Genomic DNA, 66,086 nt, shown 5'->3' on the forward strand with positions numbered 1-66,086 from the left:
GTAGTGGGAGAGCCGTGTGCATGGCAGGGCCAAAAAGGTGGGCGCCCGCCTTGCAGCTCTTTGTGGGGACCTGTGCATGTTAGTCAGGTGTGGGAGGAGGGTGGGTGCTCTGGTGGGAAGGTGTGAGGAGGGGAGGAAAGCGAGCTAGGCCCTTGTTGTGAGTGTGGCCGAAGCATGTGAAGGTGGAATGGGATGAGGCATTGCGCCGCCTGGTGGCCGTGTGGAGTGGTTAGGAAGGGGTTGGAGGAGGGTGGCCAGGCAGGTGGTCAAGTGTGAGGAGGTCAGTGGTGATTTGGAGGAGGTGAGGGAAAGGAGGCTGGGAGTGGTTGTGGGAGAGGTGTATGGATGGTAGGGCGAAAAGAGTGGGGGCCTTGTTGATGTTTGCGGGGGTCTATGCATGTTAGTCAGGTGTGGGAGGAGGGTGGGTGCTCTGGTGGGAAGGTGTGAGGAGGGGAGGAAAGCGAGCTAGGCCCTTGTTGTGAGTGTGGCTGAAGCATGTGAAGGTGGAATGGGATGAGGCATTGCGCCGCGTGGTGGCCGTGTGGAGTGGTTAGGAAGGGGTTGGAGGAGGGTGGCCAGGCAGGTGGTCAAGTGTGAGGAGGTCATTGGTGATTTGGAGGAGGTGAGGGAAAGGAGGACGGGAGTGGTAGTGGGAGAGCCGTGTGTATGGCAGGGCCAAAAAGGTGGGCGCCTTGCAGCTCTTTGTTGGGACCTGTGCATGTTAGTCAGGTGTGGGAGGAGGGTGGGTGCTCTGGTGGGAAGGTGTGAGGAGGGGAGGAAAGCGAGCTAGGCCCTTGTTGTGAGTGTGGCCGAAGCATGTGAAGGTGGAATGGGATGAGGCATTGCGCCGCGTGGTGGCCGTGTGGAGTGGTTAGGAAGGGGTTGGAGGAGGGTGGCCAGGCAGGTGGTCAAGTGTGAGGAGGTCAGTGGTGATTTGGAGGAGGTGAGGGAAAGGAGGCCGGGAGTGGTAGTGGGAGAGCCGTGTGCATGGCAGGGCCAAAAAGGTGGGCGCCCGCCTTGCAGCTCTTTGTGGGGACCTGTGCATGTTAGTCAGGTGTGGGAGGAGGGTGGGTGCTCTGGTGGGAAGGTGTGAGGAGGGGAGGAAAGCGAGCTAGGCCCTTGTTGTGAGTGTGCCGAAGCATGTGAAGGTGGAATGGGATGAGGCATTGCGCCGCCTGGTGGCCGTGTGGAGTGGTTAGGAAGGGGTTGGAGGAGGGTGGCCAGGCAGGTGGGCAAGTGTGAGGAGGTCAGTGGTGATTTGGAGGAGGTGAGGGAAAGGAGGCTGGGAGTGGTTGTGGGAGAGGTGTATGGATGGTAGGGCGAAAAGAGTGGGGGCCTTGTTGATGTTTGCGGGGGTCTATGCATGTTAGTCAGGTGTGGGAGGAGGGTGGGTGCTCTGGTGGGAAGGTGTGAGGAGGGGAGGAAAGCGAGCTAGGCCCTTGTTGTGAGTGTGGCTGAAGCATGTGAAGGTGGAATGGGATGAGGCATTGCGCCGCGTGGTGGCCGTGTGGAGTGGTTAGGAAGGGGTTGGAGGAGGGTGGCCAGGCAGGTGGTCAAGTGTGAGGAGGTCATTGGTGATTTGGAGGAGGTGAGGGAAAGGAGGACGGGAGTGGTAGTGGGAGAGCCGTGTGTATGGCAGGGCCAAAAAGGTGGGCGCCTTGCAGCTCTTTGTGGGGACCTGTGCATGTTAGTCAGGTGTGGGAGGAGGGTGGGTGCTCTGGTGGGAAGGTGTGAGGAGGGGAGGAAAGCGAGCTAGGCCCTTGTGAGTGTGGCCGAAGCATGTGAAGGTGGAATGGGATGAGGCATTGCGCCGCGTGGTGGCCGTGTGGAGTGGTTAGGAAGGGGTTGGAGGAGGGTGGCCAGGCAGGTGGTCAAGTGTGAGGAGGTCAGTGGTGATTTGGAGGAGGTGAGGGAAAGGAGGACGGGAGTGGTAGTGGGAGAGCCGTGTGCATGGCAGGGCCAAAAAGGTGGGCGCCTTGCAGCTCTTTGTGGGGACCTGTGCATGTTAGTCAGGTGTGGGAGGAGGGTGGGTGCTCTGGTGGGAAGGTGTGAGGAGGGGAGGAAAGCGAGCTAGGCCCTTGTTGTGAGTGTGGCCGAAGCATGTGAAGGTGGAATGGGATGAGGCATTGCGCCGCGTGGTGGCCGTGTGGAGTGGTTAGGAAGGGGTTGGAGGAGGGTGGCCAGGCAGGTGGGCAAGTGTGAGGAGGTCAGTGGTGATTTGGAGGAGGTGAGGGAAAGGAGGCCGGGAGTGGTAGTGGGAGAGCCGTGTGCATGGCAGGGCCAAAAAGGTGGGCGCCTTGTTGCTGTTTGTGGGGACCTGTGCATGTTAGTCAGGTGTGGGAGGAGGGTGGGTGCTCTGGTGGGAAGGTGTGAGGAGGGGAGGAAAGCGAGCTAGGCCTTTGCTGTGAGTGTGGCCGAAGCATGTGAAGGTGGAATGGGATGAGGCATTGCACCGCCTGGTGGCCGTGTGGAGTGGTTAGGAAGGGGTTGGAGGAGGGTGGCCAGGCAGGTGGTCAAGTGTGAGGAGGTCATTGGTGATTTGGAGGAGGTGAGGGAAAGGAGGCCGGGAGTGGTAGTGGGAGAGCCGTGTGCATGGCAGGGCCAAAAAGGTGGGCGCCCGCCTTGCAGCTCTTTGTGGGGACCTGTGCATGTTAGTCAGGTGTGGGAGGAGGGTGGGTGCTCTGGTGGGAAGGTGTGAGGAGGGGAGGAAAGCGAGCTAGGCCCTTGTTGTGAGTGTGGCCGAAGCATGTGAAGGTGGAATGGGATGAGGCATTGCGCCGCGTGGTGGCCGTGTGGAGTGGTTAGGAAGGGGTTGGAGGAGGGTGGCCAGGCAGGTGGTCAAGTGTGAGGAGGTCATTGGTGATTTGGAGGAGGTGAGGGAAAGGAGGCCGGGAGTGGTAGTGGGAGAGCCGTGTGCATGGCAGGGCCAAAAAGGTGGGCGCCTTGTTGCTGTTTGCGGGGACCTGTGCATGTTAGTCAGGTGTGGGAGGAGGGTGGGTGCTCTGGTGGGAAGGTGTGAGGAGGGGAGGAAAGCGAGCTAGGCCCTTGTTGTGAGTGTGGCCGAAGCATGTGAAGGTGGAATGGGATGAGGCATTGCGCCGCGTGGTGGCCGTGTGGAGTGGTTAGGAAGGGGTTGGAGGAGGGTGGCCAGGCAGGTGGTCAAGTGTGAGGAGGTCATTGGTGATTTGGAGGAGGTGAGGGAAAGGAGGACGGGAGTGGTAGTGGGAGAGCCGTGTGCATGGCAGGGCCAAAAAGGTGGGCGCCTTGTTGCTGTTTGCGGGGGTCTATGCATGTTAGTCAGGTGTGGGAGGAGGGTGGGTGCTCTGGTGGGAAGGTGTGAGGAGGGGAGGAAAGCGAGCTAGGCCCTTGTTGTGAGTGTGGCCAAAGCATGTGAAGGTGGAATGGGATGAGGCATTGCGCCGCGTGGTGGCCGTGTGGAGTGGTTAGGAAGGGGTTGGAGGAGGGTGGCCAGGCAGGTGGTCAAGTGTGAGGAGGTCAGTGGTGATTTGGAGGAGGTGAGGGAAAGGAGGCCGGGAGTGGTTGTGGGAGAGGTGTATGGATGGTAGGGCGAAAAGAGTGGGGGCCTTGTTGATGTTTGCGGGGACCTGTGCATGTTAGTCAGGTGTGGGAGGAGGGTGGGTGCTCTGGTGGGAAGGTGTGAGGAGGGGAGGAAAGCGAGCTAGGCCCTTGTTGTGAGTGTGGCTGAAGCATGTGAAGGTGGAATGGGATGAGGCATTGCACCGCGTGGTGGCCGTGTGGAGTGGTTAGGAAGGGGTTGGAGGAGGGTGGCCAGGCAGGTGGTCAAGTGTGAGGAGGTCATTGGTGATTTGGAGGAGGTGAGGGAAAGGAGGCCGGGAGTGGTAGTGGGAGAGCCGTGTGTATGGCAGGGCCAAAAAGGTGGGCGCCTTGCAGCTCTTTGTGGGGACCTGTGCATGTTAGTCAGGTGTGGGAGGAGGGTGGGTGCTCTGGTGGGAAGGTGTGAGGAGGGGAGGAAAGCGAGCTAGGCCCTTGTTGTGAGTGTGGCCGAAGCATGTGAAGGTGGAATGGGATGAGGCATTGCGCCGCGTGGTGGCCGTGTGGAGTGGTTAGGAAGGGGTTGGAGGAGGGTGGCCAGGCAGGTGTTCAAGTGTGAGGAGGTCATTGGTGATTTGGAGGAGGTGAGGGAAAGGAGGCCGGGAGTGGTAGTGGGAGAGCCGTGTGCATGGCAGGGCCAAAAAGGTGGGCGCCTTGCAGCTCTTTGTGGGGACCTGTGCATGTTAGTCAGGTGTGGGAGGAGGGTGGGTGCTCTGGTGGGAAGGTGTGAGGAGGGGAGGAAAGCGAGCTTGGCCCTTGTTGTGAGTGTGGCCGAAGCATGTGAAGGTGGAATGGGATGAGGCATTGCGCCGCCTGGTGGCCGTGTGGAGTGGTTAGGAAGGGGTTGGAGGAGGGTGGCCAGGCAGGTGGTCAAGTGTGAGGAGGTCATTGGTGATTTGGAGGAGGTGAGGGAAAGGAGGCCGGGAGTGGTAGTGGGAGAGCCGTGTGCATGGCAGGGCCAAAAAGGTAGGCGCCTTGTTGCTGTTTGCGGGGGTCTATGCATGTTAGTCAGGTGTGGGAGGAGGGTGGGTGCTCTGGTGGGAAGGTGTGAGGAGGGGAGGAAAGCGAGCTAGGCCCTTGTTGTGAGTGTGGCTGAAGCATGTGAAGGTGGAATGGGATGAGGCATTGCGCCGCGTGGTGGCCGTGTGGAGTGGTTAGGAAGGGGTTGGAGGAGGGTGGCCAGGCAGGTGGTCAAGTGTGAGGAGGTCATTGGTGATTTGGAGGAGGTGAGGGAAAGGAGGCCGGGAGTGGTAGTGGGAGAGCCGTGTGCATGGCAGGGCCAAAAAGGTGGGCGCCCGCCTTGCAGCTCTTTGTGGGGACCTGTGCATGTTAGTCAGGTGTGGGAGGAGGGTGGTTGCTCTGGTGGGAAGGTGTGAGGAAGGGAGGAAAGCGAGCTAGGCCCTTGTTGTGAGTGTGGCCGAAGCATGTGAAGGTGGAATGGGATGAGGCATTGCGCCGCGTGGTGGCCGTGTGGAGTGGTTAGGAAGGGGTTGGAGGAGGGTGGCCAGGCAGGTGGGCAAGTGTGAGGAGGTCATTGGTGATTTGGAGGAGGTGAGGGAAAGGAGGCCGGGAGTGGTAGTGGGAGAGCCGTGTGCATGGCAGGGCCAAAAAGGTGGGCGCCCGCCTTGCAGCTCTTTGTGGGGACCTGTGCATGTTAGTCAGGTGTGGGAGGAGGGTGGGTGCTCTGGTGGGAAGGTGTGAGGAGGGGAGGAAAGCGAGCTAGGCCCTTGTTGTGAGTGTGGCCGAAGCATGTGAAGGTGGAATGGGATGAGGCATTGCGCCGCGTGGTGGCCGTGTGGAGTGGTTAGGAAGGGGTTGGAGGAGGGTGGCCAGGCAGGTGGTCAAGTGTGAGGAGGTCATTGGTGATTTGGAGGAGGTGAGGGAAAGGAGGCCGGGAGTGGTAGTGGGAGAGCCGTGTGCATGGCAGGGCCAAAAAGGTGGGCGCCCGCTTTGCAGCTCTTTGTGGGGACCTGTGCATGTTAGTCAGGTGTGGGAGGAGGGTGGGTGCTCTGGTGGGAAGGTGTGAGGAGGGGAGGAAAGCGAGCTAGGCCCTTGTTGTGAGTGTGGCCGAAGCATGTGAAGGTGGAATGGGATGAGGCATTGCGCCGCATGGTGGCCGTGTGGAGTGGTTAGGAAGGGGTTGGAGGAGGGTGGCCAGGCAGGTGGGCAAGTGTGAGGAGGTCAGTGGTGATTTGGAGGAGGTGAGGGAAAGGAGGCTGGGAGTGGTTGTGGGAGAGGTGTATGGATGGTAGGGCGAAAAGAGTGGGGGCCTTGTTGATGTTTGCGGGGGTCTATGCATGTTAGTCAGGTGTGGGAGGAGGGTGGGTGCTCTGGTGGGAAGGTGTGAGGAGGGGAGGAAAGCGAGCTAGGCCCTTGTTGTGAGTGTGGCCGAAGCATGTGAAGGTGGAATGGGATGAGGCATTGCGCCGCGTGGTGGCCGTGTGGAGTGGTTAGGAAGGGGTTGGAGGAGGGTGGCCAGGCAGGTGGTCAAGTGTGAGGAGGTCAGTGGTGATTTGGAGGAGGTGAGGGAAAGGAGGCTGGGAGTGGTTGTTGGAGAGGTGTATGGATGGTAGGGCGAAAAGAGTGGGGGCCTTGTTGATGTTTGCGGGGGTCTATGCATGTTAGTCAGGTGTGGGAGGAGGGTGGGTGCTCTGGTGGGAAGGTGTGAGGAGGGGAGGAAAGCGAGCTAGGCCCTTGTTGTGAGTGTGGCTGAAGCATGTGAAGGTGGAATGGGATGAGGCATTGCGCCGCGTGGTGGCCGTGTGGAGTGGTTAGGAAGGGGTTGGAGGAGGGTGGCCAGGCAGGTGGTCAAGTGTGAGGAGGTCAGTGGTGATTTGGAGGAGGTGAGGGAAAGGAGGCCGGGAGTGGTAGTGGGAGAGCCGTGTGCATGGCAGGGCCAAAAAGGTGGGCGCCCGCCTTGCAGCTCTTTGTGGGGACCTGTGCATGTTAGTCAGGTGTGGGAGGAGGGTGGGTGCTCTGGTGGGAAGGTGTGAGGAGGGGAGGAAAGCGAGCTAGGCCCTTGTTGTGAGTGTGGCCGAAGCATGTGAAGGTGGAATGGGATGAGGCATTGCACCGCCTGGTGGCCGTGTGGAGTGGTTAGGAAGGGGTTGGAGGAGGGTGGCCAGGCAGGTGGTCAAGTGTGAGGAGGTCAGTGGTGATTTGGAGGAGGTGAGGGAAAGGAGGCCGGGAGTGGTAGTGGGAGAGCCGTGTGCATGGCAGGGCCAAAAAGGTGGGCGCCCGCCTTGCAGCTCTTTGTGGGGACCTGTGCATGTTAGTCAGGTGTGGGAGGAGGGTGGGTGCTCTGGTGGGAAGGTGTGAGGAGGGGAGGAAAGCGAGCTAGGCCCTTGTTGTGAGTGTGGCCGAAGCATGTGAAGGTGGAATGGGATGAGGCATTGCGCCGCCTGGTGGCCGTGTGGAGTGGTTAGGAAGGGGTTGGAGGAGGGTGGCCAGGCAGGTGGTCAAGTGTGAGGAGGTCAGTGGTGATTTGGAGGAGGTGAGGGAAAGGAGGCTGGGAGTGGTTGTGGGAGAGGTGTATGGATGGTAGGGCGAAAAGAGTGGTGGCCTTGTTGATGTTTGCGGGGGTCTATGCATGTTAGTCAGGTGTGGGAGGAGGGTGGGTGCTCTGGTGGGAAGGTGTGAGGAGGGGAGGAAAGCGAGCTAGGCCCTTGTTGTGAGTGTGGCCGAAGCATGTGAAGGTGGAATGGGATGAGGCATTGCGCCGCGTGGTGGCCGTGTGGAGTGGTTAGGAAGGGGTTGGAGGAGGGTGGCCAGGCAGGTGGTCAAGTGTGAGGAGGTCAGTGGTGATTTGGAGGAGGTGAGGGAAAGGAGGACGGGAGTGGTAGTGGGAGAGCCGTGTGTATGGCAGGGCCAAAAAGGTGGGCGCCTTGCAGCTCTTTGTGGGGACCTGTGCATGTTAGTCAGGTGTGGGAGGAGGGTGGGTGCTCTGGTGGGAAGGTGTGAGGAGGGGAGGAAAGCGAGCTAGGCCCTTGTTGTGAGTGTGGCCGAAGCATGTGAAGGTGGAATGGGATGAGGCATTGCGCCGCGTGGTGGCCGTGTGGAGTGGTTAGGAAGGGGTTGGAGGAGGGTGGCCAGGCAGGTGGTCAAGTGTGAGGAGGTCATTGGTGATTTGGAGGAGGTGAGGGAAAGGAGGCCGGGAGTGGTAGTGGGAGAGCCGTGTGCATGGCAGGGCCAAAAAGGTAGGCGCCTTGTTGCTGTTTGTGGGGACCTGTGCATGTTAGTCAGGTGTGGGAGGAGGGTGGTTGCTCTGGTGGGAAGGTGTGAGGAGGGGAGGAAAGCGAGCTAGGCCCTTGTTGTGAGTGTGGCCGAAGCATGTGAAGGTGGAATGGGATGAGGCATTGCGCCGCATGGTGGCCGTGTGGAGTGGTTAGGAAGGGGTTGGAGGAGGGTGGCCAGGCAGGTGGTCAAGTGTGAGGAGGTCAGTGGTGATTTGGAGGAGGTGAGGGAAAGGAGGCCGGGAGTGGTAGTGGGAGAGCCGTGTGCATGGCAGGGCCAAAAAGGTGGGCGCCTTGTTGCTGTTTGCGGGGACCTGTGCATGTTAGTCAGGTGTGGGAGGAGGGTGGGTGCTCTGGTGGGAAGGTGTGAGGAGGGGAGGAAAGCGAGCTAGGCCCTTGTTGTGAGTGTGGCCGAAGCATGTGAAGGTGGAATGGGATGAGGCATTGCGCCGCGTGGTGGCCGTGTGGAGTGGTTAGGAAGGGGTTGGAGGAGGGTGGCCAGGCAGGTGGTCAAGTGTGAGGAGGTCATTGGTGATTTGGAGGAGGTGAGGGAAAGGAGGACGGGAGTGGTAGTGGGAGAGCCGTGTGCATGGCAGGGCCAAAAAGGTGGGCGCCTTGTTGCTGTTTGCGGGGGTCTATGCATGTTAGTCAGGTGTGGAAGGAGGGTGGGTGCTCTGGTGGGAAGGTGTGAGGAGGGGAGGAAAGCGAGCTAGGCCCTTGTTGTGAGTGTGGCCGAAGCATGTGAAGGTGGAATGGGATGAGGCATTGCCCCGCCTGGTGGCCGTGTGGAGTGGTTAGGAAGGGGTTGGAGGAGGGTGGCCAGGCAGGTGGTCAAGTGTGAGGAGGTCAGTGGTGATTTGGAGGAGGTGAGGGAAAGGAGGCCGGGAGTGGTTGTGGGAGAGGTGTATGGATGGTAGGGCGAAAAGAGTGGGGGCCTTGTTGCTGTTTGCGGGGGTCTATGCATGTTAGTCAGGTGTGGGAGGAGGGTGGGTGCTCTGGTGGGAAGGTGTGAGGAGGGGAGGAAAGCGAGCTAGGCCCTTGTTGTGAGTGTGGCTGAAGCATGTGAAGGTGGAATGGGATGAGGCATTGCGCCGCGTGGTGGCCGTGTGGAGTGGTTAGGAAGGGGTTGGAGGAGGGTGGCCAGGCAGGTGGTCAAGTGTGAGGAGGTCATTGGTGATTTGGAGGAGGTGAGGGAAAGGAGGACGGGAGTGGTAGTGGGAGAGCCGTGTGCATGGCAGGGCCAAAAAGGTGGGCGCCTTGCAGCTCTTTGTGGGGACCTGTGCATGTTAGTCAGGTGTGGGAGGAGGGTGGGTGCTCTGGTGGGAAGGTGTGAGGAGGGGAGGAAAGCGAGCTAGGCCCTTGTTGTGAGTGTGGCCGAAGCATGTGAAGGTGGAATGGGATGAGGCATTGCGCCGCGTGGTGGCCGTGTGGAGTGGTTAGGAAGGGGTTGGAGGAGGGTGGCCAGGCAGGTGTTCAAGTGTGAGGAGGTCATTGGTGATTTGGAGGAGGTGAGGGAAAGGAGGCCGGGAGTGGTAGTGGGAGAGCCGTGTGCATGGCAGGGCCAAAAAGGTGGGCGCCTTGCAGCTCTTTGTGGGGACCTGTGCATGTTAGTCAGGTGTGGGAGGAGGGTGGGTGCTCTGGTGGGAAGGTGTGAGGAGGGGAGGAAAGCGAGCTAGGCCCTTGTTGTGAGTGTGGCCTAGACCATGTGAAGGTGGAATGGGATGAGGCATTGCACCGCCTGGTGGCCGTGTGGAGTGGTTAGGAAGGGGTTGGAGGAGGGTGGCCAGGCAGGTGGTCAAGTGTGAGGAGGTCATTGGTGATTTGGAGGAGGTGAGGGAAAGGAGGACGGGAGTGGTAGTGGGAGAGCCGTGTGCATGGCAGGGCCAAAAAGGTGGGCGCCTTGTTGCTGTTTGCGGGGGTCTATGCATGTTAGTCAGGTGTGGGAGGAGGGTGGGTGCTCTGGTGGGAAGGTGTGAGGAGGGGAGGAAAGCGAGCTAGGCCCTTGTTGTGAGTGTGGCCGAAGCATGTGAAGGTGGAATGGGATGAGGCATTGCGCCGCCTGGTGGCCGTGTGGAGTGGTTAGGAAGTGGTTGGAGGAGGGTGGCCAGGCAGGTGGGCAAGTGTGAGGAGGTCAGTGGTGATTTGGAGGAGGTGAGGGAAAGGAGGACGGGAGTGGTAGTGGGAGAGCCGTGTGCATGGCAGGGCCAAAAAGGTAGGCGCCTTGTTGCTGTTTGCGGGGGTCTATGCATGTTAGTCAGGTGTGGAAGGAGGGTGGGTGCTCTGGTGGGAAGGTGTGAGGAGGGGAGGAAAGCGAGCTAGGCCCTTGTTGTGAGTGTGGCTGAAGCATGTGAAGGTGGAATGGGATGAGGCATTGCGCCGCGTGGTGGCCGTGTGGAGTGGTTAGGAAGGGGTTGGAGGAGGGTGGCCAGGCAGGTGGTCAAGTGTGAGGAGGTCATTGGTGATTTGGAGGAGGTGAGGGAAAGGAGGCCGGGAGTGGTAGTGGGAGAGCCGTGTGCATGGCAGGGCCAAAAAGGTGGGCGCCCGCCTTGCAGCTCTTTGTGGGGACCTGTGCATGTTAGTCAGGTGTGGGAGGAGGGTGGGTGGTCTGGTGGGAAGGTGTGAGGAGGGGAGGAAAGCGAGCTAGGCCCTTGTTGTGAGTGTGGCCGAAGCATGTGAAGGTGGAATGGGATGAGGCATTGCGCCGCGTGGTGGCCGTGTGGAGTGGTTAGGAAGGGGTTGGAGGAGGGTGGCCAGGCAGGTGGTCAAGTGTGAGGAGGTCATTGGTGATTTGGAGGAGGTGAGGGAAAGGAGGCCGGGAGTGGTAGTGGGAGAGCCGTGTGCATGGCAGGGCCAAAAAGGTGGGCGCCCGCCTTGCAGCTCTTTGTGGGGACCTGTGCATGTTAGTCAGGTGTGGGAGGAGGGTGGGTGCTCTGGTGGGAAGGTGTGAGGAGGGGAGGAAAGCGAGCTAGGCCCTTGTTGTGAGTGTGGCCGAAGCATGTGAAGGTGGAATGGGATGAGGCATTGCGCCGCGTGGTGGCCGTGTGGAGTGGTTAGGAAGGGGTTGGAGGAGGGTGGCCAGGCAGGTGGTCAAGTGTGAGGAGGTCATTGGTGATTTGGAGGAGGTGAGGGAAAGGAGGACGGGAGTGGTAGTGGGAGAGCCGTGTGCATGGCAGGGCCAAAAAGGTGGGCGCCTTGTTGCTGTTTGCGGGGGTCTATGCATGTTAGTCAGGTGTGGAAGGAGGGTGGGTGCTCTGGTGGGAAGGTGTGAGGAGGGGAGGAAAGCGAGCTAGGCCCTTGTTGTGAGTGTGGCCGAAGCATGTGAAGGTGGAATGGGATGAGGCATTGCCCCGCCTGGTGGCCGTGTGGAGTGGTTAGGAAGGGGTTGGAGGAGGGTGGCCAGGCAGGTGGTCAAGTGTGAGGAGGTCAGTGGTGATTTGGAGGAGGTGAGGGAAAGGAGGCCGGGAGTGGTTGTGGGAGAGGTGTATGGATGGTAGGGCGAAAAGAGTGGGGGCCTTGTTGCTGTTTGCGGGGGTCTATGCATGTTAGTCAGGTGTGGGAGGAGGGTGGGTGCTCTGGTGGGAAGGTGTGAGGAGGGGAGGAAAGCGAGCTAGGCCCTTGTTGTGAGTGTGGCTGAAGCATGTGAAGGTGGAATGGGATGAGGCATTGCGCCGCGTGGTGGCCGTGTGGAGTGGTTAGGAAGGGGTTGGAGGAGGGTGGCCAGGCAGGTGGTCAAGTGTGAGGAGGTCATTGGTGATTTGGAGGAGGTGAGGGAAAGGAGGCCGGGAGTGGTAGTGGGAGAGCCGTGTGCATGGCAGGGCCAAAAAGGTGGGCGCCTTGCAGCTCTTTGTGGGGACCTGTGCATGTTAGTCAGGTGTGGGAGGAGGGTGGGTGCTCTGGTGGGAAGGTGTGAGGAGGGGAGGAAAGCGAGCTAGGCCCTTGTTGTGAGTGTGGCCGAAGCATGTGAAGGTGGAATGGGATGAGGCATTGCGCCGCGTGGTGGCCGTGTGGAGTGGTTAGGAAGGGGTTGGAGGAGGGTGGCCAGGCAGGTGTTCAAGTGTGAGGAGGTCATTGGTGATTTGGAGGAGGTGAGGGAAAGGAGGCCGGGAGTGGTAGTGGGAGAGCCGTGTGCATGGCAGGGCCAAAAAGGTGGGCGCCTTGCAGCTCTTTGTGGGGACCTGTGCATGTTAGTCAGGTGTGGGAGGAGGGTGGGTGCTCTGGTGGGAAGGTGTGAGGAGGGGAGGAAAGCGAGCTAGGCCCTTGTTGTGAGTGTGGCCAAGACCATGTGAAGGTGGAATGGGATGAGGCATTGCACCGCCTGGTGGCCGTGTGGAGTGGTTAGGAAGGGGTTGGAGGAGGGTGGCCAGGCAGGTGGTCAAGTGTGAGGAGGTCATTGGTGATTTGGAGGAGGTGAGGGAAAGGAGGACGGGAGTGGTAGTGGGAGAGCCGTGTGCATGGCAGGGCCAAAAAGGTGGGCGCCCGCCTTGCAGCTCTTTGTGGGGACCTGTGCATGTTAGTCAGGTGTGGGAGGAGGGTGGGTGCTCTGGTGGGAAGGTGTGAGGAGGGGAGGAAAGCGAGCTAGGCCCTTGTTGTGAGTGTGGCCGAAGCATGTGAAGGTGGAATGGGATGAGGCATTGCGCCGCCTGGTGGCCGTGTGGAGTGGTTAGGAAGTGGTTGGAGGAGGGTGGCCAGGCAGGTGGGCAAGTGTGAGGAGGTCAGTGGTGATTTGGAGGAGGTGAGGGAAAGGAGGACGGGAGTGGTAGTGGGAGAGCCGTGTGCATGGCAGGGCCAAAAAGGTAGGCGCCTTGTTGCTGTTTGCGGGGGTCTATGCATGTTAGTCAGGTGTGGAAGGAGGGTGGGTGCTCTGGTGGGAAGGTGTGAGGAGGGGAGGAAAGCGAGCTAGGCCCTTGTTGTGAGTGTGGCTGAAGCATGTGAAGGTGGAATGGGATGAGGCATTGCGCCGCGTGGTGGCCGTGTGGAGTGGTTAGGAAGGGGTTGGAGGAGGGTGGCCAGGCAGGTGGTCAAGTGTGAGGAGGTCATTGGTGATTTGGAGGAGGTGAGGGAAAGGAGGCCGGGAGTGGTAGTGGGAGAGCCGTGTGCATGGCAGGGCCAAAAAGGTGGGCGCCCGCCTTGCAGCTCTTTGTGGGGACCTGTGCATGTTAGTCAGGTGTGGGAGGAGGGTGGGTGGTCTGGTGGGAAGGTGTGAGGAGGGGAGGAAAGCGAGCTAGGCCCTTGTTGTGAGTGTGGCCGAAGCATGTGAAGGTGGAATGGGATGAGGCATTGCGCCGCCTGGTGGCCGTGTGGAGTGGTTAGGAAGGGGTTGGAGGAGGGTGGCCAGGCAGGTGGTCAAGTGTGAGGAGGTCATTGGTGATTTGGAGGAGGTGAGGGAAAGGAGGCCGGGAGTGGTAGTGGGAGAGCCGTGTGCATGGCAGGGCCAAAAAGGTGGGCGCCCGCCTTGCAGCTCTTTGTGGGGACCTGTGCATGTTAGTCAGGTGTGGGAGGAGGGTGGGTGCTCTGGTGGGAAGGTGTGAGGAGGGGAGGAAAGCGAGCTAGGCCCTTGTTGTGAGTGTGGCCGAAGCATGTGAAGGTGGAATGGGATGAGGCATTGCGCCGCCTGGTGGCCGTGTGGAGTGGTTAGGAAGGGGTTGGAGGAGGGTGGCCAGGCAGGTGTTCAAGTGTGAGGAGGTCATTGGTGATTTGGAGGAGGTGAGGGAAAGGAGGCCGGGAGTGGTAGTGGGAGAGCCGTGTGCATGGCAGGGCCAAAAAGGTAGGCGCCTTGTTGCTGTTTGCGGGGGTCTATGCATGTTAGTCAGGTGTGGGAGGAGGGTGGGTGCTCTGGTGGGAAGGTGTGAGGAGGGGAGGAAAGCGAGCTAGGCCCTTGTTGTGAGTGTGGCCTAGACCATGTGAAGGTGGAATGGGATGAGGCATTGCACCGCCTGGTGGCCGTGTGGAGTGGTTAGGAAGGGGTTGGAGGAGGGTGGCCAGGCAGGTGGTCAAGTGTGAGGAGGTCATTGGTGATTTGGAGGAGGTGAGGGAAAGGAGGCCGGGAGTGGTTGTGGGAGAGCCGTGTGCATGGCAGGGCCAAAAAGGTGGGCGCCCGCCTTGCAGCTCTTTGTGGGGACCTGTGCATGTTAGTCAGGTGTGGGAGGAGGGTGGGTGCTCTGGTGGGAAGGTGTGAGGAGGGGAGGAAAGCGAGCTAGGCCCTTGTTGTGAGTGTGGCCGAAGCATGTGAAGGTGGAATGGGATGAGGCATTGCGCCGCGTGGTGGCCGTGTGGAGTGGTTAGGAAGGGGTTGGAGGAGGGTGGCCAGGCAGGTGGGCAAGTGTGAGGAGGTCATTGGTGATTTGGAGGAGGTGAGGGAAAGGAGGCCGGGAGTGGTAGTGGGAGAGCCGTGTGCATGGCAGGGCCAAAAAGGTGGGCGCCCGCCTTGCAGCTCTTTGTGGGGACCTGTGCATGTTAGTCAGGTGTGGGAGGAGGGTGGGTGGTCTGGTGGGAAGGTGTGAGGAGGGGAGGAAAGCGAGCTAGGCCCTTGTTGTGAGTGTGGCCGAAGCATGTGAAGGTGGAATGGGATGAGGCATTGCGCCGCCTGGTGGCCGTGTGGAGTGGTTAGGAAGGGGTTGGAGGAGGGTGGCCAGGCAGGTGGTCAAGTGTGAGGAGGTCATTGGTGATTTGGAGGAGGTGAGGGAAAGGAGGCCGGGAGTGGTAGTGGGAGAGCCGTGTGCATGGCAGGGCCAAAAAGGTGGGCGCCCGCCTTGCAGCTCTTTGTGGGGACCTGTGCATGTTAGTCAGGTGTGGGAGGAGGGTGGGTGCTCTGGTGGGAAGGTGTGAGGAGGGGAGGAAAGCGAGCTAGGCCCTTGTTGTGAGTGTGGCCGAAGCATGTGAAGGTGGAATGGGATGAGGCATTGCGCCGCGTGGTGGCCGTGTGGAGTGGTTAGGAAGGGGTTGGAGGAGGGTGGCCAGGCAGGTGGGCAAGTGTGAGGAGGTCATTGGTGATTTGGAGGAGGTGAGGGAAAGGAGGCCGGGAGTGGTAGTGGGAGAGCCGTGTGCATGGCAGGGCCAAAAAGGTGGGCGCCTTGTTGCTCTTTGTGGGGACCTGTGCATGTTAGTCAGGTGTGGGAGGAGGGTGGGTGCTCTGGTGGGAAGGTGTGAGGAGGGGAGGAAAGCGAGCTAGGCCCTTGTTGTGAGTGTGGCCGAAGCATGTGAAGGTGGAATGGGATGAGGCATTGCGCCGCCTGGTGGCCGTGTGGAGTGGTTAGGAAGGGGTTGGAGGAGGGTGGCCAGGCAGGTGGTCAAGTGTGAGGAGGTCATTGGTGATTTGGAGGAGGTGAGGGAAAGGAGGACGGGAGTGGTAGTGGGAGAGCCGTGTGCATGGCAGGGCCAAAAAGGTGGGCCCCTTGTTGCTGTTTGCGGGGGTCTATGCATGTTAGTCAGGTGTGGAAGGAGGGTGGGTGCTCTGGTGGGAAGGTGTGAGGAGGGGAGGAAAGCGAGCTAGGCCCTTGTTGTGAGTGTGGCCAAAGCATGTGAAGGTGGAATGGGATGAGGCATTGCGCCGCGTGGTGGCCGTGTGGAGTGGTTAGGAAGGGGTTGGAGGAGGGTGGCCAGGCAGGTGGGCAAGTGTGAGGAGGTCAGTGGTGATTTGGAGGAGGTGAGGGAAAGGAGGCCGGGAGTGGTTGTGGGAGAGCCGTGTGTATGGCAGGGCCAAAAAGGTGGGCGCCTTGCAGCTCTTTGTGGGGACCTGTGCATGTTAGTCAGGTGTGGGAGGAGGGTGGGTGCTCTGGTGGGAAGGTGTGAGGAGGGGAGGAAAGCGAGCTAGGCCCTTGTTGTGAGTGTGGCCTAGACCATGGGAAGGTGGAATGGGATGAGGCATTGCACCGCCTGGTGGCCGTGTGGAGTGGTTAGGAAGGGGTTGGAGGAGGGTGGCCAGGCAGGTGGGCAAGTGTGAGGAGGTCATTGGTGATTTGGAGGAGGTGAGGGAAAGGAGGCCGGGAGTGGTAGTGGGAGAGCCGTGTGCATGGCAGGGCCAAAAAGGTGGGCGCCCGCCTTGCAGCTCTTTGTGGGGACCTGTGCATGTTAGTCAGGTGTGGGAGGAGGGTGGGTGCTCTGGTGGGAAGGTGTGAGGAGGGGAGGAAAGCGAGCTAGGCCCTTGTTGTGAGTGTGGCCGAAGCATGTGAAGGTGGAATGGGATGAGGCATTGCGCCGCGTGGTGGCCGTGTGGAGTGGTTAGGAAGGGGTTGGAGGAGGGTGGCCAGGCAGGTGGTCAAGTGTGAGGAGGTCAGTGGTGATTTGGAGGAGGTGAGGGAAAGGAGGCCGGGAGTGGTAGTGGGAGAGCCGTGTGCATGGCAGGGCCAAAAAGGTGGGCGCCCGCCTTGCAGCTCTTTGTGGGGACCTGTGCATGTTAGTCAGGTGTGGGAGGAGGGTGGGTGCTCTGGTGGGAAGGTGTGAGGAGGGGAGGAAAGCGAGCTAGGCCCTTGTTGTGAGTGTGGCCGAAGCATGTGAAGGTGGAATGGGATGAGGCATTGCGCCGCCTGGTGGCCGTGTGGAGTGGTTAGGAAGTGGTTGGAGGAGGGTGGCCAGGCAGGTGGGCAAGTGTGAGGAGGTCAGTGGTGATTTGGAGGAGGTGAGGGAAAGGAGGACGGGAGTGGTAGTGGGAGAGCCGTGTGCATGGCAGGGCCAAAAAGGTAGGCGCCTTGTTGCTGTTTGCGGGGGTCTATGCATGTTAGTCAGGTGTGGGAGGAGGGTGGGTGCTCTGGTGGGAAGGTGTGAGGAGGGGAGCAAAGCGAGCTAGGCCCTTGTTGTGAGTGTGGCTGAAGCATGTGAAGGTGGAATGGGATGAGGCATTGCGCCGCGTGGTGGCCGTGTGGAGTGGTTAGGAAGGGGTTGGAGGAGGGTGGCCAGGCAGGTGGTCAAGTGTGAGGAGGTCATTGGTGATTTGGAGGAGGTGAGGGAAAGGAGGCCGGGAGTGGTAGTGGGAGAGCCGTGTGCATGGCAGGGCCAAAAAGGTGGGCGCCCGCCTTGCAGCTCTTTGTGGGGACCTGTGCATGTTAGTCAGGTGTGGGAGGAGGGTGGGTGCTCTGGTGGGAAGGTGTGAGGAGGGGAGGAAAGCGAGCTAGGCCCTTGTTGTGAGTGTGGCCGAAGCATGTGAAGGTGGAATGGGATGAGGCATTGCGCCGCCTGGTGGCCGTGTGGAGTGGTTAGGAAGGGGTTGGAGGAGGGTGGCCAGGCAGGTGGTCAAGTGTGAGGAGGTCAGTGGTGATTTGGAGGAGGTGAGGGAAAGGAGGCCGGGAGTGGTAGTGGGAGAGCCGTGTGCATGGCAGGGCCAAAAAGGTGGGCGCCCGCCTTGCAGCTCTTTGTGGGGACCTGTGCATGTTAGTCAGGTGTGGGAGGAGGGTGGGTGCTCTGGTGGGAAGGTGTGAGGAGGGGAGGAAAGCGAGCTAGGCCCTTGTTGTGAGTGTGGCCGAAGCATGTGAAGGTGGAATGGGATGAGGCATTGCGCCGCCTGGTGGCCGTGTGGAGTGGTTAGGAAGGGGTTGGAGGAGGGTGGCCAGGCAGGTGGGCAAGTGTGAGGAGGTCAGTGGTGATTTGGAGGAGGTGAGGGAAAGGAGGCCGGGAGTGGTAGTGGGAGAGCCGTGTGCATGGCAGGGCCAAAAAGGTGGGCGCCCGCCTTGCAGCTCTTTGTGGGGACCTGTGCATGTTAGTCAGGTGTGGGAGGAGGGTGGGTGCTCTGGTGGGAAGGTGTGAGGAGGGGAGGAAAGCGAGCTAGGCCCTTGTTGTGAGTGTGGCTGAAGCATGTGAAGGTGGAATGGGATGAGGCATTGCACCGCCTGGTGGCCGTGTGGAGTGGTTAGGAAGGGGTTGGAGGAGGGTGGCCAGGCAGGTGGTCAAGTGTGAGGAGGTCATTGGTGATTTGGAGGAGGTGAGGGAAAGGAGGCCGGGAGTGGTTGTGGGAGAGGTGTATGGATGGTAGGGCGAAAAGAGTGGGGGCCTTGTTGCTGTTTGCGGGGGTCTATGCATGTTAGTCAGGTGTGGGAGGAGGGTGGGTGCTCTGGTGGGAAGGTGTGAGGAGGGGAGGAAAGCGAGCTAGGCCCTTGTTGTGAGTGTGGCTGAAGCATGTGAAGGTGGAATGGGATGAGGCATTGCGCCGCGTGGTGGCCGTGTGGAGTGGTTAGGAAGGGGTTGGAGGAGGGTGGCCAGGCAGGTGGTCAAGTGTGAGGAGGTCATTGGTGATTTGGAGGAGGTGAGGGAAAGGAGGCCGGGAGTGGTAGTGGGAGAGCCGTGTGTATGGCAGGGCCAAAAAGGTGGGCGCCTTGCAGCTCTTTGTGGGGACCTGTGCATGTTAGTCAGGTGTGGAAGGAGGGTGGGTGCTCTGGTGGGAAGGTGTGAGGAGGGGAGGAAAGCGAGCTAGGCCCTTGTTGTGAGTGTGGCCGAAGCATGTGAAGGTGGAATGGGATGAGGCATTGCACCGCCTGGTGGCCGTGTGGAGTGGTTAGGAAGGGGTTGGAGGAGGGTGGCCAGGCAGGTGGTCAAGTGTGAGGAGGTCAGTGGTGATTTGGAGGAGGTGAGGGAAAGGAGGCCGGGAGTGGTAGTGGGAGAGCCGTGTGCATGGCAGGGCCAAAAAGGTGGGCGCCCGCCTTGCAGCTCTTTGTGGGGACCTGTGCATGTTAGTCAGGTGTGGGAGGAGGGTGGGTGCTCTGGTGGGAAGGTGTGAGGAGGGGAGGAAAGCGAGCTAGGCCCTTGTTGTGAGTGTGGCCGAAGCATGTGAAGGTGGAATGGGATGAGGCATTGCACCGCCTGGTGGCCGTGTGGAGTGGTTAGGAAGGGGTTGGAGGAGGGTGGCCAGGCAGGTGGGCAAGTGTGAGGAGGTCAGTGGTGATTTGGAGGAGGTGAGGGAAAGGAGGCCGGGAGTGGTAGTGGGAGAGCCGTGTGCATGGCAGGGCCAAAAAGGTGGGCGCCCGCCTTGCAGCTCTTTGTGGGGACCTGTGCATGTTAGTCAGGTGTGGGAGGAGGGTGGGTGCTCTGGTGGGAAGGTGTGAGGAGGGGAGGAAAGCGAGCTAGGCCCTTGTTGTGAGTGTGGCCGAAGCATGTGAAGGTGGAATGGGATGAGGCATTGCGCCGCCTGGTGGCCGTGTGGAGTGGTTAGGAAGGGGTTGGAGGAGGGTGGCCAGGCAGGTGGGCAAGTGTGAGGAGGTCATTGGTGATTTGGAGGAGGTGAGGGAAAGGAGGCCGGGAGTGGTAGTGGGAGAGCCGTGTGTATGGCAGGGCCAAAAAGGTGGGCGCCTTGCAGCTCTTTGTGGGGACCTGTGCATGTTAGTCAGGTGTGGGAGGAGGGTGGGTGCTCTGGTGGGAAGGTGTGAGGAGGGGAGGAAAGCGAGCTAGGCCCTTGTTGTGAGTGTGGCCGAAGCATGTGAAGGTGGAATGGGATGAGGCATTGCGCCGCCTGGTGGCCGTGTGGAGTGGTTAGGAAGGGGTTGGAGGAGGGTGGCCAGGCAGGTGGTCAAGTGTGAGGAGGTCAGTGGTGATTTGGAGGAGGTGAGGGAAAGGAGGCCGGGAGTGGTAGTGGGAGAGCCGTGTGCATGGCAGGGCCAAAAAGGTGGGCGCCCGCCTTGCAGCTCTTTGTGGGGACCTGTGCATGTTAGTCAGGTGTGGGAGGAGGGTGGGTGCTCTGGTGGGAAGGTGTGAGGAGGGGAGGAAAGCGAGCTAGGCCCTTGTTGTGAGTGTGGCCGAAGCATGTGAAGGTGGAATGGGATGAGGCATTGCACCACCTGGTGGCCGTGTGGAGTGGTTAGGAAGGGGTTGGAGGAGGGTGGTCAGGCAGGTGGGCAAGTGTGAGGAGGTCAGTGGTGATTTGGAGGAGGTGAGGGAAAGGAGGCCGGGAGTGGTAGTGGGAGAGCCGTGTGCATGGCAGGGCCAAAAAGGTGGGCGCCTTGTTGCTGTTTGTGGGGACCTGTGCATGTTAGTCAGGTGTGGGAGGAGGGTGGGTGCTCTGGTGGGAAGGTGTGAGGAGGGGAGGAAAGCGAGCTAGGCCTTTGTTGTGAGTGTGGCCGAAGCATGTGAAGGTGGAATGGGATGAGGCATTGCCCCGCCTGGTGGCCGTGTGGAGTGGTTAGGAAGGGGTTGGAGGAGGGTGGCCAGGCAGGTGGTCAAGTGTGAGGAGGTCAGTGGTGATTTGGAGGAGGTGAGGGAAAGGAGGCCGGGAGTGGTAGTGGGAGAGCCGTGTGCATGGCAGGGCCAAAAAGGTGGGCGCCCGCCTTGCAGCTCTTTGTGGGGCCCTGTGCATGTTAGTCAGGTGTGGGAGGAGGGTGGGTGCTCTGGTGGGAAGGTGTGAGGAGGGGAGGAAAGCGAGCTAGGCCCTTGTTGTGAGTGTGGCCGAAGCATGTGAAGGTGGAATGGGATGAGGCATTGCGCCGCGTGGTGGCCATGTGGAGTGGTTAGGAAGGGGTTGGAGGAGGGTGGCCAGGCAGGTGGTCAAGTGTGAGGAGGTCATTGGTGATTTGGAGGAGGTGAGGGAAAGGAGGCCGGGAGTGGTAGTGGGAGAGCCGTGTGCATGGCAGGGCCAAAAAGGTGGGCGCCTTGTTGCTGTTTGCGGGGGTCTATGCATGTTAGTCAGGTGTGGAAGGAGGGTGGGTGCTCTGGTGGGAAGGTGTGAGGAGGGGAGGAAAGCGAGCTAGGCCCTTGTTGTGAGTGTGGCCAAAGCATGTGAAGGTGGAATGGGATGAGGCATTGCCCCGCCTGGTGGCCGTGTGGAGTGGTTAGGAAGGGGTTGGAGGAGGGTGGCCAGGCAGGTGGTCAAGTGTGAGGAGGTCATTGGTGATTTGGAGGAGGTGAGGGAAAGGAGGCCGGGAGTGGTTGTGGGAGAGGTGTATGGATGGTAGGGCGAAAAGAGTGGGGGCCTTGTTGATGTTTGCGGGGGTCTATGCATGTTAGTCAGGTGTGGGAGGAGGGTGGGTGCTCTGGTGGGAAGGTGTGAGGAGGGGAGGAAAGCGAGCTAGGCCCTTGTTGTGAGTGTGGCTGAAGCATGTGAAGGTGGAATGGGATGAGGCATTGCGCCGTGTGGTGGCCGTGTGGAGTGGTTAGGAAGGGGTTGGAGGAGGGTGGCCAGGCAGGTGGTCAAGTGTGAGGAGGTCAGTGGTGATTTGGAGGAGGTGAGGGAAAGGAGGCCGGGAGTGGTAGTGGGAGAGCCGTGTGTATGGCAGGGCCAAAAAGGTGGGCGCCTTGCAGCTCTTTGTGGGGACCTGTGCATGTTAGTCAGGTGTGGGAGGAGGGTGGGTGCTCTGGTGGGAAGGTGTGAGGAGGGGAGGAAAGCGAGCTAGGCCCTTGTTGTGAGTGTGGCCGAAGCATGTGAAGGTGGAATGGGATGAGGCATTGCGCCGCGTGGTGGCCGTGTGGAGTGGTTAGGAAGGGGTTGGAGGAGGGTGGCCAGGCAGGTGGTCAAGTGTGAGGAGGTCATTGGTGATTTGGAGGAGGTGAGGGAAAGGAGGACGGGAGTGGTAGTGGGAGAGCCGTGTGCATGGCAGGGCCAAAAAGGTGGGCGCCTTGTTGCTGTTTGCGGGGGTCTATGCATGTTAGTCAGGTGTGGAAGGAGGGTGGGTGCTCTGGTGGGAAGGTGTGAGGAGGGGAGGAAAGCGAGCTAGGCCCTTGTTGTGAGTGTGGCCGAAGCATGTGAAGGTGGAATGGGATGAGGCATTGCGCCGCCTGGTGGCCGTGTGGAGTGGTTAGGAAGGGGTTGGAGGAGGGTGGCCAGGCAGGTGGGCAAGTGTGAGGAGGTCAGTGGTGATTTGGAGGAGGTGAGGGAAAGGAGGCTGGGCATGGTTGTGGGAGACGTGTATGGATGGTAGGGCGAAAAGAGTGGTGGCCTTGTTGCTGTTTGTGGGGACCTGTGCATGTTAGTCAGGTGTGGGAGGAGGGTGGGTGCTCTGGTGGGAAGGTGTGAGGAGGGGAGGAAAGCGAGCTAGGCCTTTGTTGTGAGTGTGGCCGAAGCATGTGAAGGTGGAATGGGATGAGGCATTGCGCCGCGTGGTGGCCGTGTGGAGTGGTTAGGAAGGGGTTGGAGGAGGGTGGCCAGGCAGGTGGTCAAGTGTGAGGAGGTCATTGGTGATTTGGAGGAGGTGAGGGAAAGGAGGACGGGAGTGGTAGTGGGAGAGCCGTGTGTATGGCAGGGCCAAAAAGGTGGGCGCCTTGCAGCTCTTTGTGGGGACCTGTGCATGTTAGTCAGGTGTGGGAGGAGGGTGGGTGCTCTGGTGGGAAGGTGTGAGGAGGGGAGGAAAGCGAGCTAGGCCCTTGTTGTGAGTGTGGCCTAGACCATGTGAAGGTGGAATGGGATGAGGCATTGCACCGCCTGGTGGCCGTGTGGAGTGGTTAGGAAGGGGTTGGAGGAGGGTGGCCAGGCAGGTGGGCAAGTGTGAGGAGGTCATTGGTGATTTGGAGGAGGTGAGGGAAAGGAGGCCGGGAGTGGTAGTGGGAGAGCCGTGTGCATGGCAGGGCCAAAAAGGTGGGCGCCCGCCTTGCAGCTCTTTGTGGGGACCTGTGCATGTTAGTCAGGTGTGGGAGGAGGGTGGGTGCTCTGGTGGGAAGGTGTGAGGAGGGGAGGAAAGCGAGCTAGGCCCTTGTTGTGAGTGTGGCCGAAGCATGTGAAGGTGGAATGGGATGAGGCATTGCGCCGCGTGGTGGCCGTGTGGAGTGGTTAGGAAGGGGTTGGAGGAGGGTGGCCAGGCAGGTGTTCAAGTGTGAGGAGGTCATTGGTGATTTGGAGGAGGTGAGGGAAAGGAGGCCGGGAGTGGTAGTGGGAGAGCCGTGTGCATGGCAGGGCCAAAAAGGTGGGCGCCTTACAGCTCTTTGTGGGGACCTGTGCATGTTAGTCAGGTGTGGGAGGAGGGTGGGTGCTCTGGTGGGAAGGTGTGAGGAGGGGAGGAAAGCGAGCTAGGCCCTTGTTGTGAGTGTGGCCGAAGCATGTGAAGGTGGAATGGGATGAGGCATTGCGCCGCCTGGTGGCCGTGTGGAGTGGTTAGGAAGGGGTTGGAGGAGGGTGGCCAGGCAGGTGGGCAAGTGTGAGGAGGTCAGTGGTGATTTGGAGGAGGTGAGGGAAAGGAGGACGGGAGTGGTAGTGGGAGAGCCGTGTGCATGGCAGGGCCAAAAAGGTGGGCGCCTTGTTGCTGTTTGCGGGGGTCTATGCATGTTAGTCAGGTGTGGAAGGAGGGTGGGTGCTCTGGTGGGAAGGTGTGAGGAGGGGAGGAAAGCGAGCTAGGCCCTTGTTGTGAGTGTGGCCAAAGCATGTGAAGGTGGAATGGGATGAGGCATTGCCCCGCCTGGTGGCCGTGTGGAGTGGTTAGGAAGGGGTTGGAGGAGGGTGGCCAGGCAGGTGGTCAAGTGTGAGGAGGTCAGTGGTGATTTGGAGGAGGTGAGGGAAAGGAGGCCGGGAGTGGTTGTGGGAGAGGTGTATGGATGGTAGGGCGAAAAGAGTGGGGGCCTTGTTGATGTTTGCGGGGGTCTATGCATGTTAGTCAGGTGTGGGAGGAGGGTGGGTGCTCTGGTGGGAAGGTGTGAGGAGGGGAGGAAAGCGAGCTAGGCCCTTGTTGTGAGTGTGGCTGAAGCATGTGAAGGTGGAATGGGATGAGGCATTGCGCCGCGTGGTGGCCGTGTGGAGTGGTTAGGAAGGGGTTGGAGGAGGGTGGCCAGGCAGGTGGTCAAGTGTGAGGAGGTCATTGGTGATTTGGAGGAGGTGAGGGAAAGGAGGCCGGGAGTGGTAGTGGGAGAGCCGTGTGTATGGCAGGGCCAAAAAGGTGGGCGCCTTGCAGCTCTTTGTGGGGACCTGTGCATGTTAGTCAGGTGTGGGAGGAGGGTGGGTGCTCTGGTGGGAAGGTGTGAGGAGGGGAGGAAAGCGAGCTAGGCCCTTGTTGTGAGTGTGGCCGAAGCATGTGAAGGTGGAATGGGATGAGGCATTGCGCCGCGTGGTGGCCGTGTGGAGTGGTTAGGAAGGGGTTGGAGGAGGGTGGCCAGGCAGGTGGTCAAGTGTGAGGAGGTCATTGGTGATTTGGAGGAGGTGAGGGAAAGGAGGACGGGAGTGGTAGTGGGAGAGCCGTGTGCATGGCAGGGCCAAAAAGGTGGGCGCCTTGTTGCTGTTTGTGGGGACCTGTGCATGTTAGTCAGGTGTGGGAGGAGGGTGGGTGCTCTGGTGGGAAGGTGTGAGGAGGGGAGGAAAGCGAGCTAGGCCCTTGTTGTGAGTGTGGCCGAAGCATGTGAAGGTGGAATGGGATGAGGCATTGCACCGCCTGGTGGCCGTGTGGAGTGGTTAGGAAGGGGTTGGAGGAGGGTGGCCAGGCAGGTGGTCAAGTGTGAGGAGGTCATTGGTGATTTGGAGGAGGTGAGGGAAAGGAGGACGGGAGTGGTAGTGGGAGAGCCGTGTGCATGGCAGGGCCAAAAAGGTGGGCGCCTTGCAGCTCTTTGTGGGGACCTGTGCATGTTAGTCAGGTGTGGGAGGAGGGTGGGTGCTCTGGTGGGAAGGTGTGAGGAGGGGAGGAAAGCGAGCTAGGCCCTTGTTGTGAGTGTGGCCGAAGCATGTGAAGGTGGAATGGAATGAGGCATTGCGCCGCGTGGTGGCCGTGTGGAGTGGTTAGGAAGGGGTTGGAGGAGGGTGGCCAGGCAGGTGGTCAAGTGTGAGGAGGTCATTGGTGATTTGGAGGAGGTGAGGGAAAGGAGGACGGGAGTGGTAGTGGGAGAGCCGTGTGTATGGCAGGGCCAAAAAGGTGGGCGCCTTGCAGCTCTTTGTGGGGACCTGTGCATGTTAGTCAGGTGTGGGAGGAGGGTGGGTGCTCTGGTGGGAAGGTGTGAGGAGGGGAGGAAAGCGAGCTAGGCCCTTGTTGTGAGTGTGGCTGAAGCATGTGAAGGTGGAATGGGATGAGGCATTGCGCCGCGTGGTGGCCGTGTGGAGTGGTTAGGAAGGGGTTGGAGGAGGGTGGCCAGGCAGGTGGGCAAGTGTGAGGAGGTCAGTGGTGATTTGGAGGAGGTGAGGGAAAGGAGGCCGGGAGTGGTAGTGGGAGAGCCGTGTGCATGGCAGGGCCAAAAAGGTGGGCGCCCGCCTTGCAGCTCTTTGTGGGGACCTGTGCATGTTAGTCAGGTGTGGGAGGAGGGTGGGTGCTCTGGTGGGAAGGTGTGAGGAGGGGAGGAAAGCGAGCTAGGCCCTTGTTGTGAGTGTGGCCGAAGCATGTGAAGGTGGAATGGGATGAGGCATTGCGCCGCGTGGTGGCCGTGTGGAGTGGTTAGGAAGGGGTTGGAGGAGGGTGGCCAGGCAGGTGGTCAAGTGTGAGGAGGTCATTGGTGATTTGGAGGAGGTGAGGGAAAGGAGGACGGGAGTGGTAGTGGGAGAGCCGTGTGCATGGCAGGGCCAAAAAGGTGGGCGCCTTGTTGCTGTTTGCGGGGGTCTATGCATGTTAGTCAGGTGTGGGAGGAGGGTGGGTGCTCTGGTGGGAAGGTGTGAGGAGGGGAGGAAAGCGAGCTAGGCCCTTGTTGTGAGTGTGGCCGAAGCATGTGAAGGTGGAATGGGATGAGGCATTGCGCCGCGTGGTGGCCGTGTGGAGTGGTTAGGAAGGGGTTGGAGGAGGGTGGCCAGGCAGGTGGTCAAGTGTGAGGAGGTCATTGGTGATTTGGAGGAGGTGAGGGAAAGGAGGCCGGGAGTGGTAGTGGGAGAGCCGTGTGCATGGCAGGGCCAAAAAGGTGGGCGCCCGCCTTGCAGCTCTTTGTGGGGACCTGTGCATGTTAGTCAGGTGTGGGAGGAGGGTGGGTGCTCTGGTGGGAAGGTGTGAGGAGGGGAGGAAAGCGAGCTAGGCCCTTGTTGTGAGTGTGGCCGAAGCATGTGAAGGTGGAATGGGATGAGGCATTGCGCCGCGTGGTGGCCGTGTGGAGTGGTTAGGAAGGGGTTGGAGGAGGGTGGCCAGGCAGGTGGTCAAGTGTGAGGAGGTCATTGGTGATTTGGAGGAGGTGAGGGAAAGGAGGACGGGAGTGGTAGTGGGAGAGCCGTGTGCATGGCAGGGCCAAAAAGGTGGGCGCCTTGTTGCTGTTTGCGGGGGTCTATGCATGTTAGTCAGGTGTGGGAGGAGGGTGGGTGCTCTGGTGGGAAGGTGTGAGGAGGGGAGGAAAGCGAGCTAGGCCCTTGTTGTGAGTGTGGCCGAAGCATGTGAAGGTGGAATGGGATGAGGCATTGCGCCGCGTGGTGGCCGTGTGGAGTGGTTAGGAAGGGGTTGGAGGAGGGTGGCCAGGCAGGTGGGCAAGTGTGAGGAGGTCAGTGGTGATTTGGAGGAGGTGAGGGAAAGGAGGCCGGGAGTGGTAGTGGGAGAGCCGTGTGCATGGCAGGGCCAAAAAGGTGGGCGCCTTGTTGCTGTTTGTGGGGACCTGTGCATGTTAGTCAGGTGTGGGAGGAGGGTGGGTGCTCTGGTGGGAAGGTGTGAGGAGGGGAGGAAAGCGAGCTAGGCCTTTGCTGTGAGTGTGGCCGAAGCATGTGAAGGTGGAATGGGATGAGGCATTGCACCGCCTGGTGGCCGTGTGGAGTGGTTAGGAAGGGGTTGGAGGAGGGTGGCCAGGCAGGTGGTCAAGTGTGAGGAGGTCAGTGGTGATTTGGAGGAGGTGAGGGAAAGGAGGCCGGGAGTGGTAGTGGGAGAGCCGTGTGCATGGCAGGGCCAAAAAGGTGGGCGCCCGCCTTGTTGCTGTTTGTGGGGACCTGTGCATGTTAGTCAGGTGTGGGAGGAGGGTGGGTGCTCTGGTGGGAAGGTGTGAGGAGGGGAGGAAAGCGAGCTAGGCCCTTGTTGTGAGTGTGGCCGAAGCATGTGAAGGTGGAATGGGATGAGGCATTGCGCCGCGTGGTGGCCGTGTGGAGTGGTTAGGAAGGGGTTGGAGGAGGGTGGCCAGGCAGGTGGTCAAGTGTGAGGAGGTCATTGGTGATTTGGAGGAGGTGAGGGAAAGGAGGCCGGGAGTGGTAGTGGGAGAGCCGTGTGCATGGCAGGGCCAAAAAGGTGGGCGCCTTGTTGCTGTTTGCGGGGACCTGTGCATGTTAGTCAGGTGTGGGAGGAGGGTGGGTGCTCTGGTGGGAAGGTGTGAGGAGGGGAGGAAAGCGAGCTAGGCCCTTGTTGTGAGTGTGGCCGAAGCATGTGAAGGTGGAATGGGATGAGGCATTGCGCCGCGTGGTGGCCGTGTGGAGTGGTTAGGAAGGGGTTGGAGGAGGGTGGCCAGGCAGGTGGTCAAGTGTGAGGAGGTCATTGGTGATTTGGAGGAGGTGAGGGAAAGGAGGACGGGAGTGGTAGTGGGAGAGCCGTGTGCATGGCAGGGCCAAAAAGGTGGGCGCCTTGTTGCTGTTTGCGGGGGTCTATGCATGTTAGTCAGGTGTGGGAGGAGGGTGGGTGCTCTGGTGGGAAGGTGTGAGGAGGGGAGGAAAGCGAGCTAGGCCCTTGTTGTGAGTGTGGCCAAAGCATGTGAAGGTGGAATGGGATGAGGCATTGCGCCGCGTGGTGGCCGTGTGGAGTGGTTAGGAAGGGGTTGGAGGAGGGTGGCCAGGCAGGTGGTCAAGTGTGAGGAGGTCAGTGGTGATTTGGAGGAGGTGAGGGAAAGGAGGCCGGGAGTGGTTGTGGGAGAGGTGTATGGATGGTAGGGCGAAAAGAGTGGGGGCCTTGTTGATGTTTGCGGGGACCTGTGCATGTTAGTCAGGTGTGGGAGGAGGGTGGGTGCTCTGGTGGGAAGGTGTGAGGAGGGGAGGAAAGCGAGCTAGGCCCTTGTTGTGAGTGTGGCTGAAGCATGTGAAGGTGGAATGGGATGAGGCATTGCACCGCGTGGTGGCCGTGTGGAGTGGTTAGGAAGGGGTTGGAGGAGGGTGGCCAGGCAGGTGGTCAAGTGTGAGGAGGTCATTGGTGATTTGGAGGAGGTGAGGGAAAGGAGGACGGGAGTGGTAGTGGGAGAGCCGTGTGTATGGCAGGGCCAAAAAGGTGGGCGCCTTGCAGCTCTTTGTGGGGACCTGTGCATGTTAGTCAGGTGTGGGAGGAGGGTGGGTGCTCTGGTGGGAAGGTGTGAGGAGGGGAGGAAAGCGAGCTAGGCCCTTGTTGTGAGTGTGGCCGAAGCATGTGAAGGTGGAATGGGATGAGGCATTGCGCCGCGTGGTGGCCGTGTGGAGTGGTTAGGAAGGGGTTGGAGGAGGGTGACCAGGCAGGTGGTCAAGTGTGAGGAGGTCATTGGTGATTTGGAGGAGGTGAGGGAAAGGAGGCCGGGAGTGGTAGTGGGAGAGCCGTGTGCATGGCAGGGCCAAAAAGGTGGGCGCCTTGCAGCTCTTTGTGGGGACCTGTGCATGTTAGTCAGGTGTGGGAGGAGGGTGGGTGCTCTGGTGGGAAGGTGTGAGGAGGGGAGGAAAGCGAGCTTGGCCCTTGTTGTGAGTGTGGCCGAAGCATGTGAAGGTGGAATGGGATGAGGCATTGCGCCGCCTGGTGGCCGTGTGGAGTGGTTAGGAAGGGGTTGGAGGAGGGTGGCCAGGCAGGTGGTCAAGTGTGAGGAGGTCAGTGGTGATTTGGAGGAGGTGAGGGAAAGGAGGCCGGGAGTGGTAGTGGGAGAGCCGTGTGCATGGCAGGGCCAAAAAGGTAGGCGCCTTGTTGCTGTTTGCGGGGGTCTATGCATGTTAGTCAGGTGTGGGAGGAGGGTGGGTGCTCTGGTGGGAAGGTGTGAGGAGGGGAGGAAAGCGAGCTAGGCCCTTGTTGTGAGTGTGGCTGAAGCATGTGAAGGTGGAATGGGATGAGGCATTGCGCCGCGTGGTGGCCGTGTGGAGTGGTTAGGAAGGGGTTGGAGGAGGGTGGCCAGGCAGGTGGTCAAGTGTGAGGAGGTCATTGGTGATTTGGAGGAGGTGAGGGAAAGGAGGCCGGGAGTGGTAGTGGGAGAGCCGTGTGCATGGCAGGGCCAAAAAGGTGGGCGCCCGCCTTGCAGCTCTTTGTGGGGACCTGTGCATGTTAGTCAGGTGTGGGAGGAGGGTGGTTGCTCTGGTGGGAAGGTGTGAGGAAGGGAGGAAAGCGAGCTAGGCCCTTGTTGTGAGTGTGGCCGAAGCATGTGAAGGTGGAATGGGATGAGGCATTGCGCCGCGTGGTGGCCGTGTGGAGTGGTTAGGAAGGGGTTGGAGGAGGGTGGCCAGGCAGGTGGGCAAGTGTGAGGAGGTCATTGGTGATTTGGAGGAGGTGAGGGAAAGGAGGCCGGGAGTGGTAGTGGGAGAGCCGTGTGCATGGCAGGGCCAAAAAGGTGGGCGCCCGCCTTGCAGCTCTTTGTGGGGACCTGTGCATGTTAGTCAGGTGTGGGAGGAGGGTGGGTGCTCTGGTGGGAAGGTGTGAGGAGGGGAGGAAAGCGAGCTAGGCCCTTGTTGTGAGTGTGGCCGAAGCATGTGAAGGTGGAATGGGATGAGGCATTGCGCCGCGTGGTGGCCGTGTGGAGTGGTTAGGAAGGGGTTGGAGGAGGGTGGCCAGGCAGGTGGTCAAGTGTGAGGAGGTCATTGGTGATTTGGAGGAGGTGAGGGAAAGGAGGCCGGGAGTGGTAGTGGGAGAGCCGTGTGCATGGCAGGGCCAAAAAGGTGGGCGCCCGCCTTGCAGCTCTTTGTGGGGACCTGTGCATGTTAGTCAGGTGTGGGAGGAGGGTGGGTGCTCTGGTGGGAAGGTGTGAGGAGGGGAGGAAAGCGAGCTAGGCCCTTGTTGTGAGTGTGGCCGAAGCATGTGAAGGTGGAATGGGATGAGGCATTGCGCCGCATGGTGGCCGTGTGGAGTGGTTAGGAAGGGGTTGGAGGAGGGTGGCCAGGCAGGTGGGCAAGTGTGAGGAGGTCAGTGGTGATTTGGAGGAGGTGAGGGAAAGGAGGCTGGGAGTGGTTGTGGGAGAGGTGTATGGATGGTAGGGCGAAAAGAGTGGGGGCCTTGTTGATGTTTGCGGGGGTCTATGCATGTTAGTCAGGTGTGGGAGGAGGGTGGGTGCTCTGGTGGGAAGGTGTGAGGAGGGGAGGAAAGCGAGCTAGGCCCTTGTTGTGAGTGTGGCCGAAGCATGTGAAGGTGGAATGGGATGAGGCATTGCGCCGCGTGGTGGCCGTGTGGAGTGGTTAGGAAGGGGTTGGAGGAGGGTGGCCAGGCAGGTGGTCAAGTGTGAGGAGGTCAGTGGTGATTTGGAGGAGGTGAGGGAAAGGAGGCTGGGAGTGGTTGTGGGAGAGGTGTATGGATGGTAGGGCGAAAAGAGTGGGGGCCTTGTTGATGTTTGCGGGGGTCTATGCATGTTAGTCAGGTGTGGGAGGAGGGTGGGTGCTCTGGTGGGAAGGTGTGAGGAGGGGAGGAAAGCGAGCTAGGCCCTTGTTGTGAGTGTGGCTGAAGCATGTGAAGGTGGAATGGGATGAGGCATTGCGCCGCGTGGTGGCCGTGTGGAGTGGTTAGGAAGGGGTTGGAGGAGGGTGGCCAGGCAGGTGGTCAAGTGTGAGGAGGTCAGTGGTGATTTGGAGGAGGTGAGGGAAAGGAGGACGGGAGTGGTAGTGGGAGAGCCGTGTGCATGGCAGGGCCAAAAAGGTGGGCGCCCGCCTTGCAGCTCTTTGTGGGGACCTGTGCATGTTAGTCAGGTGTGGGAGGAGGGTGGGTGCTCTGGTGGGAAGGTGTGAGGAGGGGAGGAAAGCGAGCTAGGCCCTTGTTGTGAGTGTGGCCGAAGCATGTGAAGGTGGAATGGGATGAGGCATTGCACCGCCTGGTGGCCGTGTGGAGTGGTTAGGAAGGGGTTGGAGGAGGGTGGCCAGGCAGGTGGTCAAGTGTGAGGAGGTCAGTGGTGATTTGGAGGAGGTGAGGGAAAGGAGGCCGGGAGTGGTAGTGGGAGAGCCGTGTGCATGGCAGGGCCAAAAAGGTGGGCGCCCGCCTTGCAGCTCTTTGTGGGGACCTGTGCATGTTAGTCAGGTGTGGGAGGAGGGTGGGTGCTCTGGTGGGAAGGTGTGAGGAGGGGAGGAAAGCGAGCTAGGCCCTTGTTGTGAGTGTGGCCGAAGCATGTGAAGGTGGAATGGGATGAGGCATTGCGCCGCCTGGTGGCCGTGTGGAGTGGTTAGGAAGGGGTTGGAGGAGGGTGGCCAGGCAGGTGGTCAAGTGTGAGGAGGTCAGTGGTGATTTGGAGGAGGTGAGGGAAAGGAGGCTGGGAGTGGTTGTGGGAGAGGTGTATGGATGGTAGGGCGAAAAGAGTGGTGGCCTTGTTGATGTTTGCGGGGGTCTATGCATGTTAGTCAGGTGTGGGAGGAGGGTGGGTGCTCTGGTGGGAAGGTGTGAGGAGGGGAGGAAAGCGAGCTAGGCCCTTGTTGTGAGTGTGGCCGAAGCATGTGAAGGTGGAATGGGATGAGGCATTGCGCCGCGTGGTGGCCGTGTGGAGTGGTTAGGAAGGGGTTGGAGGAGGGTGGCCAGGCAGGTGGTCAAGTGTGAGGAGGTCAGTGGTGATTTGGAGGAGGTGAGGGAAAGGAGGACGGGAGTGGTAGTGGGAGAGCCGTGTGTATGGCAGGGCCAAAAAGGTGGGCGCCTTGCAGCTCTTTGTGGGGACCTGTGCATGTTAGTCAGGTGTGGGAGGAGGGTGGTTGCTCTGGTGGGAAGGTGTGAGGAGGGGAGGAAAGCGAGCTAGGCCCTTGTTGTGAGTGTGGCCGAAGCATGTGAAGGTGGAATGGGATGAGGCATTGCGCCGCGTGGTGGCCGTGTGGAGTGGTTAGGAAGGGGTTGGAGGAGGGTGGCCAGGCAGGTGGTCAAGTGTGAGGAGGTCATTGGTGATTTGGAGGAGGTGAGGGAAAGGAGGCCGGGAGTGGTAGTGGGAGAGCCGTGTGCATGGCAGGGCCAAAAAGGTAGGCGCCTTGTTGCTGTTTGTGGGGACCTGTGCATGTTAGTCAGGTGTGGGAGGAGGGTGGTTGCTCTGGTGGGAAGGTGTGAGGAGGGGAGGAAAGCGAGCTAGGCCCTTGTTGTGAGTGTGGCCGAAGCATGTGAAGGTGGAATGGGATGAGGCATTGCGCCGCATGGTGGCCGTGTGGAGTGGTTAGGAAGGGGTTGGAGGAGGGTGGCCAGGCAGGTGGTCAAGTGTGAGGAGGTCAGTGGTGATTTGGAGGAGGTGAGGGAAAGGAGGCCGGGAGTGGTAGTGGGAGAGCCGTGTGCATGGCAGGGCCAAAAAGGTGGGCGCCTTGTTGCTGTTTGCGGGGACCTGTGCATGTTAGTCAGGTGTGGGAGGAGGGTGGGTGCTCTGGTGGGAAGGTGTGAGGAGGGGAGGAAAGCGAGCTAGGCCCTTGTTGTGAGTGTGGCCGAAGCATGTGAAGGTGGAATGGGATGAGGCATTGCGCCGCGTGGTGGCCGTGTGGAGTGGTTAGGAAGGGGTTGGAGGAGGGTGGCCAGGCAGGTGGTCAAGTGTGAGGAGGTCATTGGTGATTTGGAGGAGGTGAGGGAAAGGAGGACGGGAGTGGTAGTGGGAGAGCCGTGTGCATGGCAGGGCCAAAAAGGTGGGCGCCTTGTTGCTGTTTGCGGGGGTCTATGCATGTTAGTCAGGTGTGGAAGGAGGGTGGGTGCTCTGGTGGGAAGGTGTGAGGAGGGGAGGAAAGCGAGCTAGGCCCTTGTTGTGAGTGTGGCCGAAGCATGTGAAGGTGGAATGGGATGAGGCATTGCGCCGCGTGGTGGCCGTGTGGAGTGGTTAGGAAGGGGTTGGAGGAGGGTGGCCAGGCAGGTGGTCAAGTGTGAGGAGGTCAGTGGTGATTTGGAGGAGGTGAGGGAAAGGAGGCCGGGAGTGGTTGTGGGAGAGGTGTATGGATGGTAGGGCGAAAAGAGTGGGGGCCTTGTTGCTGTTTGCGGGGGTCTATGCATGTTAGTCAGGTGTGGGAGGAGGGTGGGTGCTCTGGTGGGAAGGTGTGAGGAGGGGAGGAAAGCGAGCTAGGCCCTTGTTGTGAGTGTGGCTGAAGCATGTGAAGGTGGAATGGGATGAGGCATTGCGCCGCGTGGTGGCCGTGTGGAGTGGTTAGGAAGGGGTTGGAGGAGGGTGGCCAGGCAGGTGGTCAAGTGTGAGGAGGTCATTGGTGATTTGGAGGAGGTGAGGGAAAGGAGGACGGGAGTGGTAGTGGGAGAGCCGTGTGCATGGCAGGGCCAAAAAGGTGGGCGCCCGCCTTGCAGCTCTTTGTGGGGACCTGTGCATGTTAGTCAGGTGTGGGAGGAGGGTGGGTGCTCTGGTGGGAAGGTGTGAGGAGGGGAGGAAAGCGAGCTAGGCCCTTGTTGTGAGTGTGGCCGAAGCATGTGAAGGTGGAATGGGATGAGGCATTGCGCCGCGTGGTGGCCGTGTGGAGTGGTTAGGAAGGGGTTGGAGGAGGGTGGCCAGGCAGGTGTTCAAGTGTTAGGAGGTCATTGGTGATTTGGAGGAGGTGAGGGAAAGGAGGCCGGGAGTGGTAGTGGGAGAGCCGTGTGCATGGCAGGGCCAAAAAGGTGGGCGCCTTGCAGCTCTTTGTGGGGACCTGTGCATGTTAGTCAGGTGTGGGAGGAGGGTGGGTGCTCTGGTGGGAAGGTGTGAGGAGGGGAGGAAAGCGAGCTAGGCCCTTGTTGTGAGTGTGGCCTAGACCATGTGAAGGTGGAATGGGATGAGGCATTGCACCGCCTGGTGGCCGTGTGGAGTGGTTAGGAAGGGGTTGGAGGAGGGTGGCCAGGCAGGTGGTCAAGTGTGAGGAGGTCATTGGTGATTTGGAGGAGGTGAGGGAAAGGAGGACGGGAGTGGTAGTGGGAGAGCCGTGTGCATGGCAGGGCCAAAAAGGTGGGCGCCCGCCTTGCAGCTCTTTGTGGGGACCTGTGCATGTTAGTCAGGTGTGGGAGGAGGGTGGGTGCTCTGGTGGGAAGGTGTGAGGAGGGGAGGAAAGCGAGCTAGGCCCTTGTTGTGAGTGTGGCCGAAGCATGTGAAGGTGGAATGGGATGAGGCATTGCGCCGCCTGGTGGCCGTGTGGAGTGGTTAGGAAGTGGTTGGAGGAGGGTGGCCAGGCAGGTGGGCAAGTGTGAGGAGGTCAGTGGTGATTTGGAGGAGGTGAGGGAAAGGAGGACGGGAGTGGTAGTGGGAGAGCCGTGTGCATGGCAGGGCCAAAAAGGTAGGCGCCTTGTTGCTGTTTGCGGGGGTCTATGCATGTTAGTCAGGTGTGGAAGGAGGGTGGGTGCTCTGGTGGGAAGGTGTGAGGAGGGGAGGAAAGCGAGCTAGGCCCTTGTTGTGAGTGTGGCTGAAGCATGTGAAGGTGGAATGGGATGAGGCATTGCGCCGCGTGGTGGCCGTGTGGAGTGGTTAGGAAGGGGTTGGAGGAGGGTGGCCAGGCAGGTGGTCAAGTGTGAGGAGGTCATTGGTGATTTGGAGGAGGTGAGGGAAAGGAGGCCGGGAGTGGTAGTGGGAGAGCCGTGTGCATGGCAGGGCCAAAAAGGTGGGCGCCCGCCTTGCAGCTCTTTGTGGGGACCTGTGCATGTTAGTCAGGTGTGGGAGGAGGGTGGGTGCTCTGGTGGGAAGGTGTGAGGAGGGGAGGAAAGCGAGCTAGGCCCTTGTTGTGAGTGTGGCCGAAGCATGTGAAGGTGGAATGGGATGAGGCATTGCGCCGCCTGGTGGCCGTGTGGAGTGGTTAGGAAGGGGTTGGAGGAGGGTGGCCAGGCAGGTGGTCAAGTGTGAGGAGGTCATTGGTGATTTGGAGGAGGTGAGGGAAAGGAGGCCGGGAGTGGTAGTGGGAGAGCCGTGTGCATGGCAGGGCCAAAAAGGTGGGCGCCCGCCTTGCAGCTCTTTGTGGGGACCTGTGCATGTTAGTCAGGTGTGGGAGGAGGGTGGGTGCTCTGGTGGGAAGGTGTGAGGAGGGGAGGAAAGCGAGCTAGGCCCTTGTTGTGAGTGTGGCCGAAGCATGTGAAGGTGGAATGGGATGAGGCATTGCGCCGCGTGGTGGCCGTGTGGAGTGGTTAGGAAGGGGTTGGAGGAGGGTGGCCAGGCAGGTGGTCAAGTGTGAGGAGGTCATTGGTGATTTGGAGGAGGTGAGGGAAAGGAGGACGGGAGTGGTAGTGGGAGAGCCGTGTGCATGGCAGGGCCAAAAAGGTGGGCGCCTTGTTGCTGTTTGCGGGGGTCTATGCATGTTAGTCAGGTGTGGAAGGAGGGTGGGTGCTCTGGTGGGAAGGTGTGAGGAGGGGAGGAAAGCGAGCTAGGCCCTTGTTGTGAGTGTGGCCGAAGCATGTGAAGGTGGAATGGGATGAGGCATTGCCCCGCCTGGTGGCCGTGTGGAGTGGTTAGGAAGGGGTTGGAGGAGGGTGGCCAGGCAGGTGGTCAAGTGTGAGGAGGTCAGTGGTGATTTGGAGGAGGTGAGGGAAAGGAGGCCGGGAGTGGTTGTGGGAGAGGTGTATGGATGGTAGGGCGAAAAGAGTGGGGGCCTTGTTGCTGTTTGCGGGGGTCTATGCATGTTAGTCAGGTGTGGGAGGAGGGTGGGTGCTCTGGTGGGAAGGTGTGAGGAGGGGAGGAAAGCGAGCTAGGCCCTTGTTGTGAGTGTGGCTGAAGCATGTGAAGGTGGAATGGGATGAGGCATTGCGCCGCGTGGTGGCCGTGTGGAGTGGTTAGGAAGGGGTTGGAGGAGGGTGGCCAGGCAGGTGGTCAAGTGTGAGGAGGTCATTGGTGATTTGGAGGAGGTGAGGGAAAGGAGGACGGGAGTGGTAGTGGGAGAGCCGTGTGCATGGCAGGGCCAAAAAGGTGGGCGCCTTGCAGCTCTTTGTGGGGACCTGTGCATGTTAGTCAGGTGTGGGAGGAGGGTGGGTGCTCTGGTGGGAAGGTGTGAGGAGGGGAGGAAAGCGAGCTAGGCCCTTGTTGTGAGTGTGGCCGAAGCATGTGAAGGTGGAATGGGATGAGGCATTGCGCCGCGTGGTGGCCGTGTGGAGTGGTTAGGAAGGGGTTGGAGGAGGGTGGCCAGGCAGGTGTTCAAGTGTGAGGAGGTCATTGGTGATTTGGAGGAGGTGAGGGAAAGGAGGCCGGGAGTGGTAGTGGGAGAGCCGTGTGCATGGCAGGGCCAAAAAGGTGGGCGCCTTGCAGCTCTTTGTGGGGACCTGTGCATGTTAGTCAGGTGTGGGAGGAGGGTGGGTGCTCTGGTGGGAAGGTGTGAGGAGGGGAGGAAAGCGAGCTAGGCCCTTGTTGTGAGTGTGGCCTAGACCATGTGAAGGTGGAATGGGATGAGGCATTGCACCGCCTGGTGGCCGTGTGGAGTGGTTAGGAAGGGGTTGGAGGAGGGTGGCCAGGCAGGTGGTCAAGTGTGAGGAGGTCATTGGTGATTTGGAGGAGGTGAGGGAAAGGAGGACGGGAGTGGTAGTGGGAGAGCCGTGTGCATGGCAGGGCCAAAAAGGTGGGCGCCCGCCTTGCAGCTCTTTGTGGGGACCTGTGCATGTTAGTCAGGTGTGGGAGGAGGGTGGGTGCTCTGGTGGGAAGGTGTGAGGAGGGGAGGAAAGCGAGCTAGGCCCTTGTTGTGAGTGTGGCCGAAGCATGTGAAGGTGGAATGGGATGAGGCATTGCGCCGCCTGGTGGCCGTGTGGAGTGGTTAGGAAGTGGTTGGAGGAGGGTGGCCAGGCAGGTGGGCAAGTGTGAGGAGGTCAGTGGTGATTTGGAGGAGGTGAGGGAAAGGAGGACGGGAGTGGTAGTGGGAGAGCCGTGTGCATGGCAGGGCCAAAAAGGTAGGCGCCTTGTTGCTGTTTGCGGGGGTCTATGCATGTTAGTCAGGTGTGGAAGGAGGGTGGGTGCTCTGGTGGGAAGGTGTGAGGAGGGGAGGAAAGCGAGCTAGGCCCTTGTTGTGAGTGTGGCTGAAGCATGTGAAGGTGGAATGGGATGAGGCATTGCGCCGCGTGGTGGCCGTGTGGAGTGGTTAGGAAGGGGTTGGAGGAGGGTGGCCAGGCAGGTGGTCAAGTGTGAGGAGGTCATTGGTGATTTGGAGGAGGTGAGGGAAAGGAGGCCGGGAGTGGTAGTGGGAGAGCCGTGTGCATGGCAGGGCCAAAAAGGTGGGCGCCCGCCTTGCAGCTCTTTGTGGGGACCTGTGCATGTTAGTCAGGTGTGGGAGGAGGGTGGGTGGTCTGGTGGGAAGGTGTGAGGAGGGGAGGAAAGCGAGCTAGGCCCTTGTTGTGAGTGTGGCCGAAGCATGTGAAGGTGGAATGGGATGAGGCATTGCGCCGCCTGGTGGCCGTGTGGAGTGGTTAGGAAGGGGTTGGAGGAGGGTGGCCAGGCAGGTGGTCAAGTGTGAGGAGGTCATTGGTGATTTGGAGGAGGTGAGGGAAAGGAGGCCGGGAGTGGTAGTGGGAGAGCCGTGTGCATGGCAGGGCCAAAAAGGTGGGCGCCCGCCTTGCAGCTCTTTGTGGGGACCTGTGCATGTTAGTCAGGTGTGGGAGGAGGGTGGGTGCTCTGGTGGGAAGGTGTGAGGAGGGGAGGAAAGCGAGCTAGGCCCTTGTTGTGAGTGTGGCCGAAGCATGTGAAGGTGGAATGGGATGAGGCATTGCGCCGCCTGGTGGCCGTGTGGAGTGGTTAGGAAGGGGTTGGAGGAGGGTGGCCAGGCAGGTGGTCAAGTGTGAGGAGGTCATTGGTGATTTGGAGGAGGTGAGGGAAAGGAGGCCGGGAGTGGTAGTGGGAGAGCCGTGTGCATGGCAGGGCCAAAAAGGTGGGCGCCTTACAGCTCTTTGTGGGGACCTGTGCATGTTAGTCAGGTGTGGGAGGAGGGTGGGTGCTCTGGTGGGAAGGTGTGAGGAGGGGAGGAAAGCGAGCTTGGCCCTTGTTGTGAGTGTGGCCGAAGCATGTGAAGGTGGAATGGGATGAGGCATTGCGCCGCGTGGTGGCCGTGTGGAGTGGTTAGGAAGGGGTTGGAGGAGGGTGGCCAGGCAGGTGGTCAAGTGTGAGGAGGTCAGTGGTGATTTGGAGGAGGTGAGGGAAAGGAGGACGGGAGTGGTAGTGGGAGAGCCGTGTGCATGGCAGGGCCAAAAAGGTAGGCGCCTTGTTGCTGTTTGCGGGGGTCTATGCATGTTAGTCAGGTGTGGGAGGAGGGTGGGTGCTCTGGTGGGAAGGTGTGAGGAGGGGAGGAAAGCGAGCTAGGCCCTTGTTGTGAGTGTGGCCTAGACCATGTGAAGGTGGAATGGGATGAGGCATTGCACCGCCTGGTGGCCGTGTGGAGTGGTTAGGAAGGGGTTGGAGGAGGGTGGCCAGGCAGGTGGTCAAGTGTGAGGAGGTCATTGGTGATTTGGAGGAGGTGAGGGAAAGGAGGCCGGGAGTGGTTGTGGGAGAGCCGTGTGCATGGCAGGGCCAAAAAGGTGGGCGCCCGCCTTGCAGCTCTTTGTGGGGACCTGTGCATGTTAGTCAGGTGTGGGAGGAGGGTGGGTGCTCTGGTGGGAAGGTGTGAGGAGGGGAGGAAAGCGAGCTAGGCCCTTGTTGTGAGTGTGGCCGAAGCATGTGAAGGTGGAATGGGATGAGGCATTGCGCCGCGTGGTGGCCGTGTGGAGTGGTTAGGAAGGGGTTGGAGGAGGGTGGCCAGGCAGGTGGGCAAGTGTGAGGAGGTCATTGGTGATTTGGAGGAGGTGAGGGAAAGGAGGCCGGGAGTGGTAGTGGGAGAGCCGTGTGCATGGCAGGGCCAAAAAGGTGGGCGCCTTGTTGCTCTTTGTGGGGACCTGTGCATGTTAGTCAGGTGTGGGAGGAGGGTGGGTGCTCTGGTGGGAAGGTGTGAGGAGGGGAGGAAAGCGAGCTAGGCCCTTGTTGTGAGTGTGGCCGAAGCATGTGAAGGTGGAATGGGATGAGGCATTGCGTCGCCTGGTGGCCGTGTGGAGTGGTTAGGAAGGGGTTGGAGGAGGGTGGCCAGGCAGGTGGTCAAGTGTGAGGAGGTCATTGGTGATTTGGAGGAGGTGAGGGAAAGGAGGACGGGAGTGGTAGTGGGAGAGCCGTGTGCATGGCAGGGCCAAAAAGGTGGGCCCCTTGTTGCTGTTTGCGGGGGTCTATGCATGTTAGTCAGGTGTGGAAGGAGGGTGGGTGCTCTGGTGGGAAGGTGTGAGGAGGGGAGGAAAGCGAGCTAGGCCCTTGTTGTGAGTGTGGCCAAAGCATGTGAAGGTGGAATGGGATGAGGCATTGCGCCGCGTGGTGGCCGTGTGGAGTGGTTAGGAAGGGGTTGGAGGAGGGTGGCCAGGCAGGTGGGCAAGTGTGAGGAGGTCAGTGGTGATTTGGAGGAGGTGAGGGAAAGGAGGCCGGGAGTGGTTGTGGGAGAGCCGTGTGCATGGCAGGGCCAAAAAGGTGGGCGCCTTGTTGCTGTTTGTGGGGACCTGTGCATGTTAGTCAGGTGTGGGAGGAGGGTGGGTGCTCTGGTGGGAAGGTGTGAGGAGGGGAGGAAAGCGAGCTAGGCCTTTGTTGTGAGTGTGGCCGAAGCATGTGAAGGTGGAATGGGATGAGGCATTGCACCGCCTGGTGGCCGTGTGGAGTGGTTAGGAAGGGGTTGGAGGAGGGTGGCCAGGCAGGTGGTCAAGTGTGAGGAGGTCAGTGGTGATTTGGAGGAGGTGAGGGAAAGGAGGCCGGGAGTGGTAGTGGGAGAGCCGTGTGCATGGCAGGGCCAAAAAGGTGGGCGCCCGCCTTGCAGCTCTTTGTGGGGACCTGTGCATGTTAGTCAGGTGTGGGAGGAGGGTGGGTGCTCTGGTGGGAAGGTGTGAGGAGGGGAGGAAAGCGAGCTAGGCCCTTGTTGTGAGTGTGGCCGAAGCATGTGAAGGTGGAATGGGATGAGGCATTGCGCCGCGTGGTGGCCGTGTGGAGTGGTTAGGAAGGGGTTGGAGGAGGGTGGCCAGGCAGGTGGTCAAGTGTGAGGAGGTCAGTGGTGATTTGGAGGAGGTGAGGGAAAGGAGGCCGGGAGTGGTAGTGGGAGAGCCGTGTGCATGGCAGGGCCAAAAAGGTGGGCGCCCGCCTTGCAGCTCTTTGTGGGGACCTGTGCATGTTAGTCAGGTGTGGGAGGAGGGTGGGTGCTCTGGTGGGAAGGTGTGAGGAGGGGAGGAAAGCGAGCTAGGCCCTTGTTGTGAGTGTGGCCGAAGCATGTGAAGGTGGAATGGGATGAGGCATTGCGCCGCCTGGTGGCCGTGTGGAGTGGTTAGGAAGTGGTTGGAGGAGGGTGGCCAGGCAGGTGGGCAAGTGTGAGGAGGTCATTGGTGATTTGGAGGAGGTGAGGGAAAGGAGGCCGGGAGTGGTAGTGGGAGAGCCGTGTGCATGGCAGGGCCAAAAAGGTAGGCGCCTTGTTGCTGTTTGCGGGGGTCTATGCATGTTAGTCAGGTGTGGGAGGAGGGTGGGTGCTCTGGTGGGAAGGTGTGAGGAGGGGAGCAAAGCGAGCTAGGCCCTTGTTGTGAGTGTGGCTGAAGCATGTGAAGGTGGAATGGGATGAGGCATTGCGCCGCGTGGTGGCCGTGTGGAGTGGTTAGGAAGGGGTTGGAGGAGGGTGGCCAGGCAGGTGGTCAAGTGTGAGGAGGTCATTGGTGATTTGGAGGAGGTGAGGGAAAGGAGGCCGGGAGTGGTAGTGGGAGAGCCGTGTGCATGGCAGGGCCAAAAAGGTGGGCGCCCGCCTTGCAGCTCTTTGTGGGGACCTGTGCATGTTAGTCAGGTGTGGGAGGAGGGTGGGTGCTCTGGTGGGAAGGTGTGAGGAGGGGAGGAAAGCGAGCTAGGCCCTTGTTGTGAGTGTGGCCGAAGCATGTGAAGGTGGAATGGGATGAGGCATTGCGCCGCCTGGTGGCCGTGTGGAGTGGTTAGGAAGGGGTTGGAGGAGGGTGGCCAGGCAGGTGGTCAAGTGTGAGGAGGTCAGTGGTGATTTGGAGGAGGTGAGGGAAAGGAGGCCGGGAGTGGTAGTGGGAGAGCCGTGTGCATGGCAGGGCCAAAAAGGTGGGCGCCCGCCTTGCAGCTCTTTGTGGGGACCTGTGCATGTTAGTCAGGTGTGGGAGGAGGGTGGGTGCTCTGGTGGGAAGGTGTGAGGAGGGGAGGAAAGCGAGCTAGGCCCTTGTTGTGAGTGTGGCCGAAGCATGTGAAGGTGGAATGGGATGAGGCATTGCGCCGCCTGGTGGCCGTGTGGAGTGGTTAGGAAGGGGTTGGAGGAGGGTGGCCAGGCAGGTGGTCAAGTGTGAGGAGGTCAGTGGTGATTTGGAGGAGGTGAGGGAAAGGAGGCCGGGAGTGGTAGTGGGAGAGCCGTGTGCATGGCAGGGCCAAAAAGGTGGGCGCCTTACAGCTCTTTGTGGGGACCTGTGCATGTTAGTCAGGTGTGGGAGGAGGGTGGGTGCTCTGGTGGGAAGGTGTGAGGAGGGGAGGAAAGCGAGCTTGGCCCTTGTTGTGAGTGTGGCCGAAGCATGTGAAGGTGGAATGGGATGAGGCATTGCGCCGCGTGGTGGCCGTGTGGAGTGGTTAGGAAGGGGTTGGAGGAGGGTGGCCAGGCAGGTGGTCAAGTGTGAGGAGGTCAGTGGTGATTTGGAGGAGGTGAGGGAAAGGAGGACGGGAGTGGTAGTGGGAGAGCCGTGTGCATGGCAGGGCCAAAAAGGTAGGCGCCTTGTTGCTGTTTGCGGGGGTCTATGCATGTTAGTCAGGTGTGGGAGGAGGGTGGGTGCTCTGGTGGGAAGGTGTGAGGAGGGGAGGAAAGCGAGCTAGGCCCTTGTTGTGAGTGTGGCTGAAGCATGTGAAGGTGGAATGGGATGAGGCATTGCGCCGCCTGGTGGCCGTGTGGAGTGGTTAGGAAGGGGTTGGAGGAGGGTGGCCAGGCAGGTGGTCAAGTGTGAGGAGGTCATTGGTGATTTGGAGGAGGTGAGGGAAAGGAGGCCGGGAGTGGTAGTGGGAGAGCCGTGTGCATGGCAGGGCCAAAAAGGTGGGCGCCCGCCTTGCAGCTCTTTGTGGGGACCTGTGCATGTTAGTCAGGTGTGGGAGGAGGGTGGGTGCTCTGGTGGGAAGGTGTGAGGAGGGGAGGAAAGCGAGCTAGGCCCTTGTTGTGAGTGTGGCCGAAGCATGTGAAGGTGGAATGGGATGAGGCATTGCGCCGCGTGGTGGCCGTGTGGAGTGGTTAGGAAGGGGTTGGAGGAGGGTGGCCAGGCAGGTGGGCAAGTGTGAGGAGGTCATTGGTGATTTGGAGGAGGTGAGGGAAAGGAGGCCGGGAGTGGTAGTGGGAGAGCCGTGTGTATGGCAGGGCCAAAAAGGTGGGCGCCTTGCAGCACTTTGTGGGGACCTGTGCATGTTAGTCAGGTGTGGGAGGAGGGTGGGTGCTCTGGTGGGAAGGTGTGAGGAGGGGAGGAAAGCGAGCTAGGCCCTTGTTGTGAGTGTGGCCGAAGCATGTGAAGGTGGAATGGGATGAGGCATTGCGCCGCCTGGTGGCCGTGTGGAGTGGTTAGGAAGGGGTTGGAGGAGGGTGGCCAGGCAGGTGGGCAAGTGTGAGGAGGTCATTGGTGATTTGGAGGAGGTGAGGGAAAGGAGGCCGGGAGTGGTTGTGGGAGAGCCGTGTGCATGGCAGGGCCAAAAAGGTGGGCGCCCGCCTTGCAGCTCTTTGTGGGGACCTGTGCATGTTAGTCAGGTGTGGGAGGAGGGTGGGTGCTCTGGTGGGAAGGTGTGAGGAGGGGAGGAAAGCGAGCTAGGCCCTTGTTGTGAGTGTGGCCGAAGCATGTGAAGGTGGAATGGGATGAGGCATTGCGCCGCCTGGTGGCCGTGTGGAGTGGTTAGGAAGGGGTTGGAGGAGGGTGGCCAGGCAGGTGGTCAAGTGTGAGGAGGTCAGTGGTGATTTGGAGGAGGTGAGGGAAAGGAGGCCGGGAGTGGTAGTGGGAGAGCCGTGTGCATGGCAGGGCCAAAAAGGTGGGCGCCCGCCTTGCAGCTCTTTGTGGGGACCTGTGCATGTTAGTCAGGTGTGGGAGGAGGGTGGGTGCTCTGGTGGGAAGGTGTGAGGAGGGGAGGAAAGCGAGCTAGGCCCTTGTTGTGAGTGTGGCCGAAGCATGTGAAGGTGGAATGGGATGAGGCATTGCGCCGCCTGGTGGCCGTGTGGAGTGGTTAGGAAGGGGTTGGAGGAGGGTGGCCAGGCAGGTGGTCAAGTGTGAGGAGGTCAGTGGTGATTTGGAGGAGGTGAGGGAAAGGAGGACGGGAGTGGTAGTGGGAGAGCCGTGTGCATGGCAGGGCCAAAAAGGTGGGCGCCCGCCTTGCAGCTCTTTGTGGGGACCTGTGCATGTTAGTCAGGTGTGGGAGGAGGGTGGGTGCTCTGGTGGGAAGGTGTGAGGAGGGGAGGAAAGCGAGCTAGGCCCTTGTTGTGAGTGTGGCTGAAGCATGTGAAGGTGGAATGGGATGAGGCATTGCACCGCCTGGTGGCCGTGTGGAGTGGTTAGGAAGGGGTTGGAGGAGGGTGGCCAGGCAGGTGGTCAAGTGTGAGGAGGTCATTGGTGATTTGGAGGAGGTGAGGGAAAGGAGGCCGGGAGTGGTTGTGGGAGAGGTGTATGGATGGTAGGGCGAAAAGAGTGGGGGCCTTGTTGCTGTTTGCGGGGGTCTATGCATGTTAGTCAGGTGTGGGAGGAGGGTGGGTGCTCTGGTGGGAAGGTGTGAGGAGGGGAGGAAAGCGAGCTAGGCCCTTGTTGTGAGTGTGGCTGAAGCATGTGAAGGTGGAATGGGATGAGGCATTGCACCGCCTGGTGGCCGTGTGGAGTGGTTAGGAAGGGGTTGGAGGAGGGTGGCCAGGCAGGTGGTCAAGTGTGAGGAGGTCAGTGGTGATTTGGAGGAGGTGAGGGAAAGGAGGCCGGGAGTGGTAGTGGGAGAGCCGTGTGCATGGCAGGGCCAAAAAGGTGGGCGCCCGCCTTGCAGCTCTTTGTGGGGACCTGTGCATGTTAGTCAGGTGTGGGAGGAGGGTGGGTGCTCTGGTGGGAAGGTGTGAGGAGGGGAGGAAAGCGAGCTAGGCCCTTGTTGTGAGTGTGGCCGAAGCATGTGAAGGTGGAATGGGATGAGGCATTGCACCGCCTGGTGGCCGTGTGGAGTGGTTAGGAAGGGGTTGGAGGAGGGTGGCCAGGCAGGTGGGCAAGTGTGAGGAGGTCAGTGGTGATTTGGAGGAGGTGAGGGAAAGGAGGCCGGGAGTGGTAGTGGGAGAGCCGTGTGCATGGCAGGGCCAAAAAGGTGGGCGCCCGCCTTGCAGCTCTTTGTGGGGACCTGTGCATGTTAGTCAGGTGTGGGAGGAGGGTGGGTGCTCTGGTGGGAAGGTGTGAGGAGGGGAGGAAAGCGAGCTAGGCCCTTGTTGTGAGTGTGGCCGAAGCATGTGAAGGTGGAATGGGATGAGGCATTGCGCCGCCTGGTGGCCGTGTGGAGTGGTTAGGAAGGGGTTGGAGGAGGGTGGCCAGGCAGGTGGGCAAGTGTGAGGAGGTCATTGGTGATTTGGAGGAGGTGAGGGAAAGGAGGACGGGAGTGGTAGTGGGAGAGCCGTGTGTATGGCAGGGCCAAAAAGGTGGGCGCCTTGCAGCTCTTTGTGGGGACCTGTGCATGTTAGTCAGGTGTGGGAGGAGGGTGGGTGCTCTGGTGGGAAGGTGTGAGGAGGGGAGGAAAGCGAGCTAGGCCCTTGTTGTGAGTGTGGCCGAAGCATGTGAAGGTGGAATGGGATGAGGCATTGCGCCGCCTGGTGGCCGTGTGGAGTGGTTAGGAAGGGGTTGGAGGAGGGTGGCCAGGCAGGTGGTCAAGTGTGAGGAGGTCAGTGGTGATTTGGAGGAGGTGAGGGAAAGGAGGCCGGGAGTGGTAGTGGGAGAGCCGTGTGCATGGCAGGGCCAAAAAGGTGGGCGCCCGCCTTGCAGCTCTTTGTGGGGACCTGTGCATGTTAGTCAGGTGTGGGAGGAGGGTGGGTGCTCTGGTGGGAAGGTGTGAGGAGGGGAGGAAAGCGAGCTAGGCCCTTGTTGTGAGTGTGGCCGAAGCATGTGAAGGTGGAATGGGATGAGGCATTGCACCACCTGGTGGCCGTGTGGAGTGGTTAGGAAGGGGTTGGAGGAGGGTGGTCAGGCAGGTGGGCAAGTGTGAGGAGGTCAGTGGTGATTTGGAGGAGGTGAGGGAAAGGAGGCCGGGAGTGGTAGTGGGAGAGCCGTGTGCATGGCAGGGCCAAAAAGGTGGGCGCCTTGTTGCTGTTTGTGGGGACCTGTGCATGTTAGTCAGGTGTGGGAGGAGGGTGGGTGCTCTGGTGGGAAGGTGTGAGGAGGGGAGGAAAGCGAGCTAGGCCTTTGTTGTGAGTGTGGCCGAAGCATGTGAAGGTGGAATGGGATGAGGCATTGCACCGCCTGGTGGCCGTGTGGAGTGGTTAGGAAGGGGTTGGAGGAGGGTGGCCAGGCAGGTGGTCAAGTGTGAGGAGGTCAGTGGTGATTTGGAGGAGGTGAGGGAAAGGAGGCCGGGAGTGGTAGTGGGAGAGCCGTGTGCATGGCAGGGCCAAAAAGGTGGGCGCCCGCCTTGCAGCGCTTTGTGGGGACCTGTGCATGTTAGTCAGGTGTGGGAGGAGGGTGGGTGCTCTGGTGGGAAGGTGTGAGGAGGGGAGGAAAGCGAGCTAGGCCCTTGTTGTGAGTGTGGCCGAAGCATGTGAAGGTGGAATGGGATGAGGCATTGCGCCGCGTGGTGGCCGTGTGGAGTGGTTAGGAAGGGGTTGGAGGAGGGTGGCCAGGCAGGTGGTCAAGTGTGAGGAGGTCATTGGTGATTTGGAGGAGGTGAGGGAAAGGAGGCCGGGAGTGGTAGTGGGAGAGCCGTGTGCATGGCAGGGCCAAAAAGGTGGGCGCCTTGTTGCTGTTTGCGGGGGTCTATGCATGTTAGTCAGGTGTGGAAGGAGGGTGGGTGCTCTGGTGGGAAGGTGTGAGGAGGGGAGGAAAGCGAGCTAGGCCCTTGTTGTGAGTGTGGCCAAAGCATGTGAAGGTGGAATGGGATGAGGCATTGCCCCGCCTGGTGGCCGTGTGGAGTGGTTAGGAAGGGGTTGGAGGAGGGTGGCCAGGCAGGTGGTCAAGTGTGAGGAGGTCAGTGGTGATTTGGAGGAGGTGAGGGAAAGGAGGCCGGGAGTGGTTGTGGGAGAGGTGTATGGATGGTAGGGCGAAAAGAGTGGGGGCCTTGTTGATGTTTGCGGGGGTCTATGCATGTTAGTCAGGTGTGGGAGGAGGGTGGGTGCTCTGGTGGGAAGGTGTGAGGAGGGGAGGAAAGCGAGCTAGGCCCTTGTTGTGAGTGTGGCTGAAGCATGTGAAGGTGGAATGGGATGAGGCATTGCGCCGTGTGGTGGCCGTGTGGAGTGGTTAGGAAGGGGTTGGAGGAGGGTGGCCAGGCAGGTGGTCAAGTGTGAGGAGGTCAGTGGTGATTTGGAGGAGGTGAGGGAAAGGAGGCCGGGAGTGGTAGTGGGAGAGCCGTGTGTATGGCAGGGCCAAAAAGGTGGGCGCCTTGCAGCTCTTTGTGGGGACCTGTGCATGTTAGTCAGGTGTGGGAGGAGGGTGGGTGCTCTGGTGGGAAGGTGTGAGGAGGGGAGGAAAGCGAGCTAGGCCCTTGTTGTGAGTGTGGCCGAAGCATGTGAAGGTGGAATGGGATGAGGCATTGCGCCGCGTGGTGGCCGTGTGGAGTGGTTAGGAAGGGGTTGGAGGAGGGTGGCCAGGCAGGTGGTCAAGTGTGAGGAGGTCATTGGTGATTTGGAGGAGGTGAGGGAAAGGAGGACGGGAGTGGTAGTGGGAGAGCCGTGTGCATGGCAGGGCCAAAAAGGTGGGCGCCTTGTTGCTGTTTGCGGGGGTCTATGCATGTTAGTCAGGTGTGGAAGGAGGGTGGGTGCTCTGGTGGGAAGGTGTGAGGAGGGGAGGAAAGCGAGCTAGGCCTTTGTTGTGAGTGTGGCCGAAGCATGTGAAGGTGGAATGGGATGAGGCATTGCGCCGCGTGGTGGCCGTGTGGAGTGGTTAGGAAGGGGTTGGAGGAGGGTGGCCAGGCAGGTGGTCAAGTGTGAGGAGGTCATTGGTGATTTGGAGGAGGTGAGGGAAAGGAGGACGGGAGTGGTAGTGGGAGAGCCGTGTGTATGGCAGGGCCAAAAAGGTGGGCGCCTTGCAGCTCTTTGTGGGGACCTGTGCATGTTAGTCAGGTGTGGGAGGAGGGTGGGTGCTCTGGTGGGAAGGTGTGAGGAGGGGAGGAAAGCGAGCTAGGCCCTTGTTGTGAGTGTGGCCTAGACCATGTGAAGGTGGAATGGGATGAGGCATTGCACCGCCTGGTGGCCGTGTGGAGTGGTTAGGAAGGGGTTGGAGGAGGGTGGCCAGGCAGGTGGGCAAGTGTGAGGAGGTCATTGGTGATTTGGAGGAGGTGAGGGAAAGGAGGCCGGGAGTGGTAGTGGGAGAGCCGTGTGCATGGCAGGGCCAAAAAGGTGGGCGCCCGCCTTGCAGCTCTTTGTGGTGACCTGTGCATGTTAGTCAGGTGTGGGAGGAGGGTGGGTGCTCTGGTGGGAAGGTGTGAGGAGGGGAGGAAAGCGAGCTAGGCCCTTGTTGTGAGTGTGGCCGAAGCATGTGAAGGTGGAATGGGATGAGGCATTGCGCCGCGTGGTGGCCGTGTGGAGTGGTTAGGAAGGGGTTGGAGGAGGGTGGCCAGGCAGGTGGTCAAGTGTGAGGAGGTCATTGGTGATTTGGAGGAGGTGAGGGAAAGGAGGCCGGGAGTGGTAGTGGGAGAGCCGTGTGCATGGCAGGGCCAAAAAGGTGGGCGCCTTACAGCTCTTTGTGGGGACCTGTGCATGTTAGTCAGGTGTGGGAGGAGGGTGGGTGCTCTGGTGGGAAGGTGTGAGGAGGGGAGGAAAGCGAGCTAGGCCCTTGTTGTGAGTGTGGCCGAAGCATGTGAAGGTGGAATGGGATGAGGCATTGCGCCGCCTGGTGGCCGTGTGGAGTGGTTAGGAAGGGGTTGGAGGAGGGTGGCCAGGCAGGTGGTCAAGTGTGAGGAGGTCAGTGGTGATTTGGAGGAGGTGAGGGAAAGGAGGACGGGAGTGGTAGTGGGAGAGCCGTGTGCATGGCAGGGCCAAAAAGGTGGGCGCCTTGTTGCTGTTTGCGGGGGTCTATGCATGTTAGTCAGGTGTGGGAGGAGGGTGGGTGCTCTGGTGGGAAGGTGTGAGGAGGGGAGGAAAGCGAGCTAGGCCCTTGTTGTGAGTGTGGCCGAAGCATGTGAAGGTGGAATGGGATGAGGCATTGCGCCGCCTGGTGGCCGTGTGGAGTGGTTAGGAAGGGGTTGGAGGAGGGTGGCCAGGCAGGTGGTCAAGTGTGAGGAGGTCAGTGGTGATTTGGAGGAGGTGAGGGAAAGGAGGCTGGGAGTGGTTGTGGGAGAGGTGTATGGATGGTAGGGCGAAAAGAGTGGGGGCCTTGTTGATGTTTGCGGGGGTCTATGCATGTTAGTCAGGTGTGGGAGGAGGGTGGGTGCTCTGGTGGGAAGGTGTGAGGAGGGGAGGAAAGCGAGCTAGGCCCTTGTTGTGAGTGTGGCCGAAGCATGTGAAGGTGGAATGGAATGAGGCATTGCGCCGCGTGGTGGCCGTGTGGAGTGGTTAGGAAGGGGTTGGAGGAGGGTGGCCAGGCAGGTGGGCAAGTGTGAGGAGGTCATTGGTGATTTGGAGGAGGTGAGGGAAAGGAGGACGGGAGTGGTAGTGGGAGAGCCGTGTGTATGGCAGGGCCAAAAAGGTGGGCGCCTTGCAGCTCTTTGTGGGGACCTGTGCATGTTAGTCAGGTGTGGGAGGAGGGTGGGTGCTCTGGTGGGAAGGTGTGAGGAGGGGAGGAAAGCGAGCTAGGCCCTTGTTGTGAGTGTGGCTGAAGCATGTGAAGGTGGAATGGGATGAGGCATTGCGCCGCGTGGTGGCCGTGTGGAGTGGTTAGGAAGGGGTTGGAGGAGGGTGGCCAGGCAGGTGGTCAAGTGTGAGGAGGTCATTGGTGATTTGGAGGAGGTGAGGGAAAGGAGGCCGGGAGTGGTAGTGGGAGAGCCGTGTGCATGGCAGGGCCAAAAAGGTGGGCGCCCGCCTTGCAGCTCTTTGTGGGGACCTGTGCATGTTAGTCAGGTGTGGGAGGAGGGTGGGTGCTCTGGTGGGAAGGTGTGAGGAGGGGAGGAAAGCGAGCTAGGCCCTTGTTGTGAGTGTGGCTGAAGCATGTGAAGGTGGAATGGGATGAGGCATTGCGCCGCGTGGTGGCCGTGTGGAGTGGTTAGGAAGGGGTTGGAGGAGGGTGGCCAGGCAGGTGGGCAAGTGTGAGGAGGTCATTGGTGATTTGGAGGAGGTGAGGGAAAGGAGGCCGGGAGTGGTAGTGGGAGAGCCGTGTGCATGGCAGGGCCAAAAAGGTGGGCGCCCGCCTTGCAGCTCTTTGCGGGGGTCTATGCATGTTAGTCAGGTGTGGGAGGAGGGTGGGTGCTCTGGTGGGAAGGTGTGAGGAGGGGAGGAAAGCGAGCTAGGCCCTTGTTGTGAGTGTGGCCGAAGCATGTGAAGGTGGAATGGGATGAGGCATTGCGCCGCCTGGTGGCCGTGTGGAGTGGTTAGGAAGGGGTTGGAGGAGGGTGGCCAGGCAGGTGGTCAAGTGTGAGGAGGTCATTGGTGATTTGGAGGAGGTGAGGGAAAGGAGGCCGGGAGTGGTAGTGGGAGAGCCGTGTGCATGGCAGGGCCAAAAAGGTGGGCGCCTTGTTGCTGTTTGCGGGGGTCTATGCATGTTAGTCAGGTGTGGGAGGAGGGTGGGTGCTCTGGTGGGAAGGTGTGAGGAGGGGAGGAAAGCGAGCTAGGCCCTTGTTGTGAGTGTGGCTGAAGCATGTGAAGGTGGAATGGGATGAGGCATTGCGCCGCCTGGTGGCCGTGTGGAGTGGTTAGGAAGGGGTTGGAGGAGGGTGGCCAGGCAGGTGGGCAAGTGTGAGGAGGTCAGTGGTGATTTGGAGGAGGTGAGGGAAAGGAGGCCGGGAGTGGTAGTGGGAGAGCCGTGTGCATGGCAGGGCCAAAAAGGTGGGCGCCCGCCTTGCAGCTCTTTGTGGGGACCTGTGCATGTTAGTCAGGTGTGGGAGGAGGGTGGGTGCTCTGGTGGGAAGGTGTGAGGAGGGGAGGAAAGCGAGCTAGGCCCTTGTTGTGAGTGTGGCTGAAGCATGTGAAGGTGGAATGGGATGAGGCATTGCGCCGCGTGGTGGCCGTGTGGAGTGGTTAGGAAGGGGTTGGAGGAGGGTGGCCAGGCAGGTGGTCAAGTGTGAGGAGGTCATTGGTGATTTGGAGGAGGTGAGGGAAAGGAGGCCGGGAGTGGTAGTGGGAGAGCCGTGTGCATGGCAGGGCCAAAAAGGTGGGCGCCCGCCTTGCAGCTCTTTGTGGGGACCTGTGCATGTTAGTCAGGTGTGGGAGGAGGGTGGGTGCTCTGGTGGGAAGGTGTGAGGAGGGGAGGAAAGCGAGCTAGGCCCTTGTTGTGAGTGTGGCCGAAGCATGTGAAGGTGGAATGGGATGAGGCATTGCGCCGCCTGGTGGCCGTGTGGAGTGGTTAGGAAGGGGTTGGAGGAGGGTGGCCAGGCAGGTGGGCAAGTGTGAGGAGGTCAGTGGTGATTTGGAGGAGGTGAGGGAAAGGAGGCCGGGAGTGGTAGTGGGAGAGCCGTGTGCATGGCAGGGCCAAAAAGGTGGGCGCCCGCCTTGCAGCTCTTTGTGGGGGTCTATGCATGTTAGTCAGGTGTGGAAGGAGGGTGGGTGCTCTGGTGGGAAGGTGTGAGGAGGGGAGGAAAGCGAGCTAGGCCCTTGTTGTGAGTGTGGCCAAAGCATGTGAAGGTGGAATGGGATGAGGCATTGCCCCGCCTGGTGGCCGTGTGGAGTGGTTAGGAAGGGGTTGGAGGAGGGTGGCCAGGCAGGTGGTCAAGTGTGAGGAGGTCAGTGGTGATTTGGAGGAGGTGAGGGAAAGGAGGCCGGGAGTGGTTGTGGGAGAGGTGTATGGATGGTAGGGCGAAAAGAGTGGGGGCCTTGTTGCTGTTTGCGGGGGTCTATGCATGTTAGTCAGGTGTGGGAGGAGGGTGGGTGCTCTGGTGGGAAGGTGTGAGGAGGGGAGGAAAGCGAGCTAGGCCCTTGTTGTGAGTGTGGCCGAAGCATGTGAAGGTGGAATGGGATGAGGCATTGCACCACCTGGTGGCCGTGTGGAGTGGTTAGGAAGGGGTTGGAGGAGGGTGGCCAGGCAGGTGGTCAAGTGTGAGGAGGTCATTGGTGATTTGGAGGAGGTGAGGGAAAGGAGGCCGGGAGTGGTAGTGGGAGAGCCGTGTGCATGGCAGGGCCAAAAAGGTGGGCGCCCGCCTTGCAGCTCTTTGTGGGGACCTGTGCATGTTAGTCAGGTGTGGGAGGAGGGTGGGTGCTCTGGTGGGAAGGTGTGAGGAGGGGAGGAAAGCGAGCTAGGCCCTTGTTGTGAGTGTGGCCGAAGCATGTGAAGGTGGAATGGGATGAGGCATTGCGCCGCCTGGTGGCCGTGTGGAGTGGTTAGGAAGGGGTTGGAGGAGGGTGGCCAGGCAGGTGGGCAAGTGTGAGGAGGTCAGTGGTGATTTGGAGGAGGTGAGGGAAAGGAGGCCGGGAGTGGTAGTGGGAGAGCCGTGTGCATGGCAGGGCCAAAAAGGTAGGCGCCTTGTTGCTGTTTGCGGGGGTCTATGCATGTTAGTCAGGTGTGGGAGGAGGGTGGGTGCTCTGGTGGGAAGGTGTGAGGAGGGGAGGAAAGCGAGCTAGGCCCTTGTTGTGAGTGTGGCCGAAGCATGTGAAGGTGGAATGGGATGAGGCATTGCGCCGCGTGGTGGCCGTGTGGAGTGGTTAGGAAGGGGTTGGAGGAGGGTGGCCAGGCAGGTGGGCAAGTGTGAGGAGGTCAGTGGTGATTTGGAGGAGGTGAGGGAAAGGAGGCCGGGAGTGGTAGTGGGAGAGCCGTGTGCATGGCAGGGCCAAAAAGGTGGGCGCCCGCCTTGCAGCTCTTTGTGGGGACCTGTGCATGTTAGTCAGGTGTGGGAGGAGGGTGGGTGCTCTGGTGGGAAGGTGTGAGGAGGGGAGGAAAGCGAGCTAGGCCCTTGTTGTGAGTGTGGCCAAAGCATGTGAAGGTGGAATGGGATGAGGCATTGCCCCGCCTGGTGGCCGTGTGGAGTGGTTAGGAAGGGGTTGGAGGAGGGTGGCCAGGCAGGTGGTCAAGTGTGAGGAGGTCAGTGGTGATTTGGAGGAGGTGAGGGAAAGGAGGCCGGGAGTGGTTGTGGGAGAGGTGTATGGATGGTAGGGCGAAAAGAGTGGGGGCCTTGTTGATGTTTGCGGGGGTCTATGCATGTTAGTCAGGTGTGGGAGGAGGGTGGGTGCTCTGGTGGGAAGGTGTGAGGAGGGGAGGAAAGCGAGCTAGGCCCTTGTTGTGAGTGTGGCTGAAGCATGTGAAGGTGGAATGGGATGAGGCATTGCGCCGCGTGGTGGCCGTGTGGAGTGGTTAGGAAGGGGTTGGAGGAGGGTGGCCAGGCAGGTGGTCAAGTGTGAGGAGGTCATTGGTGATTTGGAGGAGGTGAGGGAAAGGAGGCCGGGAGTGGTAGTGGGAGAGCCGTGTGTATGGCAGGGCCAAAAAGGTGGGCGCCTTGCAGCTCTTTGTGGGGACCTGTGCATGTTAGTCAGGTGTGGGAGGAGGGTGGGTGCTCTGGTGGGAAGGTGTGAGGAGGGGAGGAAAGCGAGCTAGGCCCTTGTTGTGAGTGTGGCCGAAGCATGTGAAGGTGGAATGGGATGAGGCATTGCGCCGCGTGGTGGCCGTGTGGAGTGGTTAGGAAGGGGTTGGAGGAGGGTGGCCAGGCAGGTGGTCAAGTGTGAGGAGGTCATTGGTGATTTGGAGGAGGTGAGGGAAAGGAGGACGGGAGTGGTAGTGGGAGAGCCGTGTGCATGGCAGGGCCAAAAAGGTGGGCGCCTTGTTGCTGTTTGCGGGGGTCTATGCATGTTAGTCAGGTGTGGGAGGAGGGTGGGTGCTCTGGTGGGAAGGTGTGAGGAGGGGAGGAAAGCGAGCTAGGCCCTTGTTGTGAGTGTGGCCGAAGCATGTGAAGGTGGAATGGGATGAGGCATTGCGCCGCCTGGTGGCCGTGTGGAGTGGTTAGGAAGGGGTTGGAGGAGGGTGGCCAGGCAGGTGGTCAAGTGTGAGGAGGTCAGTGGTGATTTGGAGGAGGTGAGGGAAAGGAGGCTGGGAGTGGTTGTGGGAGAGGTGTATGGATGGTAGGGCGAAAAGAGTGGGGGCCTTGTTGATGTTTGCGGGGGTCTATGCATGTTAGTCAGGTGTGGGAGGAGGGTGGGTGCTCTGGTGGGAAGGTGTGAGGAGGGGAGGAAAGCGAGCTAGGCCCTTGTTGTGAGTGTGGCCGAAGCATGTGAAGGTGGAATGGAATGAGGCATTGCGCCGCGTGGTGGCCGTGTGGAGTGGTTAGGAAGGGGTTGGAGGAGGGTGGCCAGGCAGGTGGGCAAGTGTGAGGAGGTCATTGGTGATTTGGAGGAGGTGAGGGAAAGGAGGACGGGAGTGGTAGTGGGAGAGCCGTGTGTATGGCAGGGCCAAAAAGGTGGGCGCCCGCCTTGCAGCTCTTTGTGGGGACCTGTGCATGTTAGTCAGGTGTGGGAGGAGGGTGGGTGCTCTGGTGGGAAGGTGTGAGGAGGGGAGGAAAGCGAGCTAGGCCCTTGTTGTGAGTGTGGCCAAAGCATGTGAAGGTGGAATGGGATGAGGCATTGCGCCGCGTGGTGGCCGTGTGGAGTGGTTAGGAAGGGGTTGGAGGAGGGTGGCCAGGCAGGTGGTCAAGTGTGAGGAGGTCATTGGTGATTTGGAGGAGGTGAGGGAAAGGAGGCCGGGAGTGGTAGTGGGAGAGCCGTGTGCATGGCAGGGCCAAAAAGGTGGGCGCCCGCCTTGCAGCTCTTTGCGGGGGTCTATGCATGTTAGTCAGGTGTGGGAGGAGGGTGGGTGCTCTGGTGGGAAGGTGTGAGGAGGGGAGGAAAGCGAGCTAGGCCCTTGTTGTGAGTGTGGCCGAAGCATGTGAAGGTGGAATGGGATGAGGCATTGCCCCGCCTGGTGGCCGTGTGGAGTGGTTAGGAAGGGGTTGGAGGAGGGTGGCCAGGCAGGTGGTCAAGTGTGAGGAGGTCAGTGGTGATTTGGAGGAGGTGAGGGAAAGGAGGCCGGGAGTGGTAGTGGGAGAGCCGTGTGCATGGCAGGGCCAAAAAGGTGGGCGCCTTGTTGCTGTTTGCGGGGGTCTATGCATGTTAGTCAGGTGTGGGAGGAGGGTGGGTGCTCTGGTGGGAAGGTGTGAGGAGGGGAGGAAAGCGAGCTAGGCCCTTGTTGTGAGTGTGGCTGAAGCATGTGAAGGTGGAATGGGATGAGGCATTGCCCCGCCTGGTGGCCGTGTGGAGTGGTTAGGAAGGGGTTGGAGGAGGGTGGCCAGGCAGGTGGGCAAGTGTGAGGAGGTCAGTGGTGATTTGGAGGAGGTGAGGGAAAGGAGGCCGGGAGTGGTAGTGGGAGAGCCGTGTGCATGGCAGGGCCAAAAAGGTAGGCGCCTTGTTGCTGTTTGCGGGGGTCTATGCATGTTAGTCAGGTGTGGGAGGAGGGTGGGTGCTCTGGTGGGAAGGTGTGAGGAGGGGAGGAAAGCGAGCTAGGCCCTTGTTGTGAGTGTGGCTGAAGCATGTGAAGGTGGAATGGGATGAGGCATTGCGCCGCGTGGTGGCCGTGTGGAGTGGTTAGGAAGGGGTTGGAGGAGGGTGGCCAGGCAGGTGGTCAAGTGTGAGGAGGTCATTGGTGATTTGGAGGAGGTGAGGGAAAGGAGGCCGGGAGTGGTAGTGGGAGAGCCGTGTGCATGGCAGGGCCAAAAAGGTGGGCGCCCGCCTTGCAGCTCTTTGTGGGGACCTGTGCATGTTAGTCAGGTGTGGGAGGAGGGTGGGTGCTCTGGTGGGAAGGTGTGAGGAGGGGAGGAAAGCGAGCTAGGCCCTTGTTGTGAGTGTGGCCGAAGCATGTGAAGGTGGAATGGGATGAGGCATTGCGCCGCCTGGTGGCCGTGTGGAGTGGTTAGGAAGGGGTTGGAGGAGGGTGGCCAGGCAGGTGGTCAAGTGTGAGGAGGTCAGTGGTGATTTGGAGGAGGTGAGGGAAAGGAGGCCGGGAGTGGTAGTGGGAGAGCCGTGTGCATGGCAGGGCCAAAAAGGTGGGCGCCCGCCTTGCAGCTCTTTGTGGGGACCTGTGCATGTTAGTCAGGTGTGGGAGGAGGGTGGGTGCTCTGGTGGGAAGGTGTGAGGAGGGGAGGAAAGCGAGCTAGGCCCTTGTTGTGAGTGTGGCCAAAGCATGTGAAGGTGGAATGGGATGAGGCATTGCCCCGCCTGGTGGCCGTGTGGAGTGGTTAGGAAGGGGTTGGAGGAGGGTGGCCAGGCAGGTGGTCAAGTGTGAGGAGGTCATTGGTGATTTGGAGGAGGTGAGGGAAAGGAGGCCGGGAGTGGTAGTGGGAGAGCCGTGTGCATGGCAGGGCCAAAAAGGTGGGCGCCCGCCTTGCAGCTCTTTGTGGGGACCTGTGCATGTTAGTCAGGTGTGGGAGGAGGGTGGGTGCTCTGGTGGGAAGGTGTGAGGAGGGGAGGAAAGCGAGCTAGGCCCTTGTTGTGAGTGTGGCCGAAGCATGTGAAGGTGGAATGGGATGAGGCATTGCCCCGCCTGGTGGCCGTGTGGAGTGGTTAGGAAGGGGTTGGAGGAGGGTGGCCAGGCAGGTGGTCAAGTGTGAGGAGGTCATTGGTGATTTGGAGGAGGTGAGGGAAAGGAGGCCGGGAGTGGTAGTGGGAGAGCCGTGTGCATGGCAGGGCCAAAAAGGTGGGCGCCCGCCTTGCAGCGCTTTGTGGGGACCTGTGCATGTTAGTCAGGTGTGGGAGGAGGGTGGGTGCTCTGGTGGGAAGGTGTGAGGAGGGGAGGAAAGCGAGCTAGGCCCTTGTTGTGAGTGTGGCCGAAGCATGTGAAGGTGGAATGGGATGAGGCATTGCGCCGCGTGGTGGCCGTGTGGAGTGGTTAGGAAGGGGTTGGAGGAGGGTGGCCAGGCAGGTGGGCAAGTGTGAGGAGGTCAGTGGTGATTTGGAGGAGGTGAGGGAAAGGAGGCCGGGAGTGGTAGTGGGAGAGCCGTGTGCATGGCAGGGCCAAAAAGGTAGGCGCCTTGTTGCTGTTTGCGGGGGTCTATGCATGTTAGTCAGGTGTGGAAGGAGGGTGGGTGCTCTGGTGGGAAGGTGTGAGGAGGGGAGGAAAGCGAGCTAGGCCCTTGTTGTGAGTGTGGCCGAAGCATGTGAAGGTGGAATGGGATGAGGCATTGCGCCGCGTGGTGGCCGTGTGGAGTGGTTAGGAAGGGGTTGGAGGAGGGTGGCCAGGCAGGTGGTCAAGTGTGAGGAGGTCAGTGGTGATTTGGAGGAGGTGAGGGAAAGGAGGCCGGGAGTGGTAGTGGGAGAGCCGTGTGCATGGCAGGGCCAAAAAGGTGGGCGCCCGCCTTGCAGCTCTTTGTGGGGACCTGTGCATGTTAGTCAGGTGTGGGAGGAGGGTGGGTGCTCTGGTGGGAAGGTGTGAGGAGGGGAGGAAAGCGAGCTAGGCCCTTGTTGTGAGTGTGGCCGAAGCATGTGAAGGTGGAATGGGATGAGGCATTGCGCCGCCTGGTGGCCGTGTGGAGTGGTTAGGAAGGGGTTGGAGGAGGGTGGCCAGGCAGGTGGTCAAGTGTGAGGAGGTCAGTGGTGATTTGGAGGAGGTGAGGGAAAGGAGGCCGGGAGTGGTAGTGGGAGAGCCGTGTGCATGGCAGGGCCAAAAAGGTGGGCGCCCGCCTTCCAGCTCTTTGCGGGGGTCTATGCATGTTAGTCAGGTGTGGAAGGAGGGTGGGTGCTCTGGTGGGAAGGTGTGAGGAGGGGAGGAAAGCGAGCTAGGCCCTTGTTGTGAGTGTGGCCAAAGCATGTGAAGGTGGAATGGGATGAGGCATTGCGCCGCGTGGTGGCCGTGTGGAGTGGTTAGGAAGGGGTTGGAGGAGGGTGGCCAGGCAGGTGGTCAAGTGTGAGGAGGTCAGTGGTGATTTGGAGGAGGTGAGGGAAAGGAGGCCGGGAGTGGTTGTGGGAGAGGTGTATGGATGGTAGGGCGAAAAGAGTGGGGGCCTTGTTGATGTTTGCGGGGGTCTATGCATGTTAGTCAGGTGTGGGAGGAGGGTGGGTGCTCTGGTGGGAAGGTGTGAGGAGGGGAGGAAAGCGAGCTAGGCCCTTGTTGTGAGTGTGGCTGAAGCATGTGAAGGTGGAATGGGATGAGGCATTGCGCCGCCTGGTGGCCGTGTGGAGTGGTTAGGAAGGGGTTGGAGGAGGGTGGCCAGGCAGGTGGGCAAGTGTGAGGAGGTCAGTGGTGATTTGGAGGAGGTGAGGGAAAGGAGGACGGGAGTGGTAGTGGGAGAGCCGTGTGTATGGCAGGGCCAAAAAGGTGGGCGCCTTGCAGCTCTTTGTGGGGACCTGTGCATGTTAGTCAGGTGTGGGAGGAGGGTGGGTGCTCTGGTGGGAAGGTGTGAGGAGGGGAGGAAAGCGAGCTAGGCCCTTGTTGTGAGTGTGGCCGAAGCATGTGAAGGTGGAATGGGATGAGGCATTGCGCCGCGTGGTGGCCGTGTGGAGTGGTTAGGAAGGGGTTGGAGGAGGGTGGCCAGGCAGGTGGTCAAGTGTGAGGAGGTCAGTGGTGATTTGGAGGAGGTGAGGGAAAGGAGGACGGGAGTGGTAGTGGGAGAGCCGTGTGCATGGCAGGGCCAAAAAGGTGGGCGCCCGCCTTGCAGCTCTTTGTGGGGACCTGTGCATGTTAGTCAGGTGTGGGAGGAGGGTGGGTGCTCTGGTGGGAAGGTGTGAGGAGGGGAGGAAAGCGAGCTAGGCCCTTGTTGTGAGTGTGGCCGAAGCATGTGAAGGTGGAATGGGATGAGGCATTGCCCCGCCTGGTGGCCGTGTGGAGTGGTTAGGAAGGGGTTGGAGGAGGGTGGCCAGGCAGGTGGTCAAGTGTGAGGAGGTCATTGGTGATTTGGAGGAGGTGAGGGAAAGGAGGCCGGGAGTGGTAGTGGGAGAGCCGTGTGCATGGCAGGGCCAAAAAGGTAGGCGCCCGCCTTGCAGCTCTTTGTGGGGGCCTGTGCATGTTAGTCAGGTGTGGGAGGAGGGTGGGTGCTCTGGTGGGAAGGTGTGAGGAGGGGAGGAAAGCGAGCTAGGCCCTTGTTGTGAGTGTGGCCGAAGCATGTGAAGGTGGAATGGGATGAGGCATTGCGCCGCGTGGTGGCCGTGTGGAGTGGTTAGGAAGGGGTTGGAGGAGGGTGGCCAGGCAGGTGGTCAAGTGTGAGGAGGTCAGTGGTGATTTGGAGGAGGTGAGGGAAAGGAGGCCGGGAGTGGTTGTGGGAGAGGTGTATGGATGGTAGGGCGAAAAGAGTGGGGGCCTTGTTGCTGTTTGCGGGGGTCTATGCATGTTAGTCAGGTGTGGGAGGAGGGTGGGTGCTCTGGTGGGAAGGTGTGAGGAGGGGAGGAAAGCGAGCTAGGCCCTTGTTGTGAGTGTGGCTGAAGCATGTGAAGGTGGAATGGGATGAGGCATTGCGCCGCGTGGTGGCCGTGTGGAGTGGTTAGGAAGGGGTTGGAGGAGGGTGGCCAGGCAGGTGGTCAAGTGTGAGGAGGTCATTGGTGATTTGGAGGAGGTGAGGGAAAGGAGGACGGGAGTGGTAGTGGGAGAGCCGTGTGTATGGCAGGGCCAAAAAGGTGGGCGCCCGCCTTGCAGCTCTTTGTGGGGACCTGTGCATGTTAGTCAGGTGTGGGAGGAGGGTGGGTGCTCTGGTGGGAAGGTGTGAGGAGGGGAGGAAAGCGAGCTAGGCCCTTGTTGTGAGTGTGGCCGAAGCATGTGAAGGTGGAATGGGATGAGGCATTGCGCCGCGTGGTGGCCGTGTGGAGTGGTTAGGAAGGGGTTGGAGGAGGGTGGCCAGGCAGGTGGGCAAGTGTGAGGAGGTCAGTGGTGATTTGGAGGAGGTGAGGGAAAGGAGGCCGGGAGTGGTTGTGGGAGAGCCGTGTGCATGGCAGGGCCAAAAAGGTGGGCGCCCGCCTTGCAGCTCTTTGTGGGGACCTGTGCATGTTAGTCAGGTGTGGGAGGAGGGTGGGTGCTCTGGTGGGAAGGTGTGAGGAGGGGAGGAAAGCGAGCTAGGCCCTTGTTGTGAGTGTGGCCGAAGCATGTGAAGGTGGAATGGGATGAGGCATTGCGCCGCCTGGTGGCCGTGTGGAGTGGTTAGGAAGGGGTTGGAGGAGGGTGGCCAGGCAGGTGGTCAAGTGTGAGGAGGTCAGTGGTGATTTGGAGGAGGTGAGGGAAAGGAGGCCGGGAGTGGTTGTGGGAGAGGTGTATGGATGGTAGGGCGAAAAGAGTGGGGGCCTTGTTGATGTTTGCGGGGGTCTATGCATGTTAGTCAGGTGTGGGAGTAGGGTGGGTGCTCTGGTGGGAAGGTGTGAGGAGGGGAGGAAAGCGAGCTAGGCCCTTGTTGTGAGTGTGGCCGAAGCATGTGAAGGTGGAATGGGATGAGGCATTGCGCCGCCTGGTGGCCGTGTGGAGTGGTTAGGAAGGGGTTGGAGGAGGGTGGCCAGGCAGGTGGGCAAGTGTGAGGAGGTCATTGGTGATTTGGAGGAGGTGAGGGAAAGGAGGACGGGAGTGGTAGTGGGAGAGCCGTGTGTATGGCAGGGCCAAAAAGGTGGGCGCCCGCCTTGCAGCTCTTTGTGGGGACCTGTGCATGTTAGTCAGGTGTGGGAGGAGGGTGGGTGCTCTGGTGGGAAGGTGTGAGGAGGGGAGGAAAGCGAGCTAGGCCCTTGTTGTGAGTGTGGCCGAAGCATGTGAAGGTGGAATGGGATGAGGCATTGCGCCGCCTGGTGGCCGTGTGGAGTGGTTAGGAAGGGGTTGGAGGAGGGTGGCCAGGCAGGTGTTCAAGTGTGAGGAGGTCATTGGTGATTTGGAGGAGGTGAGGGAAAGGAGGCCGGGAGTGGTAGTGGGAGAGCCGTGTGCATGGCAGGGCCAAAAAGGTGGGCGCCCGCCTTGCAGCTCTTTGTGGGGACCTGTGCATGTTAGTCAGGTGTGGGAGGAGGGTGGGTGCTCTGGTGGGAAGGTGTGAGGAGGGGAGGAAAGCGAGCTAGGCCCTTGTTGTGAGTGTGGCCGAAGCATGTGAAGGTGGAATGGGATGAGGCATTGCGCCGCGTGGTGGCCGTGTGGAGTGGTTAGGAAGGGGTTGGAGGAGGGTGGCCAGGCAGGTGGGCAAGTGTGAGGAGGTCAGTGGTGATTTGGAGGAGGTGAGGGAAAGGAGGCCGGGAGTGGTAGTGGGAGAGCCGTGTGCATGGCAGGGCCAAAAAGGTGGGCGCCTTGTTGCTGTTTGTGGGGACCTGTGCATGTTAGTCAGGTGTGGGAGGAGGGTGGGTGCTCTGGTGGGAAGGTGTGAGGAGGGGAGGAAAGCGAGCTAGGCCTTTGTTGTGAGTGTGGCCAAAGCATGTGAAGGTGGAATGGGATGAGGCATTGCACCGCCTGGTGGCCGTGTGGAGTGGTTAGGAAGGGGTTGGAGGAGGGTGGCCAGGCAGGTGGTCAAGTGTGAGGAGGTCAGTGGTGATTTGGAGGAGGTGAGGGAAAGGAGGACGGGAGTGGTAGTGGGAGAGCCGTGTGCATGGCAGGGCCAAAAAGGTGGGCGCCCGCCTTGCAGCTCTTTGTGGGGACCTGTGCATGTTAGTCAGGTGTGGGAGGAGGGTGGGTGCTCTGGTGGGAAGGTGTGAGGAGGGGAGGAAAGCGAGCTTGGCCCTTGTTGTGAGTGTGGCCGAAGCATGTGAAGGTGGAATGGGATGAGGCATTGCGCCGCCTGGTGGCCGTGTGGAGTGGTTAGGAAGGGGTTGGAGGAGGGTGGCCAGGCAGGTGGTCAAGTGTGAGGAGGTCATTGGTGATTTGGAGGAGGTGAGGGAAAGGAGGCCGGGAGTGGTAGTGGGAGAGCCGTGTGCATGGCAGGGCCAAAAAGGTGGGCGCCTTGTTGCTGTTTGCGGGGACCTGTGCATGTTAGTCAGGTGTGGGAGGAGGGTGGGTGCTCTGGTGGGAAGGTGTGAGGAGGGGAGGAAAGCGAGCTAGGCCCTTGTTGTGAGTGTGGCCGAAGCATGTGAAGGTGGAATGGGATGAGGCATTGCGCCGCGTGGTGGCCGTGTGGAGTGGTTAGGAAGGGGTTGGAGGAGGGTGGCCAGGCAGGTGGTCAAGTGTGAGGAGGTCATTGGTGATTTGGAGGAGGTGAGGGAAAGGAGGACGGGAGTGGTAGTGGGAGAGCCGTGTGCATGGCAGGGCCAAAAAGGTGGGCGCCTTGTTGCTGTTTGCGGGGGTCTATGCATGTTAGTCAGGTGTGGGAGGAGGGTGGGTGCTCTGGTGGGAAGGTGTGAGGAGGGGAGGAAAGCGAGCTAGGCCCTTGTTGTGAGTGTGGCCAAAGCATGTGAAGGTGGAATGGGATGAGGCATTGCGCCGCGTGGTGGCCGTGTGGAGTGGTTAGGAAGGGGTTGGAGGAGGGTGGCCAGGCAGGTGGTCAAGTGTGAGGAGGTCAGTGGTGATTTGGAGGAGGTGAGGGAAAGGAGGCCGGGAGTGGTTGTGGGAGAGGTGTATGGATGGTAGGGCGAAAAGAGTGGGGGCCTTGTTGCTGTTTGCGGGGGTCTATGCATGTTAGTCAGGTGTGGGAGGAGGGTGGGTGCTCTGGTGGGAAGGTGTGAGGAGGGGAGGAAAGCGAGCTAGGCCCTTGTTGTGAGTGTGGCCGAAGCATGTGAAGGTGGAATGGGATGAGGCATTGCGCCGCGTGGTGGCCGTGTGGAGTGGTTAGGAAGGGGTTGGAGGAGGGTGGCCAGGCAGGTGGTCAAGTGTGAGGAGGTCATTGGTGATTTGGAGGAGGTGAGGGAAAGGAGGCCGGGAGTGGTAGTGGGAGAGCCGTGTGCATGGCAGGGCCAAAAAGGTGGGCGCCCGCCTTGCAGCTCTTTGTGGGGACCTGTGCATGTTAGTCAGGTGTGGGAGGAGGGTGGGTGCTCTGGTGGGAAGGTGTGAGGAGGGGAGGAAAGCGAGCTAGGCCCTTGTTGTGAGTGTGGCCGAAGCATGTGAAGGTGGAATGGGATGAGGCATTGCGCCGCCTGGTGGCCGTGTGGAGTGGTTAGGAAGGGGTTGGAGGAGGGTGGCCAGGCAGGTGGGCAAGTGTGAGGAGGTCAGTGGTGATTTGGAGGAGGTGAGGGAAAGGAGGACGGGAGTGGTAGTGGGAGAGCCGTGTGCATGGCAGGGCCAAAAAGGTGGGCGCCCGCCTTGCAGCTCTTTGCGGGGGTCTATGCATGTTAGTCAGGTGTGGAAGGAGGGTGGGTGCTCTGGTGGGAAGGTGTGAGGAGGGGAGGAAAGCGAGCTAGGCCCTTGTTGTGAGTGTGGCCAAAGCATGTGAAGGTGGAATGGGATGAGGCATTGCCCCGCCTGGTGGCCGTGTGGAGTGGTTAGGAAGGGGTTGGAGGAGGGTGGCCAGGCAGGTGGTCAAGTGTGAGGAGGTCAGTGGTGATTTGGAGGAGGTGAGGGAAAGGAGGCCGGGAGTGGTTGTGGGAGAGGTGTATGGATGGTAGGGCGAAAAGAGTGGGGGCCTTGTTGCTGTTTGCGGGGGTCTATGCATGTTAGTCAGGTGTGGGAGGAGGGTGGGTGCTCTGGTGGGAAGGTGTGAGGAGGGGAGGAAAGCGAGCTAGGCCCTTGTTGTGAGTGTGGCTGAAGCATGTGAAGGTGGAATGGGATGAGGCATTGCACCACCTGGTGGCCGTGTGGAGTGGTTAGGAAGGGGTTGGAGGAGGGTGGCCAGGCAGGTGGTCAAGTGTGAGGAGGTCAGTGGTGATTTGGAGGAGGTGAGGGAAAGGAGGCCGGGAGTGGTAGTGGGAGAGCCGTGTGCATGGCAGGGCCAAAAAGGTGGGCGCCTTGTTGCTGTTTGTGGGGACCTGTGCATGTTAGTCAGGTGTGGGAGGAGGGTGGGTGCTCTGGTGGGAAGGTGTGAGGAGGGGAGGAAAGCGAGCTAGGCCTTTGTTGTGAGTGTGGCCAAAGCATGTGAAGGTGGAATGGGATGAGGCATTGCACCGCCTGGTGGCCGTGTGGAGTGGTTAGGAAGGGGTTGGAGGAGGGTGGCCAGGCAGGTGGTCAAGTGTGAGGAGGTCAGTGGTGATTTGGAGGAGGTGAGGGAAAGGAGGACGGGAGTGGTAGTGGGAGAGCCGTGTGCATGGCAGGGCCAAAAAGGTGGGCGCCCGCCTTGCAGCTCTTTGTGGGGACCTGTGCATGTTAGTCAGGTGTGGGAGGAGGGTGGGTGCTCTGGTGGGAAGGTGTGAGGAGGGGAGGAAAGCGAGCTTGGCCCTTGTTGTGAGTGTGGCTGAAGCATGTGAAGGTGGAATGGGATGAGGCATTGCGCCGCCTGGTGGCCGTGTGGAGTGGTTAGGAAGGGGTTGGAGGAGGGTGGCCAGGCAGGTGGTCAAGTGTGAGGAGGTCATTGGTGATTTGGAGGAGGTGAGGGAAAGGAGGCCGGGAGTGGTAGTGGGAGAGCCGTGTGCATGGCAGGGCCAAAAAGGTGGGCGCCTTGTTGCTGTTTGCGGGGACCTGTGCATGTTAGTCAGGTGTGGGAGGAGGGTGGGTGCTCTGGTGGGAAGGTGTGAGGAGGGGAGGAAAGCGAGCTAGGCCCTTGTTGTGAGTGTGGCCGAAGCATGTGAAGGTGGAATGGGATGAGGCATTGCGCCGCGTGGTGGCCGTGTGGAGTGGTTAGGAAGGGGTTGGAGGAGGGTGGCCAGGCAGGTGGTCAAGTGTGAGGAGGTCATTGGTGATTTGGAGGAGGTGAGGGAAAGGAGGACGGGAGTGGTAGTGGGAGAGCCGTGTGCATGGCAGGGCCAAAAAGGTGGGCGCCTTGTTGCTGTTTGCGGGGGTCTATGCATGTTAGTCAGGTGTGGAAGGAGGGTGGGTGCTCTGGTGGGAAGGTGTGAGGAGGGGAGGAAAGCGAGCTAGGCCCTTGTTGTGAGTGTGGCCAAAGCATGTGAAGGTGGAATGGGATGAGGCATTGCCCCGCCTGGTGGCCGTGTGGAGTGGTTAGGAAGGGGTTGGAGGAGGGTGGCCAGGCAGGTGGTCAAGTGTGAGGAGGTCAGTGGTGATTTGGAGGAGGTGAGGGAAAGGAGGCCGGGAGTGGTTGTGGGAGAGGTGTATGGATGGTAGGGCGAAAAGAGTGGGGGCCTTGTTGCTGTTTGCGGGGGTCTATGCATGTTAGTCAGGTGTGGGAGGAGGGTGGGTGCTCTGGTGGGAAGGTGTGAGGAGGGGAGGAAAGCGAGCTAGGCCCTTGTTGTGAGTGTGGCCGAAGCATGTGAAGGTGGAATGGGATGAGGCATTGCGCCGCGTGGTGGCCGTGTGGAGTGGTTAGGAAGGGGTTGGAGGAGGGTGGCCAGGCAGGTGGTCAAGTGTGAGGAGGTCATTGGTGATTTGGAGGAGGTGAGGGAAAGGAGGCCGGGAGTGGTAGTGGGAGAGCCGTGTGCATGGCAGGGCCAAAAAGGTGGGCGCCCACCTTGCAGCTCTTTGTGGGGACCTGTGCATGTTAGTCAGGTGTGGGAGGAGGGTGGGTGCTCTGGTGGGAAGGTGTGAGGAGGGGAGGAAAGCGAGCTAGGCCCTTGTTGTGAGTGTGGCCGAAGCATGTGAAGGTGGAATGGGATGAGGCATTGCACCACCTGGTGGCCGTGTGGAGTGGTTAGGAAGGGGTTGGAGGAGGGTGGCCAGGCAGGTGGTCAAGTGTGAGGAGGTCATTGGTGATTTGGAGGAGGTGAGGGAAAGGAGGCCGGGAGTGGTAGTGGGAGAGCCGTGTGCATGGCAGGGCCAAAAAGGTGGGCGCCCGCCTTGCAGCTCTTTGTGGGGACCTGTGCATGTTAGTCAGGTGTGGGAGGAGGGTGGGTGCTCTGGTGGGAAGGTGTGAGGAGGGGAGGAAAGCGAGCTAGGCCTTTGTTGTGAGTGTGGCCGAAGCATGTGAAGGTGGAATGGGATGAGGCATTGCGCCGCGTGGTGGCCGTGTGGAGTGGTTAGGAAGGGGTTGGAGGAGGGTGGCCAGGCAGGTGGTCAAGTGTGAGGAGGTCAGTGGTGATTTGGAGGAGGTGAGGGAAAGGAGGCCGGGAGTGGTAGTGGGAGAGCCGTGTGTATGGCAGGGCCAAAAAGGTGGGCGCCCGCCTTGCAGCTCTTTGTGGGGACCTGTGCATGTTAGTCAGGTGTGGGAGGAGGGTGGGTGCTCTGGTGGGAAGGTGTGAGGAGGGGAGGAAAGCGAGCTAGGCCCTTGTTGTGAGTGTGGCCGAAGCATGTGAAGGTGGAATGGGATGAGGCATTGCGCCGCCTGGTGGCCGTGTGGAGTGGTTAGGAAGGGGTTGGAGGAGGGTGGCCAGGCAGGTGGTCAAGTGTGAGGAGGTCATTGGTGATTTGGAGGAGGTGAGGGAAAGGAGGCCGGGAGTGGTAGTGGGAGAGCCGTGTGCATGGCAGGGCCAAAAAGGTGGGCGCCCGCCTTGCAGCTCTTTGTGGGGACCTGTGCATGTTAGTCAGGTGTGGGAGGAGGGTGGGTGCTCTGGTGGGAAGGTGTGAGGAGGGGAGGAAAGCGAGCTAGGCCCTTGTTGTGAGTGTGGCCGAAGCATGTGAAGGTGGAATGGGATGAGGCATTGCGCCGCGTGGTGGCCGTGTGGAGTGGTTAGGAAGGGGTTGGAGGAGGGTGGTCAGGCAGGTGGGCAAGTGTGAGGAGGTCAGTGGTGATTTGGAGGAGGTGAGGGAAAGGAGGCCGGGAGTGGTAGTGGGAGAGCCGTGTGCATGGCAGGGCCAAAAAGGTGGGCGCCTTGTTGCTGTTTGTGGGGACCTGTGCATGTTAGTCAGGTGTGGGAGGAGGGTGGGTGCTCTGGTGGGAAGGTGTGAGGAGGGGAGGAAAGCGAGCTAGGCCTTTGTTGTGAGTGTGGCCAAAGCATGTGAAGGTGGAATGGGATGAGGCATTGCACCGCCTGGTGGCCGTGTGGAGTGGTTAGGAAGGGGTTGGAGGAGGGTGGCCAGGCAGGTGGTCAAGTGTGAGGAGGTCAGTGGTGATTTGGAGGAGGTGAGGGAAAGGAGGACGGGAGTGGTAGTGGGAGAGCCGTGTGCATGGCAGGGCCAAAAAGGTGGGCGCCCGCCTTGCAGCTCTTTGTGGGGACCTGTGCATGTTAGTCAGGTGTGGGAGGAGGGTGGGTGCTCTGGTGGGAAGGTGTGAGGAGGGGAGGAAAGCGAGCTTGGCCCTTGTTGTGAGTGTGGCCGAAGCATGTGAAGGTGGAATGGGATGAGGCATTGCGCCGCCTGGTGGCCGTGTGGAGTGGTTAGGAAGGGGTTGGAGGAGGGTGGCCAGGCA

Source organism: Struthio camelus, chromosome 23 (assembly GCF_040807025.1).
Source record: "Struthio camelus isolate bStrCam1 chromosome 23, bStrCam1.hap1, whole genome shotgun sequence".
Lineage (NCBI taxonomy): Eukaryota > Metazoa > Chordata > Aves > Struthioniformes > Struthionidae > Struthio > Struthio camelus.